Source organism: Nycticebus coucang, chromosome 2, assembly GCF_027406575.1.
Source record: "Nycticebus coucang isolate mNycCou1 chromosome 2, mNycCou1.pri, whole genome shotgun sequence".
Taxonomy (NCBI): Eukaryota; Metazoa; Chordata; class Mammalia; order Primates; family Lorisidae; genus Nycticebus; species Nycticebus coucang.
The window spans coordinates 33,473,304-33,545,392 of NC_069781.1; the positions used below are offsets into that span (position 1 = coordinate 33,473,304).

Sequence of the window (72,089 nt, forward strand, 5' to 3'; positions counted from 1 at the left end):
TACATCCCTCAAGTGAAATACACTTGTTCATGGTGAATAATTATTATTTTTTGATGTGATGTTGGATTCAGTTTGCTGGTTTTTTGCTAAGGATTTTTGCAGCTATGTCTATGAGGGATATTGCTCTCTAGCTTACTTTTATAGTTATGCCTTTTCTTGGTTCTGGCCTCAGAGTGATACTGGCTTTGTAAAATGAGTTAGGAAGGATTTCCTACTTTTTGACATCATGGAATAGTTTCAGTAGGATATGCATCAATTCTTCTTTTCAGATCTGGTAGAATTTCACAATAAATGCACCGAGTCCTGGTCTTTTCTTTGTCGGGAGATATTTTATTACTGATTCGGTCTTGCTACTCATCTTTGGTGTGTTCAGGACTTTGATTTCTTCCTGATTCAAGCTTGGAAGGTTGTATGTTTCCAAAAACATACACGTTTCCTCTAGATCAGTGGTTCTCAACCTTCCTAATGCCGCAGCCCTTTAATACAGTTCCTGGGGGTTGCGACCCACAGGTTGAGAACTGCTGCTCTAGATTTTCTAGTTTGTAAAGGTGTTCAAGGTATTCATGATTGTCTCACCTAATCTCTTGTATTTCAGTAGATTGGTTATAATGTTGTTGTTTTTTTCATTTTTAATTGGGCTTATTTGAATCCTCTCTCTTGTCTTAATCTAGTCGTGGCCTATCAGTTTTGTTTTTTTAATCTTTTAAAAGAACCATTTTTTGTTTTTGTGTGTTTTTATTTTTGGTCTTTTGTAATTTTTTTATTTCATTTGGTTTAATTCTGCTCTGATCTTTGTTATTTTTTGTCTTCTACTAGCTTTGAGTTATGTCTATCCTTGTTTTTCTAGTTCCCTGAGGGAACATTAGGTTGTTAAATTATGATTTTCTGTCTTTTTGATTTGCTGCTGTGAATTTACATCTCAGAATTTCTTTTGTTATTTATCATAAATTTCATAAGCTTATGTCATCATTGTCATTTTATTAAAAACAATGTTTTTATTTCTTTATTTATTTCATTGTTGACCCAAAGAACATTCAATGGCAGTTTGTTTAGTTTCCGTGTACTTGTGTAATTTTTAGCATTTCTCTTGAAATTGATTTTTAGTTTTATTACACTGTGATCTAAGAAGATAAATGGTATCAATTTTTCTAAATTTGCTGAGACTTGTTTTATGGCCGGATATATGGTCTATCTTGGAAAATGTTCCATATGCTGAGGAGAAGAATGTATATTCTGTGATTTTGGAGTAGAACATTTTGTAAATGTCTATAAGGTCCATTTGTTCTAGAGTCTTGTATAAGTCTAGTATTTCTTTGTTGATTTTCTTCTGCCTTGATGATCTGTCACTATCAGTGGAGTGTTGAAGTCCACTTTATGAATTCCGTATCTGACATTTCAAAAATTTTATTTTGGTTTGAATCTATCATTGGAAAGCTAGTGTAATTGTTAAATTGTTATAACTTCTTATTGAAGTGGACACTTTATCTTTATATAATAATCATTTTTTTTAACTGTTGTTGATTTTAAGGCTGCTTTATCTGATATAAGAATAGCTATTCCTTCTCACTTTTCACTTACATTTTTGTGGAATTTTTTTTGACCCCTTTACCTTGAGTCTATGAGACTCTTTATAATTTAAATGAGTTTCTTTGAGATAGCAAATATTGGATTATCTTTCTTTTTTTCCATTCTGTCAATCTGTATCTTTTAAGGGGACAATTAAAATGTTTATATTCAATGTAAACATTGACATTGATGAGTGAGATTCTGTTCCCATCCTCATGTTCATGACTAGTTGCTTTATATTCTCCTTTGAGTTGCTGTTTTATAAGAACTGTGAATTTTTATTTTTGACCATTTTTACACTTGTAAGTATTGACCGTTCTCTTCAGTATTTAGAGCACTTTTGAGCATTTCTTGTAGGGCAAGTCTAGTGGTGACAAATTCCTTTAGGTTTGCTTGTCTGGAAAAATTTTTATTTCTCCTTCATTTATGAAACAGTTTTCTTGGATACGAAATTCTTGTCTGACAATTATTCTGTTTAAGAATACTAAAGATGCAACCCTAATCCCTTGTGACTTGTAAGATTTCTGTTGAGAAATAGGCTGTGATCTAATAGGTTTTCCTTTATAACTTATATGATGCATTAGTCTTTTGGCTTGTGGGATTCTTCTCTTCGCTTTGGCTTTGCCCAGACTAATGACCATGTGAATTGTTGATGTCCTAATTGTAATGAATCTTTCAGGAGTTTGATGACCCTCCTGTATCTAGCTGTATAACTCTGTAGCAAGACCAGGGAAGGTTTCTTACATTATTTTCTTTAAAAGTTTTCCATGTTTGTTTTTTTGTTTGTTTGTTGGTTTTCCTCAGGGATACGTATTGTTCTTGTGTGTGTCATTTTATATATTCCCATGTTTCTCAGACACTTTGTCCATTTCTCTTGATTACTTTTTCTTTATTTTTGACTGGGTTAATTTAAAAGCCTTATTCTCAAGCTTTGAAATTCTTTCTTTGGCTTTGTCTAGTTTGATGTTAAAACTTTCTACTCTATTTCAAGATTCTTAATGACTATTTAATTACTAGAAGTTCTGTTATTTTTTTAAAAATCTACCTCTTCAGTGAATTTTTTATTCATGTCTTGATTTTTTTGTTTCTCTGTGTTGGTTTTTGATTTTCTCATCGATTTCATTGAGCTTACTTGTGATCCATATTTTGAATTCCATATCTGACATTTCAAAAATTTTATTTTGGTTTGACTCTATCACTGGAAAGCTAATGTAATTCTTTGGTGGTGTCTAAACAGACTATTTTCTTTATATTGCTAGAGGTCTTATGCTCATCCTTTCTCACCAGAAGATCTTCCCTCAACTCAAAACAGATAGTTTTGCTATTCTATTTTACTTGTTCTACTGCCAGGAACTGTAGTTTTTGTTTGTTTGTTTGGAGACAGAGTCTGACTTTGTAGCCCTTGATAGAGCGCTGTGGCATCATAGCTCACAGTAAACTCTGACATATCTTCAAATTTACTGATTCATTCTTGTCTATGTAGAGTCAGATAATGATCATAAGTGAAGTACTCTCCATTTCTGTTATGGTGTTTTTGCTTCTTAGCATGAATCATTAGATTACTTTATAGATTTCCAGCTGTTAAAAATCAGATATTACATATAGCACTTCAAAATAACCATTTACAAATATATACAAGTTCATCTTTATTTGTTTAGCAGGGCTGATCAAGAGATCTCACAAATAAAAATGATTAATAGGTCAAAGGATGTGCTCTTGCCTTTGGGATAGATCTACAACAATACTACTGCTATACTTTCCTAAATCCCTCTGAAACCTTAAAACCCCCAGCAACTAAAGATCTTGGCCCAAGGCAGACCTATTTTATGCTGAATTCCACTTGATTGAAAATGGTATGATTGTGTATTTCCACTGCCAATAGAGTAAGAAGAGTACTGTCAGCCACAGTAATCTACTGAGAATGTGTAAAATAAGTTTAGATCAGGCTGAGATGGAAACACTTTTAACTCTTATGCTAGGATACCCTTATGCATATGCCGTACACCTTACACCTATCTACAGTAATGTCAGTGGTGGTTACCATTCAGCAATTACCCTGGACTCTCTTTGCCTCCGTCACTGATGTCCTACCTCACTCTCGGGTTGTTATTCTGTCTCTCTTTCTCCTCCTGGCTTTTGAACTTGGAGTGGTTTTATAGAAACTTGGTAGCCCTTGTGATTAATTTTCTGCTCCCAGAGAATGTCTCTCTCTCGTTTGAACTCTAAGAAGTCACCTCCTGACGTCAGGTTTTAGTGAGCACCTCATCAGGCCTGCTTTCCTTCAGGAGTGGAAGAGGCTCAGGTAAATGTGCTGCAATTGCAATTGTGTTGACGATATTTCCAACACAATGGATGTTGAAATGTGAAGAGATATTGAGTAGTAAAATGTCAAAACCAATATTCTCTTCACTACTATCTAGAAATACATGCTGACAATGTGGTCAAAGAAAAGCAGAGCAGCAAACAGAAAACTATTCTATCCCATTTGTAAATTTTAATATATAACTCAACCTGATAGATTTTTGTTATTGTCAAATAAGGAGTTATTACTGAGGATGAAGAAAACGGAAAGAGAAGAACTCTCCCAAAAAAGTTTAAAACTGAACATACAATCCTCCCCCCCCCCCTTTTAATTCTCTTGTTTCTTTACTAGTTCCAGATTCAGGCATTTCATGAAACTCTGGAAAATGTAAAGGATCAGACTTAATATGTTGCTCCTATCCAAAAAAACTAAATGCTAAAATGTTAGGAAAAGAACACTTTTTAGGTCTATTTCTTCAAACTCTGATGCAAAAGCATAGTTAAAATGAAGTCTACACTATTATTATCATATCTTTTATCATTTAAACATGAATATTTGTCTTTTATTATTAAAAAGAAAAAAATCTACCCTTGCATAAGTGATTATGTGAATAAATGTATATTAAATGATAAATGTAGGAATAATTGTCACTTTTATTTCTTACTGATTGAAATTTAAGATTCTTATAAAGCCACTAAGATTATATCCCATAGCTCAAAAACTTCAGGTGGGTCCCTAACACCTTCAGATATATTTCATCTTTTGATAGTGTTCCATGGTTCTTGAATTGTTTTATTTCCCACCATTTTTTCTATGTGGTCCAGTCTTGTATCGGACTGCCGGTCGATGGGCCTCAGTCCGAGGGTGCTCAGGGTGAACGGTACAGGTTGGTTGAAAAGGTCGACGCAGGATGAAATGACAAACTGCCACACACCACGAATGATGAAGAAAGCAGCTGTACTTTACTGATTTTTAAGTCTGGTATATATACATTTTCTTCCCAGGGTTAAAACAATGTAATCATTATTTTGCTTATGCTTGTAAATTATCTTTATGTTTCCATATGTGGTTTATCATGCGCTATATATTTTCAAGGTTTTGCTCTCTGGAGGGAGGTGGTTTTATCAGTAACACCTGGTTGCTTCCCCTTATCTAGGAATGTCAAGGTTTGTGACTTCTCTTAGTTCTGTAATTGGTCTCAGTTTCTTATGATCTCTTTTAAAAACAGCTGAACATATTCTTTTATGTATAATGTTTGACTACTTCTATATATATTCTATGTATTTTTACTCTAATTAGTAACTATATTTTGATTCATTGTTTGTTAAACATTAAACTACTCTATTGATTTGTGTTACATATGAAAATTAGTGAAGTAAGATGTTTTTCTAAGTAAAGTTTTACTGCAGGAGGTGATAGTGTATGTCATGTTGGAACATCTTGTTTGTCGTGCCTGCATTGTCTCAAGTCACTGACATTTATGGTAGGGACGTGCTGTTGTGCAGGCTCTCTTGGAGCTACTGAGTTCAGCACAGCCATTCTTGCTGTGTTTAATTGTGGATCAGTAAGTCATTATGTTTATTCTTAGTTTCTCAAACAATCAGGCATTCAACTGAACAGACAGGTTTCAGAGCAAAGGTTTTTTAGGCTTTTATGCCGCACCTCGTGAGTCATTACGTTCAAACAAAGGCATGCTAGGCAACTTATGCGCTGCTGTCGCAAACCAGGGGTGCTGGGGGTTTCGCTCCGGGGAGCGCATACCACCTACTCACGCATTTTATAATGCGGACAGCGCCACTTCACCCCGGCTAGATGCCGGGGGTGCGGCACAGTCTGAAAAGTTTTTGTTGACATATCTTCAAATTTACTGATTCATTCTTGTTTATGTAGAGTCAGATAATGATCATAAGTGAAGTACTCTCCATTTCTGTTATGGTGTTTTTGCTTCATTTTTTTCCTTTTTTCAATGTGATGTCTGCTGACATTCCATTGCTTAAAGTAGAGAAATACTCTACTCCCATGGAGGTGGCATGAAAAAGGCAATGAAAAATCTCTGATTCATAATCTAATCATATGTGATACATTACTAATGTTTTTAAAAGATTAAAAATATTATTTTGTAAGGACAATTAAAATTTTACCCAGTTCTGTATGCCAAGAGACATTTCTCAAATGCTATTTTATGTAAGAGTGCTTTAGTAATATAGTAGATATCACTGACTGTATTTTCTAAGCCCACGTGTTTTTAAATTTGTTTTGCTATTTATTGAGGTTCACCTAATACACATAGATGTTTATATTGTGTTTATTGTTTCACATACATTATTTAGTTATACTTCCATGGCCATATTATAAATGGAAAATAATATTAAGCATTTCACAGTAACAAAGATTTAATAAATGAGGAGATATTTATATAACTGAGATATCACGAACTATATCATGATGTAGTTGTTTCTAGTATCTCATGTCATCTTGCTACAGCCTGGAACCACTTTAATTCTGAATTTGAAAATGATAGTATTGGGGCGGCGCCTGTGGCTCAGTCGGTAGGGCGCCGGCCCCATATGCTGAGGGTGGCGGGTTTGAAACCGCCCCGGCCAAACTGCAACCAAAAAAAAAAAAATAGCCGGGCGTTGTGGTGGGCGCCTGTAGTCCCAGCTGCTCGGGAGGCTGAGGCAAGAGAATCGCTTAAGCCCAGGAGTTGGAGGTTGCTGTGAGCTGTGTGAAGCCACGGCACTCTACCGAGGGCCATAAAGTGAGACTCTGTCTCTACAAAAAAAAAAAAAAAAAAAAAAAGAAAATGATAGTATTAATAGGAGCTACAGTCATACACAAGGCTAGTAGATGGGCAGAATATTAAAATGGTTTGGCATTAGCTACTTTTGTTTTAGCTTAATTAAAATTCCCAGTGGTGTCTAGATTTATTTATTTATTTTTGCACATGGATATATAATTGTTCCAGCACCATTTCTTGATGAGATTGTTCTTTCTCCATTGAATTGCCTTTGCCTACCTTCTCGACAGGCGTGGACCACTTCATTACACATGTTGCCAAACCTTCCTCCCTAAATTTTCTATCATATTTGTCTTCCTCTTATGCTACATTTCTTCCCTTTCCCCCTTTCCTCACTTTCAGAAGCATAGCATATTCCCCATACAAAGACAGACACTTAATCATCTATTCTGTTGCCTTGGCACTTCAAAATTATGGCTTCAGGTTCTCATCTGCTTCTACAGGAAGTTATTGAGTTATTTTTCTAAGAGGAATTTTAGTGAGAATCAACAAAATACATTTTTCATCAGTGATATCAAATATAGCCCCAAATAATGTTTATGACTTTTCTTTCACAAATCTTCAACTCTCTTTCTGTAACATTTTGGTCTGAAAGATTCATTTTATTTGAAGTCTTAAAAATATCAGCAAAATAAGGGCTTTGTTATAGTTAACATCTGTGGTGAGATTTTGGACTAAAAATGTTTAAATTTAATGAAAATGACAATACAAGAACATTTTCTGAGGCCGACTTTTTGTTGTGGATTCTCAATCTCAATCTCTTTTCATACTGTCAAGAAAGATCTATAAATCTCAATATCTCCCAGCCTTTCTGAGAGCTGAGATGTCCTGGAATCATAATTCTGACCAATAAGAAACTACATTAGATTTCTTGGGCTGTTATAACAATACCACAGAAAGATTGCTTAAACAACAGAAACTGATTTTCTCACAGTTCTGGTGACTGAAAGTCCAAAATCAAGGTGTTGGGTTTTCTGAGACCTCTCTCCTTAATTTGAAGAAGGCTTCCTTTTATGTATATCCTCACATCATCCTTTCTCTGTACACACACCTCCCTGGTGTCTCTTATGTATGCCCAAATTTCCCCTTTTTAATGTCAGGTTAAATTAAGGCCCGCCCAGATGACCTTATTTAACCTTCACTCTTTTTTGGCTTTATCTCCAAATGCAGTTACATTCTGAGGTACTACAGGTTAGAGCTTCAACATGCTAATTTTAGGAAAACACAGTTCAACTAGTAACAAATGCTAAGCATAAGTCCACTGAGATCAGTCTCCAGGAAACTAAATTTTAAGAGGCCAGGCACAGTTGCCAAGACCTCTTCTCTTCTGTCTTTTATCCTTATTGAATAAAAAAGTGATAAAAATATATGACCCTGAAGTAAAGGCTAGGTAAACCAAAGATATGTCAGAACCTACATTGTTGAGTACCAGTTAGTATCAGCACACACAAACCACCAGACTTGTTATATAGATTTGAAAACTCTGATTAATTAAAGCCTTTTGGGCAAAGTGCTTTATTATTTGCTGCTAAATAGAATCTTACCTACTATTCTTCCTGTGTTAAAGATTTTGTGAATCTAAATTATTAAATTTTGATTGTTAGAACAAATGATGAAACTACATCTGTTTCTTTCCGTTTTTTTTTTTTGATTGCCATTTTCTTTTCTTTTTTTTATTTTATTCTTAAATCATAGCTGTGTACATTAATGTGATCATGGGGCACCATACACTGGTTTTGTGGACCGTTTGACACATTTTCGTCACACTGGTTAACATAGCCTTCCTGACATTTTCTTAGTTATTGTCTTAAGACATTTATATTCTAAATTTACTAAGATTCACATGTACCCTTGTAAGATGCACAGCAGGTGTAATCCCACCAATCACCCTCCCTCCGCCCATCCTCCCCCCTCCCTGCCCTCCGTTTCCCCCTTCCCCCTATTCTTAGGTTATAATTGGGTTATAGCTTTCACGTGAAAGCCACAAATTAGTTTCATAGTAGGGCTGAGTACATTGGATACTTTTTCTTCCATTCTTGAGATACTTTACTAAGAAGAGTATGTTCCAGCTCCATCCATGTAAACATGAAAGTGGTAAAGTCTCCATCTTTCTTTAAGGCTGCATAATATTCCATGTGTACATATACCACAATTTATTAATCCATTTGTGGATCAATGGGCACTTGGGCTTTTTCCATGACTTATCAATTATGAATTGGGCTGCAATGAACATTCTGGTAAAATATCTTTGTTATGATGTGATTTTTGGTCTTCTGGGTATGTGCCTAGTAGAGGAATTATAGGATTGAATGGCAGATCTATTTTTAGATCGCTAAGTGTTCTCCAAACATCTTTCCAAAAGGAATGTATTAATTTGCATTCCCACTAGCAGGGTAGAAGTGTTCCCTTTTCTCCACATCCACGCCAACGTCTTTGGTCTTGAGATTTTGTGATATGGGCTAATTTTACTGGAGTTAGATGATATCTCTAAGTAATTTTGATTTGCATTTCTCTGATGATTAAAGATGATGAGCATTTTTTCATATGTCTGAAGGTCGCATGCCTATCTTCTTCAGAGAAGTTTCTCTTTAAGTCCCTTGCCCAGCCTGCGATGGGATCACTTGTTCTTTTCTTACTTATAGGTTTAAGTTCTCTGTGGATTCTGGTTATTAAACCTTTGTCAGAGACATAACCTGCAAATATCTTCTCCCATTCTGAGGGCTGTATGCTTGCTTTACTTACTGTGTTCTTGGCTGTGCAGAAGCTTTTTAGTTTGATCAGGTCCCAGTAGTGTATTTTTGAAGCTGCTTCAATTGCCTGGGGGGTCCTCCTCATAAAATACTCTCCCAGACCCATTTCTTCAAGGATTTTCCCTGCACTCTCTTCTAGTATTTTTATAGTTTCATGTCTTAAGTTTGAATCTTTAATCCAGTGAGAGTCTATCTTAGTTAATGGTGAAAGGTGTGGGTCCAGTTTCAGTCTTCTACTGAACTGGTTGCCAGCCAGTTCACCCAGCACCATTTCTTAAATAGGAAATCTTTTCCCCACTGAATGTTTTTAATTGGCTTGTCAAAGATCAAATAATGGTAATTAGCTGGATTCATCTCATGGTTCTCTATTCTGTTCCAGACATCTACTTCTCTGTTTTTGTGCCAGTACCATGCTGTTTTGATCACTATCGATTTATAGTATAGTCTGAGGTCTGGTAGCATGATTCCTCCTGTTTTGTTTTTATTTCTGAGTAATGTCTTGGCTAGTCAAGGTTTTTTCCGATTCCATATAAAATGAAGTATTATTTTTCCAAGATCTTTAAAGTATGACAGTGGATCTTTAATAGGGATTGCATTGAAATTATATATTGCTTTGGGTAGTATGGACATTTTAACAATGTTGATTCTTCCCAGCCATGAGCATGGTATGTTGTTCCATTTGTTAACATTTTCAGCTATTTGTTTTCTTAGAGTTTCATAGTTCTTTTTATAGAGATCTTCCATGTCCTTTGTTAGATAAACTCCCAAATATGTCATCTTGTTTGTCACTACTGTGAATGGAATAGAGTCCTTAACTGTTTTTTCAGCTTGACTATTGTTGGTATATATAAAGGCTACCATTTATGAATGTTGATTTTGTAACCTGAGATGCTGCTATATTCCTTGATCACTTCTAAGAGTTTTGTAGTAGAATCCCTGGTGTTTTCCAGATATACAATCATATCATCTGCAAAGGGCAAAAGTTTGATCTCTTTTGACCCTATATGGATACATTTGATCACCTTTTCTTGACTAATTGCAATGGCTAAAACTTCCATTACAATGTTAAAGAGCAGTGGAGACAATGGGCAGCCTTGTCTGGTTCCTGATCTGAGTGGAAATGATTCCAATTTAACTCCATTCAATACGATATTGAGTGTGGTTTTGCTGTAGATGGCCTCTATCAGTTTAAGAAATGTCCCTTCTATATCAATTTTCTTAAGTGTTCTGATCATGAAGGGATGCTGGATATTATCAAAAGCTTTTTCTTCATCAATTGAGAGAATCATATGGTCTTTGTTTTTTAATTTGTTTATGTGCTGAATTATACTTATAGATTTACGGATATTGAACCAGCCTTGAGAGCCTGGGATAAAACCAACTTGGTCATGATGTATGATTTGTTTGATGTGTTGCTGGATTCTGTTTGTTAGGATCTTGTTGAATATTTTTGCATCTATATTCATTAGTGATATGGACCTATAATTTTCTTTTCTTGTTGGGTCTTTTCCTGGTTTGGGGATCAGGGTGATGTTCGCTTCATAGAACGTGTTGGGTAATCTTCCTTCTTTTTCTACATTTTGGAACAGGTTGAGTAATATAGGTACTAGTTCCTCTTTAACGGTTTGGTTGAATTCTGACATGAAGCCATCTGGTCCCGGGCTTTTCTTTTCAAGGAGGTTTTGTATGGTTCATGCTATTTTAGAACCTGATATTGGCCTGTTCAACATTTCCACTTGATTCTGGCTAAGTCTTGGAAGGTGACATTCTTCTAAGTATTGGTCAATTTCCTTCAGATTTTCATATTTCTGAGGGTAAAGTTTCTTGTAATATTCATTAAGGATTTTTTGGATTTCTGAGTAGTCTGTTGTTATTTTGCCTTTGTCATTTCTGATTGATGAGATTAGAGAGTTTACTCTTTTTTTCCTGATTAGATTAGCCAATGGTTTATCTATTTTATTGACCTTTTCGAAAAACCAACTTTTTGATTTATTGATCTGTTATATAATTCTTTTTTTTAAATTTCATTTAATTCTGTTCTAATTTTGGTTTTTTCCTTCTACTGGGTTTGGGGTTGGAATGTTCTTCCTTTTACAGTTGCTTGAGATGTCCTATTAAGTTGTTAACTTCCTCTCTTTCCTTTCTCTTGAGGAGGGCTTGCAGTGCATAAATTTCCCTCTTAGGACTGCCTTTGATGTATCCCAGAGGTTCTGATAATTCGTGTCTACATTGTCATTTTGTTCCAAAAATTTGGCAGTTTCCTTCTTAATATCATCTCTGACCCAGCTATCATTCAGCATAAGGTTATTTAACTTCCATGTTTTTGTACGAGTATGCAGATTCCTGATGTTACTGAGTTCAACTTTTATTCCATGATATTCCGAGAAGATGCAAGGAATACTTTCTATTCCTTTAAATTTACTGAGGATAGACTTGTGACCTAAGATGTGCTTGATGTTTGGAGTTATTTTCCGTGGGCTGATGAGAATTATGTGTATTCATTTTTGTTGGGATGAAATGTTCTGTAGATGTCTGCTAAATCCAAATGTTGGATGGTTACGTTTAAATCTAAAATTTCTTTGCTCAGCTTTTTCTTGGAGGATCTGTCCAACACTGCCAAAGGATTGTTGAAATCTCCAACTATTATGGACCTGGAGGAAATAAAGTTGCTCATGTCTGTTAGAGTTTCTCTTATAAACTGAGGTGCATTCTGGTTGGGTGCATAAATATTAATAATTGAAATCTCATCATATTGAGTATTACCCTTAACAAATATGAAGTGACCATTCTTATCCTTCCTTACTTTTGTTGGTTTAAAGCCTATTGTGTCTGCAAATCGAATTGCAACACCTGCTTTTTTCGATTAACATTTGCCTGAAATATGAATGACTATCCTTTCACCCTGAGTCTATATTTATCTTTTAAGGTAAGATGTGACTCTTGTATGCAACAAATATCTGGCCTGAGTGTTTGTATCCAGTCAGCTAACTTGTGCCTCTTTAGAGGGCAGTTGAAGCCATTCCCATTAATGGAGAATATTGATAAGTCTGGTAAAGTTTTGAGTATCGAATTTTTCGAACGTCCAGTGGAATTTTTAATCATTTTGCCCCTGTGGAAGTTGGAGTTTGATCCGAAGTTTCCGAGTAAGTTTACTTTTGTGGTATAGGATTGGGTTGGTCATTATGGAGGATAGGTCTGAGAATATCCTGAAGAGCTGGTTTGGTTATGGGAAATTTCTTCAACATATGAATGTCATTAAAGTATTTACTTTCTCCATCATAAATGAAACTCAGTTTAGCCGGATACAGGACCCTGAGTTTAAAGTTATTTTGCTTTAGTAGATTAGAAGTCAATGACCACCTTCTTCTGGCTTGAAAAGTTTCAGCAGAGAGATCTGCAGTCATTCTAATATTCTTCCCTTCATAGGTAATGGATTTCTTACGTCCTGCTGCTTTGAGAATTTTCTCCTTCATATTAACTTTAGTGAAGTTAATTATGATATGCCTGGGGGATGTCTTATTGGGATTGAGTCACGCTGGGGTTCTGAAACTGTCTGCTATCTGAATTTCAGAATCTCTTGGCATGTCTGGAAAATTCTCTTTCATAATTTTGTGGAGAAGGGCCTCTGTGCCTTGTGAGGCCACTTCATCAGTTTCTGGGATTCCAATGAAGCGGATACTAGCCTTCTTCGAATTATCCCAGAGCTCTGGGATCCATTTTTGCTCTCTATTTCTCTTCCTCTTTGAGAATTTGGGAACATTTAAAGGCTTTGTCTTCAATGTCAGAAATCCTTTGTTCTGTTTGCTCCACTCTGTTACTGAGGGATTCTACTGTATTTTTTAGATCTTTGAAGGCTGCAAATTCTCGCTTCAGTGTGGCAAAATCTTTGGTGGTTTTGTCTTTAAGTTTGTTAAATTCTTGAGACAAATTTTGAATTTCTCCTTGAATTTCTAATTCTGACTTTTGAATTGCTCCTCGAATTTCTAATTCCAAATTTTCCTCCATTCTATTAATCTCGTTTGCATTTCGAATTCTGAATTCGATTTCTGACATCTCGGCCAGCTGTTTATGAATGGGATCTTCAGTTACATCTGCCATATCTTTCCATGGGTGAGGTTGATCTATTCTGGTTATTCATGTTATCAGAGTTTTTCCTCTGATTCTGCCCCATTATTGTTTTTCACCATTTGATTTTCCCCCTGGAGCTTTGTCAAGGAACCATACAGTGCTATGGCCTGAGAAACTCGGGATCTGTTTGGTGTGGTGGGGCTAAGTCATTCTGTTTTGTTTTCAGCTGGTCTCTGTTCGACCCTAGTGAAACAGTTAATCTGGGTTGAAGTCTCAGGTGTGGAGAAATACCAGCAATTAAGTCACCCCACCCCCGACAGGCATCAATTGGAAAAGGAAAGTCAAACCTTCCTACAACCACACACCCAGGGCACCACTTGAATCATCCTTGGGCAATTGGCTCAGTTCAAAAGGTCCAAATCAATTGTCTCATTCAGACCTGTCTCAGGTGGGAGAGGTTAAAAGGTCTCTGGCAACTGGATCACAGGGGTCTGGTGACAACTCAGATATGGCTTGCTCCAGTCTCCATTGAGTCAGGAGAACCCACCCAGCAAATATATCAGTCTGGGAAGGTTGATGCCTCCTTCCCCACCTTGCGCCTCTTTCACACCTAGTCACTAATAGCCCCTCAGGGCTGTGACCCAGTTGCCTGTAGTGAACAGAGACTCCAGGGATTTGCACCAGCCTGAATCACAAGGAAATCTATTTCTGCTCAGCCAGGCTGCTGTGCTCTGCCTCTATCCAGCAGGGGGAGGTGAGGCCTGACAACCTCGGGTGCTTGATGGAGGCTGGGGGGTGTTCACTCTGTTCCCGCCTCACCCCTGAATGATGTTACTGACAGAACAGAACAGAACAACTTTGCAGGAATTTGTTTCTGTCACTGCTAAATTCTCCTGCAGAAGAGAAGCTATTTTGAGTTCCCAGAGCCTGCGCCTCAGGTCCTGTCTTTCCTTTTGCAGGTTTGTGTTCTGTTAGCTGTCAGTTCTGGCCTCCTGCCTTCCTTTGTCTATAGGCTGACGATCCCCTGAGGGCCAGGTGCGTCTTAGGCTCAGTAAAGTGGTCCTCTGGGTCAGCCCCGCCCTCGGAACTTCCTGGCTCTGTGGGTGTGTTTCTAGTCCCTGTGCTCTACCCAGGCGAATACCATCTCAGGCAAACCCTTTACTCACGGGGCCTGGGTTTCTGTCCCAGATCTGTTCTGCGGTGTTTGCCACCTGAGTAGATGCCCAGCCTCTTCTGGTTGCCCAAGGAGACAGGGGTTGGGGCTTTGGAGTATCCAGGAATAAGCCCTATTGTTGCCCAAAAACGGCTGCTGCTCTGTGCCTCGGGGCACTGCCACTCCAGTGTGGTTCCCTCTCAGTCGACTGTCCTCTCCTCACTCCCATGCCACAGAATCAGCACTGACCAGCTGTAGTCTAGGTCCTGTCCACACCCCTCGATAAATCACCCAAGAATCTGGACTCCTGGGGGACAGGCCTCCAGTCCTCAGAGTGAGAGTGGAGGGGAGTGCTGGGAGCTCAGAATTGCAGGTAGAGAATATATACAGTTTTATACAGTTTTATGCCTGGCAGGAGAACGCCATCGCACCATAGTAGGGGAGGTAGGTCCAGTTTTTAGAGGGTTTCTCCTGTGGAGTGTAGTGGGAGGACCTTTGAACTTTGGTCGTTTCTTTGTGGGGCACTCTGAGCCGTTGTCATCAGGGAGGGGACTCCCGTCCGGTTGATGATGGATTTTGTACTTTTGTTTGTATCCTTGGGGTCATAGCTTGTGTCAGTGGCATTGATGTGCGTTCTTCAACCTTCTCTCTAGTGCAGCTCTTATCTACCAGGTTACTTGCTAAATTTCTGTCCTTTAACTGTCCTTCTAGATGGGAGCCTCTGTGGAATGCTGGCTTCAGTCAGCCATCTTGTCTCTGCCCCCACTACATCTGTTTCAATGAGGATAGTAATAGGAAGCAGATTCACCCCAAATGTTTCAAATAAAGCAAATTTAATAAAATAGTTAGATATAATGAGTAGGGCTGAAGGAAGAAACAGGGATGTCAAGGCTCCCAGAGATGAGAGGCAGAAGAAAAGTTTTCTCAAAGAACAAAATATAGCCCTAGCATTTGATCCAGCATTTTCACTACTGGTATAAACCCAAAGGAAAAATATGTCATTTTATCAAGAAAATACCTACCTCGAAGGTTTCTTGCTTCACAATTGCAAAGATGTGGAATCAACCCAAGTACCCAGAAATTTATGAATGGATTAAGAAAATGTATACTATGTATGTCATGGAGTACTACTCAGTCATTAAAATGGATGAATAAATTCCTTTTGTAGCAATTTGAATGGAACTGTACACCACTTAGGAGAAAGCCAAGTATCTCAAGAATGGAAAAATAAACACCACATAGACTTGCTAATAAATTGGAACTAATCAAAAAGCACATATCTGCAAAGAGAGAAGTAAAAGTCATTGGAAATCAAGGAGGGTGTAGTGGGAAGAAACGAGAAGCAAAAACCTATTCAATGGGTACAATGAACATAGTTTGGGTGATGGACCATTCATAGCCCTGATTTAAGTATTACAAAAGCTATCCTTCTAACATAAACATTTGAACCCCCTCAATATTTTGAAATTAAAAAGAGAAAATAATTATTACTCTAAAATCAAGTGGACTTGGAAAGAGAAATGTCTAAACCCAGTAAGAGCTGAAACTGTGGAGGAGCAGTGGCAGGTACAGCCGATAGACATGGAAGGTCACAGGGACAGCCAGAAGCATGGCAGGGAAATAGTGAAGGAGCAGAGAAGAACTATTTCCATTTCTTCCTGCCTTTGGATTGGCTGCCTGTGTCATGATCCTGACTGGAAGCTTTTGGGCAGGGAATCCTGGCAGATAGCATTTATTAATGCCATCTTACCAGGAAATATGCAAGGCAGTGAAAGGCAGAGGATAGGAATGGGGGAAATGCAAAATAATAAGCACAGTGTGCTAGAAAACTCATTGTGACCATTTTTCATTTCTGTTACTATTTGACATAATACAATCCAGTAGCTCTTCTCTAATATCAGATATCCATCCTTTTAAAACTTGAAATGACAATCCTATGAATTCAATTTAACTATGCTTGGGAAATGAGATTTGACTAAAAAGCCTACAAGTGAAGTCTCTGTGTGTGATAATTTAAATTGAGACACTGCAGGTGTCATCCATCAGAATATTAAAAAAATGAATTCATAGCTGCATCCTGGGTACCTTGGTTTTAATTCAATAATGATGAAAAATGCTGCTTAAAAGCAATTAGAAGGGCTAGGAGGAAGTGTCAGGTTTTTTGTTTTGTTTTTTTTGTTTGTTTGTTTTTTACCAGTAAAAGAAATGGAACCAATTCCATCAATTATGTTACAGAATTCTAAGAAATATCAGTCAAAAAACTATATTATTTAGACTAGAAAATAATAAACACTTTTTTTTTTTTAAATATGGAACGCTTCACGAATTTGCGTGTCATCCTTGCGCAGGGGCCATGCTAATCTTCTCTGTATCGTTCCAATTTTAGTATATGTGCTGCCGAAGCGAGCACAATAAACACTTTTTATAGTGAATATAGAAATTAAGTTAGAAGAAAGATTATATGTTGATAATAGTCAAAATTTATTAAACACCTCTAATGTGTGAGACAAGTTTCCCTCTTCCCTTTCCCTTCTTTCCTTCCTCCCTCCCTCCCTCCCTTCCTTCTTTTCTTCTTTCCTTCCTTCCACCTTCCTTTCTATATTCTGTCTGACTTCCTACCTCTCTCTCTTCCTGTGTTCTAGCCTTCAAACAAACATTTCCTAGTTTTGTGATAGCTATTGGGATAATAAAGAGTATGATTTTATAAGGAGAGGCACATAACCTGAGCTGGGGAGAGAAAAGTGTTCTAGAAGGATGCGGAACCTGTTCTGGAAGTTGAAGATCATATAGAAGCTACCTGTGGGAAGAAATAGGCAAGGCATATGGACCATGTACAAAGACAAAGAGGGCACAGAGTGTCATTCTTTAAAAATATTGCAAAGAACTAAGTATGCCAAAAAAATATAAGGTGGTGGGTGGGGACAATCAAAGATAAAGGAATGTGAGTCATGGAGGGATTCCTATGACTTGTGGAAGAGTGTGGGTTTAAAACTAAAAGCATTAGAATCACTGTTAGTTTGTTATTCAAACCAGGAAAATTTTGATGCTATTACTGATAAAGCTGGGACAGGAGGCATAAACTCAGAGGGTCCTGGGAAAACTGGAATTTATGTTGACTTTAAAAGATAGACACATAACAGAATTTTAAGGAGAGAGATGGTGTGGTAAGAATTGCTCTTTAGCAAAAACCAAAATAATCAATTGGACAGATCCTGAGACTCTAGGCTAAAGAAGAAGCAGAGGAGTTGGGTACAAAATGGGCATTTGTTCAAGACAGCAGTACAAATCTTTTTTTTTTTTTTTTAATTTCAAAATATTAAGAGGGTGCAAATGTTTTTGTTATATGGATACATTTTGTGATACTTCAGTCAGGGCCTTTAGTGTGCCCATCACCCAGAGTGTTCATTGTGCCAGTAGCTATGTTTTTAACCCTCCCCTGCTCCCCTGTCCACCTCATGATTTCCTATGATCTTTACATTTCTCTATGCTCATTAATGCCCATGGAATAGTTCCCAATTATATAGAGTACACGTGGTGTTTGTTTTTCCATTCTTTAGATACTTAGAATAATAGTCTCTGATTCTGTCCAAGTTGCTGCAAAGGATAGTACTTCATTCCTTTTTACAACTGAAAAGTACTCCATGGCATATATTTTCATCCATATCTACCACAATTGGAAAGATTTTAAAATTACAAATCACATCATTTTCTTGCTTCACATTGCTTTTATATTAAAACCCAAATCCTATGGGGATCTAAGGCTCCATTCAGTCTGATAACTTCCTGTCTCTCAGCTAAGCTCAGCATCATCCTTCTGTAGTTTGCTTACCTCTAGGTACTTTAGCCTCACTTCTGAGTTATAATCACTCCATGTTCTTTACAACCTTGCAATTTTTTCACCTAGTCTTCCCTGTGCCTGTATTTCCTTCAGCAGCCACCTCACAGGGCTCATTCATTTATTTTTTCATCTCCACTGTGCACCCTGTCTATGGAGATGTCATTAATAAACACCCATCAACAGTAGACACATCCTGTATTTCCACCTGACACTAGGTTTATTTCAATGAAGAACTTATGTGAGTAAAAACAGAGGTCAGCAAATTTAAAACTGTTGATAAATGGATGGCGCACCATCTATTCCCTGCACAGCCCCAAATAGAGTCTCAAAATATAAGCATACTGGGGTCCTCCTCTTGCAATTAAAATAAAAGAATAAGTCTTTACTTTGGTCTTTAGGGCTCTACACAGCCTGGCTCTGGATCCCTCATCCAGGTCTCTACTCAAATGCCACCTCCTGCAAGAGGCTTCCCTAGCCTAGACCAAGTTTTTCATACTTATCTCTAGCCATACTTTATCATTTTGAGCACTTATCACCACCTGATGCTATATAGATATGTGCCTATTATTAGCTTCTAAGTTGTAAGCTCCATTAATGTAGGAATGTTGTGTGTTTCCTTTATTGTTTATTATGCAATTATAGCAGTAAAAGGAACAAGGTAGGAGACTGATGAGTATTTGTTGATTGACTGAATGGACAAATAGACTGACCCATGGATCCTCCATACAGTGTCTCTGTTCTTAGGCTAGGCTTTAGTTGGAAGAAGCTTAAAATTTATGTAAAGGATTTTGTAGCTAGATGAGACCAAAAGAAATCATTGATTCATCAGCTTTTCTTCAAATAGTATTAGTTCTGTTTAAGGAACAGTAAGTGAGGCTCAAATAGTGAACTTATCTAATGTCACATCTCTTTCTATTGCCACAGCTGATAAGAAACCTTAGGTTCCTAGATTTTAGAGAAAAAAAGACCATTCACACTATTGTGTATTTTTCTGTGTGGCACATCTGTGTTAAGTGCTCTATTCAGTGAAAGTATCCTATGGATAGCTATGTAGCTATGAGAGGTAAAGTAAATAAACCAAGGTCATAAGCCAGTCTGTAGCAGAGCAGGAATTTGATAGCAGGTCTACTTTACCCCTCAGCCTTGTGATGAGCATGTATTAGAACAGGTCCTTACCCTTGGCCCTAAAATGCTTGGTCCTATCACCCATCTTAGTGGCAACCTCAGAGTCATATATATTTTTTAAGTCTAGTAAAATCTTTTTTTAAATAAGTCTGGTAAAAACTTAACATATAATTTAACAAATGTAATGTGATGAGATGATGAGCATGTAAGGGACGAGTTAAGTGCTAAGCTCCCCAAGAAAGGAAAATCAGAATAGCTTTTTGGCATAATTATACATTTTCTTGTTCAAATACTATAAATATAAATATTCTAATGGAATCAGAATATTGTACTAATAAACTTTAATTAATTAATCAATTAGTTCACTTATTCAACAAATATTTACTGAGCATTCCATGTGCATAATATATTACTAAGCAGTGTGCGAAGCAGAGGAATATAGACACAGTCTTCTCTCTAGGAATTTCTGATCTAATTGGGAAGACAAAAAAGTGCATATGCCAAATTCAAATGTACAGTTTTCTTAACAAAGAGGAGTTTCAATGATATATACAGAAACCTCATTTAAATCAGGTATTTACATTTTTTTCACACTACACCTTCTTATAGAACATGAAACAGGTTCCACCTGGACTAACTTAAAGTTTATATTGACTCCATTAGTCTTTCAGGTGGCCACCTCCCTCTTGGGAAAATTGGTGAACAAAAAGAAAGCAAGGAAAAGAAAAAGTTGAGCAATTCATGAGCTGTGTTATTCATTAATTCAAGTATCTACTGTTTGTCAGGACCAAACAGTATACAGGGAGGATAAAAACAGACATTGTCTCTGACTTGAAAGATCCATGGTCTAGTAGAGGATAGAGTCATAATTCACAGGGTTCTAAGACTCTCACATGTGCTGAGATAAAAATCAAAAGTGGTAGTAAAGTGGCAGTAAAACATGTGGCCATGATGAGTTCAGATGGCCAGATTCTGTAATTTAGCACCACTTAAAAGCTATACAGTGTTGAGCACCTTTCTTAATCTCTATGAATTTTAGTTTTCTCATCTGCAAAATGGAGATAACAATGGGATACTGCTTCCTAGGGTTGTTGTAACTATTAAATGAATTGAAATGTGTGAAGTTCTTGGCAGTAATAGGAGAGTTTCTCATGAAAAATTCTTCCTGCAGATGTCTGGGAGGTTTTCCTAGAGGAATTTGCTGTTGTGTGAGATGATTCATGGAAGAGGAATAACTATCATGAAAGTGATGCTCGGGGAAATGTAATTATTTTGATAGGCCTTAACCTCTGGTCCTCTGGTTTTAGGTGGAGATATCATTTGGGAGTGAGATGTGGTTGGAAGACAGAGGCCAAAAATGCACAACTCTGTATGATATGTAAAGAGGTTTGGAGTTGATCCAGAATACAGGAAAATTTTAATCAAAGTCACATAATTAAATTAGACTTGGACAGTGGTGTAGAAATACACTGGACCAGAGACAGACTGGCAGAGAGAAAATCAGTTAAGAGATGCTTGGTTGATGGACATTTGGGCTGCTTCCATGACTTGACAGTTATAAATTGGGCTGCAATAAGCATTCTGGTGCAAATATCTTTGTTGTAAAATGATTTTTGTTTATCTGGATAGATATCTAGTAATGGAATCGTGATATATGTATACCATAGAATACTATTCAGCCATAAAAAAGATAGAGACTTTATATCTTTTCTGTTTACCTGAATGGATTTGGAACATAGTCTACTTAGTAAAGTTTCTCAAGAATGGGGGGGAAAGTATACAATGTACTCAATACTATTATGAAACCAATATACAACTACATACTCATACAAATGATAAAACACAAATATAATCTAGCAAGAGGGAGGGGAGAGGAGGATGAGGTAAGGGGAAAAGAGAGAGTGATGGAGGAGGGAGGGCATTTGGTGGGATCTCACCTATGTGCACAATGCAAGAGGACATTTTAAAGCAACTAAGAGAAAATTATAAAGGTCTTACCACAAAAAAATGAGGTGATAGTTATGTTAATCATTTTGATTTAAGCATTCTATGTTGCATACCAAATCATCATATTGTACCCCATAAATGTGTACAGTTATGATTTAATAAAAAATTAAATTAAAAAAAGGTGCTTGGGATAGTTCAGGTAATGGATGGTAATACCCCAAAGGCTTTAGTTATGAATGTGGGGAGAAAATCATGATACTAAGAGATTTTAGAAAGTAAAATATATAGGAATTAGTGATTTATTGTATTTGTTAGGTGATTAAGGAGAAAATGTTCAGACTAACTCACAAAACTGTCTACAAAATAAAAATAAATTATTTTTTCCCATAAGTACTGACTATTTCAGTTATTGCTGTAATTTGCTTCTACCATACTTATCCCTTAGGTGAATAGCAGTTTTCCTCTGTGATCAAGCAATTACCCGATTAAAGGCAGGCAAGAACACTATTGATTATTAAATGATAATAATTAATTCTGTGCCTAACCATTCATGAAAGCTGGTGCTTTTGCTACAAAAATGAACAAAATTCCAATTATCATTATTACAATACAGAAAGTAAGAATTAGTTGAAGAAATATATGCAAGACTGAACTTCAGGTTCATTTCTAATTCCAGAGCTTGAAAGCTTTGAAGGCTATTCAGTAATGGATTTTATTCCCAATGCAAGTGGTATTCTGAAATTTAATCAGATAATTTTACCAATTCTATAGGGAAAAGTTCTTCCTTTTTGGTTTATAGATAACATGTATTTTGATATTGACTACCAAGAAAAGTTACTTTTAGCTTTTTATTGCTTTGAAAACCTTAATTGCATGCTGAGAAAACCTAAAATGGTCAAAGGGAAGGAAGGATTTGTGATTACAGCTTGGAGAAGTTATTTTAGTTTATTTATTTATTTATTTATTTATTACTGTTTAAGATTCATTGAGGATACAAAGAATTAGGTTACATGGATTGCATTTGTTAGGTAAAGTCCCTCTTGTAATTATGTCCCATCCTTAAGAGGTGTGCCATACCCCATGACCCGCCATCCCCCTCCTTCTCCCTGATTCCTCGTTCCCCTACCCCCACCTTGCATTAGCTCATCTACTGCCTTCATTTTAGAATTGAGTACATTGGCTTCTTACTTCTCCATTCTTTTGATGCTTTACTAAGAAGAATGTGTTGCATCTCCATCCGGGTTAATACAAAAGATGTAAAGTCTGGCTTGAAGAAATTTAAATCTACCTGAGCTAGTCTTCTTCTACTCCTACTTGATCTACTGGTTAGAAGACTTCTCATATACTGCATTTACTCAGCCAAGGAAATAATCATCTAGAGCCAGTGAGCATTTCTTTGTTGTTTAAGAATGAAAGGCAAGTTGTAGCCTCCCTTTAGATTAGGCATGCAAAGTAGGTTGAGATGTTATTCTCTTTCAAAGTACATTTGTATTTTTGTCCTATTTGCTAAACCTGATTCACATGACTTAAGGTTTTTTTTTTAATCCAATAATCATATTTAATCATATTTATGGATTATGTAAATATGATTATTGGATTTAAAGTGAAAGCATACATTATTTAAACATAATAGTACATGCCAAGATACCAGTATTGACCAGATCCATTTGGAATTTGCCCATACTAGTTAATGGTTACGAAAAGTCAAAATTACTGTAAGAAAAATAATGCTGAAGATTTGATATAACATAGAAATGCCAAAAGCATTTAGTTGTAGTCTTTCTTCAGAACAATGCAACTACTTATGGGATAAGTTACAGTGAGGCTAAATCAAGAGATGATTAAAGAAGAAATTATGAAATATTCAAGGGTTTATAACACATAACTTTTGGGTAAAATGCTTACTTCTTTGAACTAAGCTTAAGATCTCACAATTTCTACTCCAGTTCTTACTCCAGAGAAACAATTTAGAGAAATACTCCAAAATACTAATCCTGAAGTTTTACATATTTAAGAAGCTTAAAAATGATAGAGTTTGATTTGAATCAGTGTTTTCAGTCTAAATTTCAATCTTCTACTATAAAAATAACCATAAACAATTTAATAACTAAAAACAGTATTTGTGATTACAAGCTTTACTTCTCATAGCTATTTAAATTGTTCCATTTGACTAAAGTGGCAAATATTCCATCAAAGCAGAGTAATCATTATTTTTTTGTGTGTACGTTATACACTTTCTTCAGTGAATCACTGAATTATTTGACTCATAGGCAAATGTTGGCCAGATATTGACTTGTTTTGTATATCCTTGCTTTGAGTTTCTATGCTTTACAAAATGCCAATACAGCTCACTTATAAAGGTAACTTAATTAAGACTTTTGGTCTGCAAAATGATCTGAGATCATAACATAAAAAGAAAATAATTACAGATAATAGTTCAGAAGTAAAACAACAAACTAAAAGGAGCAAAGAATAAAAGCTTGTCATATGTGTGAGATAAAAGTCCTGCTAAATAGAAAGACTGCACTGTAAATTATATAATAACCTCCAGTGTCATGCTCTAGGTACAAATCAAATGTTAATACAACTAATTTTTAGACTCTCCATTATATAATGAACAACAATCATTTTGATCCATATTTTGGTTATCTGAGGTAGGGAAGGGGTGAACAGGGATGGTTTCAGCTTATAATAGTTACTAACTGTTTAATGTAATGTAAATGTTCATTGGAGAGAATTTTGATGTGGTTTAAGATAAAGTTGTTTAAAATAGCAATCTCAAGGTGTAAAAACCCAGTTACTTTACAGTGGTTCTCAACCTTCCTAATGCTGCAGCCCTTTAATACAGTTCCTGTGGGTCGTGACCCACAAGTTGAGAACCGCTGCATTAAAGAATGTGCACATAACAGACATTACATCGTGTCTGAATCGTACCCAATTCCTTGTTCTTTCCTTCTATTTTGATCCTCCCAAACCCTGAAGGTGAAGGGAAGAATATGGTGGGATTCATGCATGGATAAGTTGTGTTTTACATTCCGTAAAAATTATTAAGTGATAGAAACTTTACTATTTGTAATTTTTTATAATAATATAATTTTTATCTAATATAGTACATAAATGGATGAGAAGGTTTTTCTAAGCTTGTGATATCAAGGACAAAAAAGCAAAGTTGATAGATCAATTTTACTCCATAAAAACAAAAAAATGCAAATAAATTAGAAATGAACCAAAAACTTCAATAGTAAAAACCTATCTAAAGAACGACTTCTCCAGGTATAATAGTCACAAATTAAATGACAATCTAAAGGTTAATTTCTAAAATAAATCAGGGCTATCATGTATCAATAAAAGATAGAATACAGAATAAATAACACTTATATGTCATTTTTTTTTTATTGTTGGGGATTCATCGAGGGTACAATAAGCCAGGTTACACTGATTGCATTTGTTAGGTAAAGTCCCTCTTGCAATCATGTCTTGCCCCCAGAAAGTGTGGCACACACCAAGGCCCCACCCCTTTCCCTCCTTGCCCTTGCTAGACTGGCAAACATTGGGATGCAGGCTCATTGCAAGTGTTGGTGCAGAAGAAAAGGTATAGGAGGCCTCAAATGCTGCTAACGAAAACAGTTGATGCAGCCAGTCTGTGGAGAAATCTTGTAGTATTGGGTGAAATTCAATATAGGTATAACTTATGATCCAACAATTGCACTCTTAGGTACATATCACAAATAAATACACAGATCCATATGAGGACATATTCAAGATGTTCATGGCAACATTGTTAAGATGGAAAAAAGTGGAAGCAATCTGAGGAAGTGCATAATGTGGTGTGTACAGATCACAGAGTTCCAGCCAGCAGTGAGAAGTAATAGACTTGCTGTGCACAAAAGAACATGGGTAGGTATTAAAAAATGGAGAACAATGTTTAATGAAGGTGTACACATATATATGTATGCATATATACATACATGTATATGTAATAAAGTAACTGGAAGGGCACCTCTAACACTGTATTATGCATATAAACTATGCATACATATATGTATCAGAAAACTGTAATAAAAATTTTACAAAATGTATATATTAAAGGATGTATTAAATATATTAAAATAGTTTCTGATGTGGGGATTGATAGAAGTGGGAAAGGAGCTAAAGGGAATAAATAAATTACAGTTTTGGGGCCTTGTAACCGCTGATGACCTTGTGTCTCTAGTCGAGACATGATTATCCCAACCATCTGCACCTGAGGTCTGGGGAAAATCTACAAATAAAATGTTCATTGCGAAATAGCAACTAATGAGACAAATAAAAAATACAAATGCTTAAATGGGTAATAAATTTATAAAGAGCGGTCAAAGCTCACCAGAGTTTATTGAACAGAGACAAAAATATACTAGTTCACCACACAGTCAGCCTATGAGTTTTTCACCTGTGAGATTGTTACTTTTACACTCACAACAAAGGGGCATGTGGAAAATACTGTTGGTTTTCCAACCCAATCACAACTGTTAATTCTCTTTTTTTCTTGATTACTATCCATAATGGAGGTTAGAAAAATACCATAAACCTACATTTCCAGACTTCCTTGCAGTTAGAGCATCCAGCTTGAACTATTTCTGACCAATAATATGCAAAGAAAATGCTAGAAAATCCCTTGTTTTCTTCACAGAATGCAAGTGAAGCTCTAGCTTTACCTTTCTCTCTTTGGTGGTAGGTATGCTTGCTAGAACTATGACGATACTTTATCACTATGAGGCAAAACATATAGAAAGGAAAAACTAAAACCTAATAAAAATAAAACCTAATAACAGGGAAGCATAACCTGCAAGAGAGCCTGAGTCTGTGATGACGTCATTGAGTTACCAATGCCAGCAACAGTCCACTGCCAGACGTCTTATTACTTTAAGAAACCAAATCCCTATTAACTTAAGTCATTTTTAGTATGTTATTCTGTTATTTCTCCATAGAATCTAAGGAATCAACTTAGAAATGTCTGACATAAAATACTAAGGGACAGGTGACCTCAGTCAAAAGAAACATCAGGAATGGACAGAAGCCATTCTGGGAAGTAAGCGTGTCTGCTGTGTAAGGCATTCCTATTTTGTTTTTTCAGTAGGTATTTTTGTAGAATTATGAACAGATATTGAAAAAAAAAGAAAGGGAACATAAAGAACAAATAAAAAATATACATCTAAAATGACTTCAGAAAACTGAAATTTTTAGACAAGAACTCTCCTTGCTTGGAAATAAACAGATTTGTGACCAAAAAAATCAAAAGAAGAGATACACAGAAAAACAAAAAGAACAGTTAAAGGATTCATACACAAATAAGGAATAGAAATAAGCTGGCAGAATTAAAAAAAAAAAGGAAGATAAGAATAAACTGATTACCAACATGAAAGAATCATTAGAAGCACTATTAGAGGTCCAATACCAAGAATGTCGGGGAGAGGCATTTGGAAAAATATAAAGAATAAAGACACTCTCTGTCTCTCCTAGGGGCTGCAGCGTTTTCTTTTTATCTTCTACTGTCTCCTCTGCCTCTTCTCACCCTTTCTCACGCGGCTGCTGCGCGGTGTGACGAGGCCGAACCCTCTCCCCACCCCGCAGGTGCCTGCCTTCTTTTGCCCGCGCTGTTCTATTTCTCTCCTCCGGCTGCCGCTGCCACTGCTGCACAGCCGGTGTCGGTGCCGCGCTTCCCCACCCCACGTCGTTCCCGCAGCCTATGGCCCAGGCCGCCTTGGGTATTGCTGCTCAAGGTAACCACATCACTCTTTAAAAATTCCGCCGAAAAAGAGAAGACGCTTTACCCGACTCTTTGGGCCGTTATCTCATGGAGAACTTTCTGACCAAGTATACAACTACCCAGAGTGCCTAGGAAAAGTGCGGTATAGAGAGCACTTTGACTTCAACGCTGAGCCTCCTTGGCAACCTAGCTGATAATAGGGGGATTCCATCTCCCAACTTGTCCATTTTGTTGCATAGTCTGAGGACCCAGACATAGGCTTGGAGGCCTGTTTCTTCTTTTTCCTGGTTTATGACTTTCGGCTTTGTGGAATACGGCTGAGATGAAAGGATTTATTGACGATGCAAACTACTCTGTTGGCCTGTTGGACGAAGGAACAAACCTTGGAAATGTTATTGATAACTATGTTTATGAACATACTCTGACGGGGAAAAACGCATTTTTTGTGGGAGATCTTGGAAAGATTGTGAAGAAACACAGTCAATGGCAGAATGTAGTGGCTCAGATAAAGCCATTCTACCCAGTGAAATGAAACTCTACTCCAGCTGTGCTTGAGATTTTGGCAGCGCTTGGAACTGGATTTGCTTGTTCCAGTAAAAACGAAATGGCTTTAGTGCAAGACTTAGGTGTATCTCCAGAAAATATTATTTACATAAGTCCTTGCAAGCGTCTCAGATAAAGTATGCAGCAAAAATTGGAGTGAATATCATGACATGTGACAATGAAATTGAATTGAAGAAGATTGCACGTAATCACCCAAATGCCAAGGTCTTACTACATATTGCAACAGAAGAACATATTGGAGGTGAAGAGGGTAACATGAAGTTTGGTACTACACTGAAGAACTGTAGGCATCTCTTGGAATGTGCTAAGGAACTTGATGTACAAATAATTGGGGTTAAATTTCATGTTTCAAGTGCTTGCAAAGAATCTCAAGCATACGTACATGCGCTGTCTGATGCTCAATGTGTGTTTGACATGGCTGAGAATTTGGCATTACAATGAACATGTTAGACATTGGTGGAGGCTTCACAGGAACCGAATTGCAATTGGAAGAGTTTATTCATGTTATCAGCCCTCTGTTGGATATCTACTTTCCTAAAGGATCTGGCATTAAGATTACTTCAGAACCTGGAAACTACTATGTGTCTTCTGCATTTACACTTGCAGTTAATATCATAGTGAAGAAAATTGTTGAAAATGATAAGTTTTCCTCTGGAGTAGAAAAAACCGGAAGTGATGAACCAGCCTTCATGTATTATATGAATGATGGTGTTTATGGTTCTTTTGCAAGTAAACTGTCTGAGGACTTAAATACCATTTCAGAGGTTCACAAGAAATACAAGGAAGATGAGCCTCTGTTTACAAGCAGCCTTTGGGGTCCATCCTGTGATGAGCTTGATCAAAGTGTGGAAAGCTGTCTTCTTCCTGAGCTGACTGTGGGAGATTGGCTTATCTTTGAAAACATGGGAGCAGATTCTTTCCATGAACCATCTGCTTTTAATGATTTTTTTTTTTTTTTTGTAGAGACAGAGTCTCACTTTATGGCCCTCGGTAGAGTGCCGTGGCCTCACACAGCTCACAGTAACCTCCAACTCCTGGGCTTAAGCGATTCTCTTGCCTCAGCCTCCCAAGTAGCTGGGACTACAGGCGCCCGCCACAATGCCCGGCTATTTTCTGGTTGTTTTGCATTTTGGCTGGGGCCGGGTTTGAACCCGCCACCCTCGGTATATGGGGCCGGCGCCTTACCGTGCTTTTAATGATTTTCAGAGGCCAGCTATTTATTATATGATGTCATTCAGTGATTAGTATGAGATGCAAGATGCTGGAATTAATTCAGACACAATGATGAAGAACTTCTTTGTGCCTTCTTGCATTCAGCTGAGCCAAGAAGACAACTTTTCCACTGAAGCTCAAACAGGCATTAATGCTTCTTTAGATCTGAAGTTGCAAGTTAAGCTTGTCTGGTCGACATTCCAGTGTGGAAAAAAATTCAAACAATTTTATCCTGTTAATTCTCTTGGAAACAAAAATTATTAGTAATAGCTATTTGGGACCAAAGTCAGCTTTCATCTAGAATTCATGGGGGGTAATGGGAGATTTAGATAATGTATCCAGATTTAAACTTTACAGTTATCCCTTAAGCGTTTAAAATAAAATATGCAACAAAATGGATGACTTAGTGGAGATGGAAGCCCATTAGTTGGGTTCCTCATTTAACCGTTTACATACAAGTAAACAGTTTTTATACTAAGGATTCATGTTAAAAAGTCCTGTAAAGTTAATGTCTTTCACCCAGATATATCCAATGTCAGTGGAAGACCAGTATGACTTCATTAGATATGTTTAGTGTATTTAGAATGTGTAAATTTGTGCTTTGAACTGTAGTTTAATAAATGTAAAGTTGCATCATAGTATTTGTTGTATTTGACCTAATGTAACCCTTGTATGATTGCAAGAAATTTTGTGTAGATTTTACTCTTTTTTCAGGCTAAAACTTTGGGAAAGGGGGCTAGCTAGCAAAGGATAGGTTTGAAATAGATGTGTATATGGACTGTTTTGAAGGTTATTTTTCTTTATAGCCCATTTAAGTTTAGTTTGGCTCAGTGGATTTTTCAGTTATTTAATTAGTAATTTAAGTAAAGTGGTAAATCATTGTGAAGTTCAGATTCATTATGGAGAGTTGATGTGCAATAAGTATGATGTTTAACAATGTTAACACCAAAAATGTTAATCATCATAAACCAATTATAATAATTAAGAGGTGTTTCTGTATAGATAGAATGAATGCACTCTATGTCTCATAGAGTATTGTAGTAAATCTTTGAATCCCAAATCTTTCGGCTGAAATGGAAGATTCTATTAAATACTTTAGAATAAGCTTGGGGGGAGGGAAATAAAATTGCAGAAAACTGCAGAGCACTAAAAACTTAAAAGAAGGGCTACATGTTTATCCAGACACCTGATGCTCTTTTGCACAGAATATTTAAATTCAGAGTTGGGGGGTATGGGATAAAGCACACTTACTTTCTTCAGTTTCTCAATTGCAATGATTTTAAATTTTGGACTTTGTTTTTGGTTTGAACTATTCCCCTTAGTTTCTTTTTCCCATTTGTTCATTTAATAATTTTAATTCTTTTCATACAAAATATTATGGTTGGGGGAAAGGAGTTAGCATCACTAACCTGATGATTGTTGCCAGGAATTTGCTTTGTTCACAGCTAGTATATAAGTAATCCTAGATCTCAGAATCACAATAATGATAAAAAACAGGGGTCATTTTTTCCTACTTATTCTCTATGTTCAGATGTGGAATTTTTGTCTCTCAAGAGGAAATGTGACTTCATTTTGGTGCCAGTGGACAGAAAATTCTAATTGTGCTACACAGGAGAAGTTCAGAATGCACTTAATAACTGGTTTTTACACCTTGAATCTCTAATTTCAATCTCTTAAACCAGTAGGTGCTTAATATTTTTTTGATTTTGATTAATGCCCATTTGAATTTTTGGAGTTTTATTAATTAAAAAAAATTAGGACTCCAAACCTTGTCATCTAATTGCCCTTGGACTTTTCCAAGGTATGATATGGGATTTTATGCAAAATTCTAAGCTACCATGCAACTTTTTTTAAACCATAAGGAGGAATTATTTCCTACCTTCTTTACATGTTGTGCATTGTGGTGGTCCAGAAATGCCAAACCTATGAGTCCTTGGCTTAACTATATAGCCTTGAACTTCATGGCATATCAATTTTGCCATATTCATAGGAGAGCTGTTCTCTGTGAAACAGCTCAGAGTTGCAAGTAACACATGTGAATATTATGGTAACTTTAAGAAATGTCTGTATTGTATTTGAAGACTTTGCCATAAATCTGAAGTTCGAACCTATGTATTTCAATTTGGTATGCTAAAAAGTACTGAACTAATGTAAAAATTTTTTGTTACAATATTGTAATCTCAGTTCAAAATTGAACTGAAAATATAAAACCCAAGTGATTTCTATATAGTAAATTGAACTGTAAAGGTAACTGTGTGTGTGTGATTCTGAATACATAAAGTGTTTTTATTCCTCCTCAAAAAAAAAAGAATAAAAAATATTAAAGTAATTAGATTCTGGAGATAGAAAACAGAAAATGGTTGGGAAGAAGAGATTTGGCTAGATAAGAGCATGAGTGAAATCTCTGGATGGAAGTAGCCTTTATCTTGTCTGTGTAATGGTTAATGTGGTGTGATAAATTTGTCAAAAATCAACAAACTGATGCCCTAAGATTTGTGCCTTAAATGTCAATTAAAAATACATAAAAGTGATTTGAGAAAATAGTAGAATGACAATGTTCACAGAATTAGAACCAAGATTAAAGTGGGGTATAAGTGGAATTGACAAAATATTCAAGAATCTGTGAGGACAAAAGTTTTCCATAATAAGATAACTTTAGAATATGCACAGGAATAAACTGCTCTAGAAACAATGAGCCCAAAATTATTAAGATGAGCATATTGCCTGGTGAACATATTTAATAATAATAATGGAAAAATCCTATGAATGTCTGTAAACACTCCATATCCTAAAAAATACAAATACTTTCTCAAAAAATAAGTCTATATTCAAATAAACAGTTGAAAACTGAAGAATATATAGGAAAATTATTTTAAAAATATAATCTATATTAATATATATGAAGTATGGCTGAAAATGAATTGAGAAAAAATTTCATCATCTTTAACATCTTTCTAAATCTTTCTAAGAGCAAATAAGTAAAACATACTCAATTTAAAGAATAAAATGGCCTAAATAAATAAATTAATACATACACAAAGCCACACAAAATAAACAAAGAAAGTCAAAGGAGGCTGGTCATGGTGGCTCACGCATGTAATCCCAGCACTCTGGGAGGCCAAGGCAGGTAGATTGCCTGAGCTCAGGAGTTCGAGAACAGTGTCAACTAGAGCGAGACTTCATCTCTACAAATAGCCGGGCATGTGGCCAGCGCCTCTAGTCCCAGCTACTTAGGAGGCTGAGACAAGAGAATTGCTCCAGCCCAAGAGTTGGAGGTTGCTATAAGCTATGATGGAAAGGCACTCTACTGAGGGTGACAAAATGAAACTCTGTCTCAAAAACAAACAACAACAACAACAGCAGCAGCAGCAGTTAAAGGGACCGATAATGTTAAAATCAGGAGTTATTCAGTACACTCTCCACACTAGACCTTTCTCTGCTCGCTCCGTACACCTGCCAGCCTCGATCATGGCCACCATTCAGCAGGTGTTAGGAAGATGGCACCTTCTGGACAGGAAAGGCGTTGATAAATACGGGAAGGAATAGGAGTGGGAATGGCTCTGTGATAGATGGGGTAATGGCAAGACTAGATTGTATCATCTCTTATGATGACAAAACCTCATGATAAAATCTGACAGCACTATGAAAACACAGTTTTCTTGTGCCTTGGGAGAAAATGTTGAAGAAATTACAACTGATGGCAGAAAAACTCTAACTGCAACTTTACAAATGGTGCCTTGGTTCAGCATGGAGAATGGGATGGGAAGGAAAGCATGATAACAAGGAAATTAAAAGATAGGAAATTAGTGGTGGAGTGTGTCATGAACAATGCCACCTGTACTCAGGTCTATGAAAAAATAGAATAAAAATTCCCTCATCACTCTAGGCAGGAATTAGTTATGAGAATGAACAAGCTCAATTCAATGAGCAAATCTCCATACTGTTTTTTTCTTCATTACTGTATTCAATTATCTCTAACATAAGTATTTCACATGCAAGTATTTCAAAGTGTTGGTTTTATTAGAGTCATTCTTTTGGTTAATAAATAAATATGTTTGTGCTTAAAAAAATCAAGAGTTATTGAACTGGGAAGCCAATTAACCAACCAACAAGCAAAAATCTTTAGCAGAACTAACACATAAATTCATAAATGAATTATTAAAAATTGTACAAAAAATCTGCCAAGGTTTTTAACTACTCTAACCAAAAAATAATATACCAATCAAAGATAGAGTTGAAAACAGGAAAATAATTACAGATATGGAGGAATTTTTTTAAACAGTTTTTGAGAAAACTTTGCTAACTCTATTAAAGTGGATTTCAACATTGAATAAACTAGTTGATATGCTAAGAATTGGTATTGAAAAAAAATCAACCCCAGAAGAGAAATAAACTTTTGAAGGACTTTCAAAATGTCGAAGATGTCAAAGTAGCTATTTCAATACTGGTATGAAAAAACAATGTTGCTCTTGAAATAGATAGCATTCTTGACTCTATTTTTCTTAGTATACTTTTTCCTGTGAAATTTTGTCTAAAATGAACATTTTTTACTTTTATTTTTACTCTTATTTCTTAACCTGTTATTTGTAAATTTATTATACATGGATGTTTTACACGGAGTAAATTTTTCCTGGCCCTGGTTCCAACCATTTCAACCACTCTTGGAATTTTTTTTATAAGGGAAGTCAAACTATTTTTATCATTATCAACAATAACTGATAACAAGTGTTGAACATCAGCTACTTTACAAATGGTGCTAAGATCATCACATATATTCTACCACTTTATTTCCAAAACTTCGCTATGAGGCTGTTATCAGCATATTTCATTAATTCTCAGACACATAACTTTCCCACATATTAATATCATTAAGGGTGTGATAGGTCTCACAGTAAATGGCATCATATAATTTTAATGGAAAATATTTTTCTTTTTCTATGGTACATAAAAAATGATGCCACCCATAATCAATGACGTCTTGGTTTGAATGAAATATATAATAACCATTCCACAAGTGAAGAAACAAAGTTAACAAAGTTTAATAAACACCTCCAAGGTCACTGAAGGTAAGTGGCACAGGAACAGAGTTCCAGCACAAGTCAGCCTCACGCTGCATCCCCAGATCGTTACCTCCACAAAGAAACATTGTCTTCTACCATCTCACTGTAGATTGCCTATGTATACTTTCTTGCCATATCATTAATATTCTGTATTTTGTCTATTGTTTATTATTCTTTTGCTTGTATTCTAGCCATCAGTTTGGGAGTTACTTGTCTTATTTATCATGTCAATAAGAATCAATAATAAGTAATAAGTACTTATTATATACCAGGTTTCATGTATAAGATCACATGCAAAATAAATCCTTAGTTCTCTTTGTTTAAAATAAGGAGAAAGACTTCCCCTCCCTTGCATAGAACATTTATTTACTAAGTTCTTCCTCTGTCTCTTTGAGATACATGCAAATTATTTAAAGGCTAAATAATCCTCTTGTCAGTTGTATGAGCCAGGACATCTTTCACCAAAACCTAGGTACATCTCTTTGAAATGTGATAATCAAGGAATATAGGACACTGTCTCCCAGTTGCTGTGCAAGAGTAGGAGCCTAACTTTAGGGGATGCCTTGCTCTAAGTTGCAAAACTATATCTTGTCATGAAGATATTACGAATTTATTTTTCCTTTAAAGAAAGCCAATTAGCTAACACAGAGAGTCACATCCAATTATGAAATGAATTTGGGAGGAACTCTGTGTAACAAATTGTGCTGTCAAGTTCTCTATATAAGGGAGGGGAGACTAGTAATAGTTTGTCTTGAGACCATGTATGTAAGAGGTTGTGTTTACTTGGCTATTTAAAAGGTAATATTTCTTTCTGTTTTTGCAATCTCTTAGAAAATTGCCTATGATGTGCATCATATTCTGGCTTAATGCTTATGCAATTATATAATAGTTTCCTTTATCTTTTACCTTGGTGGAAAAGTTTTCTGGACTGGGAAGAGATTTTGTTTTCAATTATATTATTATATATTACATATATTTATTATTATTATTGTCTAAATATGTATAAAGACTGAAAGTAAACTGGTAAAAAGTTAAATAATTGTTTGGGATGATTTAATGATGTAATTTCATTTCATCGCAATGTTCACATCAGTCTGTGTAAAGATTTTATGCGTTCAATAGTAAGTCTAATATTACCCCCTTCCCCAGAAACTGAACATGTAAACCAAACAGCTGCTGCTGCTATGTTGAAAGGAAAGTGGTGAGTTGATCCATGGAGCACACAGTTGGCATCCATGTGTGCTAAGTTAATATTCTATGAGCTCTAGCTGCCATGTCATTGGCCCAACTGTAAATTTGAAACAATCTAAGAATTGTGCATTCAGGCTCCTAAAAAGCCCAGTAGCATGAGGGATGCCTAAGGATTGAGGTCCACCTGCCCCTAACTATCACATGCCACGTATTTTCCTTGTAATTCCAATAGTTTAAAGTTTTGTAGTAGCTTATTCTTACCAATTTTAGTAAATGGTTCGATCTGCAGCTGAAATATTTTTTTGTAGGAGGTAGTTACTGGAGAATGTACTTGAAACAGAAACCAGACACAGAAATGAGTTCTGGGTTGTGTGACCCTTTGTTCAATCAGGGTGCAAAAGTCTTGTTGCACTGCACAAAACTTCCTCCCGTCTCACTCTCAGTGAGAGACCTCATTTAGCTGTTAGGTTTTGTTAGTAATTTCAAAGTCCAATTTTAACTTTATTTGAAACTATCTTAGTCCTGCTTCTTTCTCCGTATTTGACTGCATACCTGTATTTTGTTTTCTGTTTTGCCTTTGGTAACTTAGATTATTAATGAGCAAAATATCTCAGCCAAGTGTATAAGTAACCATATACCTTTTCCCCCTCTCTAGCTAAAATGTAATGAAGGTAACTATTGGTTGAGGTCTCCTTAAAAAGTATCAACATTAAAAAAATGTGATGTAAATATTAGTGTTTTACATATGGTTTGCAAAAATGTGGGCAGCCAGAAATAGGGGATGCCATTTTCTATTTGTATAAATGAACCATGTGAGCTGGCCAGAGCCCAGATAGCAAGATGGGCAGAGGTCTCAGTAGCTCATCTAGTCTCTGAGTTTAAATGAAATTGATCCAGCTAGGGAACTGGGTTCTTATAAGGAATGCTGAGTTATCTAAGTCTGTTTTTACATAGAGCCTCTGTGAGTCTGAGGGGAATTTTTGGAAGGAGAAATTAAATTATAGGCCGGGTACGCTGGTGTGCACCTAGAGCAGTGGTTCTCAACTTCTGGGTCGCGACCCCTTTGTAACAATTAAAATACATTGTAGCATTAGGAAGCTTGAGAACCACTGACTAGGTGGTATAGCTACTAGGGAAGCTAAAGTAGGAGGATCACTTGGTCCTAGGAGTTTGAGGTTGCAGTGAGCTATGATGACAGATGACACCACCACACCCTAGCCCAGGTGACAGAGCAAGATTCTGTCAAAAAAAAAAAAAAAAGAAAACATTAAAAAAATGTGATGTAAATATTAGTGTTTTACATATGGTTTGCAAAAATGTGGGCAGCCAGAAAAAATAAAGAAATATTTTATTGATTTGGGTAAGTTACTTAAACATTATTAATCTTAGTTTATTATCTATATAATGAAGACAAAAATAATAAGGCCTCATAGATTTAATTCAGAAGTGAGTACTCATGTATATAAAATGTCTAGTATGGTTTTGGCATCCATTAATTACTCCAGGGATTGCAGCTGTTATCATTTGAGGTATGATCATTGTCCTGAAGAAGTTCCCACTCTGGAGAAGATCAAGCAAATGAGTAGGATTATGACAGAGTATCAGAAGAGCTTTGATAGAAAAGACCACTTGGTATAGGTAAAGGCAATATTCAAATATTTGATACTGGCAGGGCCAGGCACCCACCAGTCAGAAAGGATATTTGCTTTCAACAGTCAGTGACCATTCTTGTGCATAGTGTTTAATTATAAATAATAGGAATGGAATATGGAAGAGAGATTGATTCTATGTCCTTCTGGGGAGAAATCCAAATGCCCCATCAGTTTAGATTGTCCTCCCTATAACACAGGAAGTATTGGTCTGATATTGAGGAATCATGATGCCTGATTCCTCCTTACTTTTAAGTAATTTAGAGTAAAATATTTCAGAATGAGCTAAGGGGTGTTTATCCTGTTCCCTGAATTAATACTACTAATGCCTCTTGGCCTGATTTTCAATGTCCAAGTGACCAACTACAAAAGCTGTTGCTCTGACTCATGGCGTCAGATTTCAGCATCACTTCCCACCTTGAGACTGTATCCTCCACCTTTTGACCTTTTTGTTATGCACCTCATCCTGTCTTCCTCCCTGGAGACGGGAGCTTTGGCTCAGAACTGGAGTATAGTCCCTGGGACCTTGAAATATGTAAATAAACTTGCCTGAGTTTGCTGGTCTATTTGCCCAGACTTTAGAATATTACAAATCACTTATTTTCTCTTTTCCTTTAGCTGCCACTGGTTCATCCCATTCTGAACCAGTCTTGAGAGGAGGGGAAAGAGCGAATGCATGGTTGACAACAGTCAGTCTCAGATGATAGCCAATCTGGTGAAAGCAATTTGGAAAGGAGTAGGGAAAGGAATGCCCTATGGGATGAGGGGCCAAAAAGGTAAAAAGAAAATCATGTAACTATGCTGTGAACACAATATTATCTAATGCAGTTAATTCTGAAGTGTAGATGTCTGAGTATATGTGTGTGTGCACATGCATTTCCATTCAGTTACCCCTAACTAAAACAATTCCATCCAAGGCAACAAAGTGTAGTAATTATTTATAGCTGTACTTTGTGTATGGAGGCAAGGGATAATACTTACAATCCTTTTAGTTTCAAACAAAGCCCGTGCTTTTTATATGTCTAAACTGTCCACATGCTAGGACTCAAAGTAGAGCGCACCGGCCAGTACAACTTCCTTTATAATTAAAATTTTCCTTTGCCCCATGTTTGAACTTCTTGCCTGGCTCCTCTGTTCACCAAGGTCCTGAACTCTTGCCTTGCATTCAGTTAGGCTTCTGGGATATACTCTTCAGAAGAGCAGAGGACAGATACACATTGGCTTAGCTTTTGAACCCTGGCTATCCATCTCGACATGGCTTCTGGTCCCTTGGAGTATCTCTCTCTCCTTTCCTAGACTCCCCTGAAAAGGCAGTTTGTAATTAGGACTCTGTGAATTGAATTATTGTAATTTGCTGTAAGGTTTGTTCTTAAGTATTTTAATCATTATTCTACTACACACTTTGTTTATAATTTGTTTATAATTTATACAGGTTGCATCTGGTAATGTTCATTATGAAAAGCAAAAGAGAGTATATTCTGGGCCACAAAAAATTAATGAGTTTCATAATGTACATTGTAGTCTTTTAATCTGTACTATATATGTGTTTATCATTTATAGAAAGGTGCATACAACCAATGTGTAAGCTTAGGAAAGTCTAGAATCAAAAACAGCTTTAAAATAGAAATGAGAGGTCAGGAGAAGCAAAGGTCAAAATGTAAGAGAAATGTGTTATTAATGAACCATGTTCCAATTTTCCCTGCAAAAGTAAAAGTAGTAAAAGGTAAAATCCAAAGGAATGATTCAGCATATTGGATCACTTGCCCAAAGAAATAATGGCAAGAAAAAGGGAATTAGGACAGTTCAAGGGGTCTGTGAAGGGGACAGAGAATGAACAAGAAATATTTCCATTTCTTTTCAAGGCAAAGGCACTATTAACTTGACAAATGGCTAGTTCATAGTTCTGCTGTTGATCACATGCATTTACAGTGTCAGAAAAATGTGGTGTGACAATGAGAAATAGGGTAGTTTGAAACTCTGGTTAGCAAAACAAAAGCAAAAAGTTTATGAAAAATTGTCTTAAAAGTTCCCAAGATAATGAGGAATAAAGAACCTATGGCCATTTTTGATGCCTTAAAACTATCTAGTCTTTGAATATGAAAATCAGAGCAGTTCAATTGATCTGAGAATACCATCAGCACCCAAAGTTGATCATTTCTAAAGGAAAGTTCTAAGAGCTTAAATCCATTAAAATGATTATGCCAAGAGCTTTTGATAAATACTTTCCCAGGCTTAAATTATATTTCCCTAAGCTAGAGTTGGGAGGCATAAGATAAGAGAGAAAGTGGCTTGGGGGATCCTAATAATAGCAAAAATTGACAAAATGTTAAGAATGTGGCAAGATCTGAGACGGAAATGACTGCAAACACACAAGCAGATGGACCATACATAGTGTGCAGAAAAACATTCCACGACCTTCTTCTGAAACTGAAGTAGCCAAAGGCAGTGTAAAAAGCTTCTATGCGGAGCTTTCTTTGGGTGCTCAGTAGCTGCATGGAAGCTGGGTCAGTCACACCACAGAACTTATCCTTTGCCATACCTGTTCTTAGGGTCTACAATGCTGACTGTGTGGTCTATTTTTTGATACAGACTTGTTATCTACTGACCTAGCTAACTCCCTACAAGAATTGTATTCTTGATTTTGCTGAGACATTGTCCTGTGCCCATTCGACATAAGCTGTGTGGACATTCAACAACCATATATATGACACAGTGTCCAATGATGCCCACGAGCTTAGGAAGAGATGCAGCTTCCCTCCTGGGTAAAGATGAAAGAAGTACATGCTTTGGGGAAGAAGGCTGAATAAGCATCCATTACATTTTGACTGAATTAAACACAATGTGCACCATACATGGTGTGTTGATTGTCATCATCATTATTATTATTTAATTTGATGTATGATACTTGTCATTTGAAGAAAAAATAATTTTTAAAATAACTCCGTAAAGAACAGTTGTAGAGAATACATAAGCCAGCTGACCTCGTAGTCAAGTGCTCAATGGCCATTCTTCCTCACAATGTCATACCAGACAGAACTTACTTATTTCTGTCTGATAATGCAAAAATGTATTTTTCTGGGCTTGATTAATATTTGCATTATATTTTAGGGAGACATTTCATACCTTACCTGGCCATAACTTGTTTCTTATTATATGTGTTTTATTCTTTTTATTTTTTAATATTTATTTATTTATCGCAGGTTTTGGCTGGGGCTGGGTTTGAACCTGCCACCTCCAGCCTATGGGGCCAGCACCCTACTCCTTTCAGCCACAGGCACCGCCCTATACTTTTAAAATATTTATGAATATAATAATGATTTGCCATTTCTGTCACCCCATGTTCACCTCAGTATTGGGTCAGATGATTGTCCAGCTAGCAGTTGCCCACTTTATCCATCACTGGTGCAAATGTCTCTTCCTAACGTGAAGAGATAAACTATTCACTTAATTAACATTTATTGCACTGTGGCCTCATGAAATTTAGAGTTTATTGAAAGGTAGAGAGAAATGAATTAGTCATACTGATGATTATATAATTAAACACCAACATAAACTAATGTTAAAGTTTTAAAAAATGTGATAAGTTTTATGAAGGAAGATTATCAGGGCTATAAAAGTATAGAAAGAATGTAGGGAATTCCACCCAGATGGTGGGGGTGTAGTGGACTTCAGTAAAGATGGAGAAGTAGGGAGAGGCTAAGTCACACAGTGCCTTGAAAGTAGGGTGTGTTAGTCCAATCCTCCAAAAAGCAGAAGCCAATCAGATTTTTATTGGGGGAATAACTGTGTGAAAGGAAACAGGAAGAAGTCAGGGAAAGCTGGAGGCTCTTTCCTTCTATGAGATAAGTTGAGTGGAAGCATCTTAGACTGATTTTCAGTCTAAGGAACTGTCATTAAAGCTTCAATAATAGGATAGTTGGTACCAAAGTCCACAGACAAAGGAGCACACTATCTCTCAGGACAAGGTCTGCCAAAGAAACTGGTGGAGAGCAGCCCTCGCATGGAAGGGCTCATGGGGGAAAGCAGAGATAAATTTCAAAAGCTAGTAGCTTTGTATTTTTCAGATTGTATCTATGGAGTCACCTAGCATGTTGTTCTGAGTTTATAATACCTGAAAACTGGTGTATCTAGAAATCAGATCATATTAAAAAGCTACTGAGTAAGTCTAGTTTTTCTCTTAACTTTTATAAGGGTACCTTTTGATATATAGATGTTTCATATTTGCTATATTCGAATCTGTGAATATTTTCCATTTTAATTCCTTTTTGTTTATAATGTTTAATCTGTGTCTGTGCAGTTCGTTTTAGTACTTAAGGGCATATGGGCTCTAGCCTTCTGGGTTAAAGTTCTTCCCATCACTAACTATGTAAACTGGAATACTTTTCTTCATAAAAATAGTTATTTATTGAGCTATGACAACATACCTAGCTGATTTCTTTGATTTTGTTTCTATTTTCTCTTGGCTTTTTATAAGTCTTACTTTGTTGTGGCTCAGCACCTGGAGCACAGTGGTTATGGTGCTGGTTACAGTGCTGGCCACATGTATTGAAGTTGGTGGGTTTGAGCCTGTCCTGGGCCTGCTAAACAACAATGACAACTGCAACAAGAAAATAGCTGGGCATTGCTATTTTCTTGCATTAAGGAGGCTGAGGCAAGAGAATTGCTTAAGCCCAAGAGGTGGAAGTTGCTGTGACCTATAACGCCATGGCATTCTACTGAGGGCAACATAGTAAGACTGTCTCAAAAAAAAAAAAAAAAAGTCTTACTTTGTTTTTGGCTTTGGTATTTTTTTTCATTCTTATACTTTCAACTTTTTTGTATTTTTCCATTTTAGATGTGCCCCTTGTTCCTACGTTTATTTTTCTTAATTATGATAATCTTTTTTTCTTTACTTCTAAGTGTTTAACCTATTTCTGCTCAAAATCATTTATATATTTGAACTATTGCAGAAAATAAGGTCAGAAAATGCCAAGTAAACAAAGGGCAGTGGGTTATTTTCTGTATGAATTAGAGGAATAAAGACATTTTTAAGTAAAGCTAATGGACATCTCATTTTTTAAGAAGTATAACTCTGGTATTAGTATAGACAGAGGATGTTAGAAACAGGGCAATAAATAAGGACACTATTACAATAATGTGGATAACAAAGAATGCTTCATCTGGGACAATAATAATAGAAATGGAAAGGATGGGTATTATATTGGAAGAGTTAGACTCAAAAGATGCTCTTTTGAAGTAATACAAATACCATATATATTGACTAAACAAGGCAGAGCTTTTTCAGCTTTCTCATAGATTCCTCGACTTCATAACTTAAAAAAATGTGTGATAATTCATTTATAGAAGAAATAAAGATAGACAAGCAGACTTCTTGCAAGGGATGGAATATATATATATGGCTGAAGTTGAAGGGCCTGGAAATAATCTAGGAAAAAAATGTCCTGAGGGTAGGGGTGGCGCCTGTGGCTCAAAGGAGTAGGGCGCTGGCCCCATATGCCAAAGGTGGCAGGTTCAAGCCCAGCCCTGGCCAAAAACTGCCAAAAAAAAAAAAAAAAAAAAATCCTGAGGGAATTTCAACATTTAAATCTGGAGTTTAAGAATTAAATGCTACTTAAGAAAACACCAATTGTAAGTGATAGAGAAGATTGTGAATTTATATGAACCAATGGTTTTTAAAATAAGATTATGTATACGGGAAAGAGAGAAGAGGCAATAATATACCTATAGGGAAGAGCAACATGTTGAAAGATGAACAGAATAGACTGAGAAGAAGCACAGGGAGAGAGCAGAAGCATTATGATGGTACAGCATGAAGGAAGCTCAGAAAGAAAAATATTTCCAACAGCAGGAAGCGATGATTACTGTCCAGGACTTCTGACTTCAGACTTCACTTTACTCTCATAAAGTACAAAATAAAAGGAGATTACCCATTGGCTTTGGAGAATTGTGAGTAATTTGAAAATCTTCGCAAGAATGTTTTAAGAGGCTCACTGATGGGGACAAAAGGAAATTTTCTTAAAAACCCTGCCTCAGGTCACAGAGGCCAGGGCTAATTCTTGCCGAGGGGCCAAGGCATGATCAAGCCATTATTAGTCTTCTGTGTATTCTGTATGTGGAGCCTGGAATCATCTCAGCAGCCGTGATGGCCACTGGGAGTGCCGTTGTGTCTGGTAATGAATGAATCACCCATCACTGAGCATTATCTCATTCATCTTGAATCCTATGATCACAGTCCCTGAGGCATAGAAGACATTCATTTGTTCAATAAAATTTTACTGAACATTGTCTTTATACATGTATGGGGAACACAAAGATGAATGAGACTTGGTTCCTCCATGTGAGCTCCCCTTTGACTAATCAAAGAAACAGATGGAAGAACTTTAGCGAGCTGATTTTTCATTCTCTAATAACATACTTCTCTACCATGTAGGAAGTAAAGATTTACTGTTAAACAGCCATCTATGTATTAGTTCAATGAGCTTAAATTTTTTAGAACTAGAATGATATCCTTTTTTTATTTTTCTGTAGTTGAATACAAATAGTTGAAAGTACGCTCTCCCATGAAAAAAAAAAACCTATATAATCAAAGTGATATATTAAGACAGGCCTCTTCATGGTAAATTTAATACCTGACTCACAATTCCCTATAATAGTTGGTAGATGCTAAATTTTTATTAGTTTATGTCTATACAGAGCTAATAAAATAATTTTCATTCTATTTTACACAGAGCCGAAAAATAATTTAGGTATAAATATTTGATTATTTACATTTGGTCTATAGCAACTGTATCAAATATCTGAGATGCACACTTCCAGATCTGTTTTTCTGCACCTATGGTAGATAATACTAATTGTGCATATCTCTTTTTCTCCCTAGTAATAGGTGGGAACATGTAATCCTTTTTGGAACAGTGTTCCAGGCAGCCATTACCAATCAATTGACATTGGCACATGCAATGAAATACATGTCATGTTTATGTTCCTTGATCTAAATAGTATAAAACATCTGTAAAACATACAACCCATATGCATCTAACTGCTAGGTACTAACTTTAAAATATAGCTAGTATTTACTGACAGTTTATTGTATATTTAATGCTTTTAACTACTTTCTTTACATAACTCTTTTAAATGTCATAATACTTTTTTGAAATGTCACAATACCCTTAAGTAGATACTATTGTAATACCCATTTTACAGAGAGGAAACTGAAGCACAGAAAGTTTAAGGAACCTGCGTACCTATCACACATCTAGTAAATAGGAAACCTGAGATTCAGTCTGGTCATGAGCTGATCACTTAACTTTTACTATAAACTGAATCCATGTAAAAGTGTTTCTGAAAATTGATTTATCCAGAAAATTAAGAGAAAACCAATTCTAAAATTCTAATTTGTGCTAAGATTTTGCATATCTTTAGGAAGCATTATTGGAATTTGAAACTCATTGGTAAAAGTTGCAGGTGGACCTACTAGATTACTATATTTTCTGCTTGTCTGCTGTGCTAAAAACATTGTATTTAAATCTGCTTAACTCTCCATGTCTCAGAAAAACAGTGTTCACAGCACCTCAGGGAAATATATACATGTATCCATTGTTGGTGTCGTAGTCAATTAAAAAATACTGTTTTGGCAATAAACATCTCATTTAAAGATGAGATTTTGAAAACTTCCAAATAAATATCTTTGTAAAAAGAAAAGAACAACATGTTTATATAGAAAAATTAATATAGTAACAAAGTTGTAAACAGCAATATGTCCCAAACTAAGGTGATATGGAATGAACTATTATAAATTTATTATTACCATTAGCATTAGGTATTAGTAATAGCATACGATGATAATTATAATAACGCTAGGTGCAAGGAGTAAAGAATAATTGTGATAATACATTTAATGGCTTTAAATAAAAGATCAATTATAGATGCAATGAAAATTATAATAGTGAACCAAAATAATTGTATATCAACAAATCAATGAGGAAGGAGAATCTTCCATGTATGCAGAAGTGCATAAGTGGCAAATTGGCCTAGAATCCAGCTGGTTTGAGTAGAATTTCATTAGAATTACATAACCGAGAAATATTTTCCAGAGAGTATTGCAAATGATTTTCTTGATGTTAAAAATCTTAATGACATTAAGATACTGATGGCAGCCAAAGAATATACTTAAATTAAGATGTCAGGACATTCCCTCATAACCTACTTATACTAGTTATTTATCACATCAGAATGGACAATGGACCTTAAATAGTAAAAAAAAAGAGGGAAAAATCAAGTCATTTCAAGTAGACAGGATAATGTTTGTGTCACACATTATTGTGCATGAAAAAATAATTATTTAAGTTATTCCATCAAAACTAGTGATTAGAGCCTTTTAACTTTTGAAAATCCCAAATTAGGGCAATTTGTTACTTTAATATATCCATTAACATCCATTATGTGTTAAACGTCTATTAGGCTCTTCCCAAGTGTTATCTCACTTAATCTTCATATTAGCTTTACTCATTTATTCAATAAATAGCCATTAGATAAATTATTATTTTTATAGTATACATAGATCTGAAAAATGATACTAAGAGACATTAAGCAAAATACCCAATGTAAGAACAAGTATATGTTAGAAGTATTTGTACTCAGATTTGCCTAATTCCAAAATTCTCTTTGCTTTTTTATTTTGCCCTTTGTGTGACTGGAGGGCTTCCTTCCTTTTGACTTAGAAATTTGACAAATATGGAGGACTGTTTAGGACCTCTTTAAAGAAAGAATTTATTGTCTGCTGAAGAGTGTGAAACTCCAAGTGCAGTATACCACCTGCATGATCTATGTAATACTTGAGCCTTGTCAGCTGAAGGAGAATCAAGCATCAAAGTGAATAAATTATATTTCCCATATTTTATCAAGTATCCAAACCTGGACCACATTTTAATTTTTATTCTGTATAGCTTTTGGTATTCCCCCAAATTTCTACTTTCCTTTCTTTTTGCCCTTATTGGTAAATGACATATAGGTTATGTACAGAGAGGGCCACAAAAATATACACATGGTTAAGAAAGGGAAACCTGTATTGAAGTTGTAACACTCAATATTTACCAATAACACATACAAGTTACACTGAACACCTCTTGTAATTGCAGAAGTCAAATGTGACTTGAGTATTACAAATTTAATTTAATAACTTTTTTCCATTTTTATACATTTTTTGGCACCCTGTGTACATTGTATCATTAAGATTTTCCAAGTTCTTACTTACATGTGTTTATACATTTTCTTTTCTCATTAAAGTTTCTGACTTCCTGTTATAATTCAAGTCATTTGTTCCCTATACATTCTGTATTCCTGGCTGTTTAGGGTTTTGCATATGATTGTTGGAATATTTTGGTAATAATAACTGGGGTTGTTTTACTGGAAAAACATCCTACAGTATTCTGTAAAAAAGAATGATTTTTTACCAAATCAATTCTCTATTTTATTTTTAGGATGAGTATTTGCCTGGAAAGGTTAACATTGTCAGTGATATCCTTTTGGCTCTTTTCAGACTAATAATTGAGGACATCTATAAAGCTAAGCATTTTGAAGTTTATGCTCTAAGATTTTAATTAATAATTTTAATATTATTTTCCTCTGACAACTTCTGAATATCTAGTTAGATTTGATCAAAGTATTTTTAATAATTTTGTTATTAATTTTTTTTAATCTAAATGTTCATTTACGCAGCAAATAGGAACTATTTTAAATTTGGAAATATAAAACTAAATAAAGTATGGTTTCTGCTTTGGAAGAATTCATAGTATTGATAATTAGGCCAGACAAATTAAAACAATCATAATGAAATGTAATAAATGGCACAGTTTTGGTTACAGGAAGCATGCATATTTGAAAAGTTATAGATTCATTAATCAAGGATTTCATACTTTTAACGTTTAAAAAGTGATATCAATGAGGCAAATATCCTGTTGTAACTACAATTTGCCTGGTTATTTTAACTAACACAAACATGGGGCTTTGCTAGATTCTTTGGAGAAAAAAAAAGTCAGACATGAAAGTTTTTCTCTAATATGGAAATAAGATATCAAAAGCATAGGACAGAAGGTTACAAAATTTTTTTTTCTTTTTTTTTTTTTTTTTTATTGTTGGGGATTCATTGAGGGTACAATAAGCCAGGTTACACTGATTGCAATTGTTAGGTAAAGTCCCTCTTGCAATCATGTCTTGCCCCCATAAAGTGTGACACACACCAAGGCCCCACCAAGGTTACAAAATTTTATAAAAGTGGTGCAGACACAGCTTTGGGAAATTTGGAGGTGGCAAAGGTCTTTTCTAAATAGGAAGCATAGATAGAAAACCTGTTTGTTTAGCTTGGTGCGTATGATTAAGATGTGAGAAACTTATCAAGGGGTAAAGTGTTAAGGAAATTGCTAAACATGAAGGACATCAACATGCTTCGTGTTCATTTTGCACTTATGGAGGGATCAGCTATTTCTGTTTGTTTGGTGTGTAGAGTATATTAAGAAAAAGTGGTACAAAATAAGCCTTAGAAGGAAACTTAGAGCTGACCTGATACATTATTAAAAGGCAAGAAACTAATTTAGCAATTTTTTCAATAACTAATTTGGAGCTGTTAAAGTATGTGAACTGGAAAGGTATAGGAGCAGAACTGTAGTTCAGAAAACCTAATCCACTAGCCTCAAAAAGCCTGGTTTGGAAGTGAGAAACACTAGGGATTACAGAGAGCAATTAGAATCCATAGTAGGATTTCAACTATCTAGTTTTATGTTCTTAAGACTTAGATTAAGGCAGCAGCAAGCGAGTGACAGAAAGATCACATAAAATACAAAAGCGTTTATCGTTTCCACATGAAATGTTTATACTTCATACATATATATACACACATATATACATGTTTATTTTCACACTTTAGCAGACATGTTTATATATATAAATACATATATATGAAAAATAAAACAATTTTCTTAATGAAAATTGCCCAACTTGTCACGTGCTTTAGAAAAACAGAAAATAGAGCAAATTGGCATGGATCAATGTGATGGATTTAATTTTGCCTCAGAGTGTCACAGGAATGAGATATGAGAAGTCAAGGAAGAAAGGAAGAATGGAAGGAAAGAGGGAGCAAAGGAGGAGAAAGAAAGAAAGAAAAAGAAAAGAGCCAATTTAAAGTGTGAAGAGATGATACCTATGATAGAGGGTCAAAATTAAGGAGGAATGTTAGGGAGCTTAGTATATGGGATAAATGGAAGACTTCCGGGGAGAGGGAACACTTTCCTCCCCTTTCTAGCTATATGGCTCCATGGTTTTAAGCTTTCTGAATCTCAATTACCCCGTTTTTAAAATGAGTATCATTATGATTTACGTGAGAAATGATCACGTAATGATCACGTGAGAAGATAAATGTCTTGGACATAATGTTTGGTATTTAGTATGTGCTCTACAAATATTACTTGAATATTATATGGTTGGAAAGTAGAAGATGGAGGAAAATACCATCTAAATGGCAGAAAACAACAGTTGCAGTCATTGCTATAAATTAAAATTATAAAAGGGAAAGTAATGTATTCTATCAACAGAACACAGCCAGATTCCTAGTACACAGAAAAAGCTTATAAAATGTTTTTTAATAGAATTAAAAATATGAGCTCCATAGCCATTATACATATCTTTTTTGGAAATACAATCTTGATCTAACCCCGGTTAAAGTCGACAGAAGAAATAATAGCACTGTGAATTTTCAAACTGGCAATTGAATCAATCCGCATTTATATCTGTATTAGGGAGTCATAATTTAGTCCTCTTGGATGCCCCAGTTAATGAGATGTTATCTAAGCAAGTTTTCCCATAGAGCATGTTTTTAAATTTAAATTAAATGAGAAAGGAAATTTCCCATAGCTCCCTGGGATTTTGCCCAGAGGCAAATTCCTCCAAAATCCCAACTACCTTTGCTGCATTGTTTTAATGATATTCTTTTATTAACATGTCCATGAAAGTTAAAATTAAGACAATGAATATATATATGTATAAAAAACAGGTAAAAAAGATAAAAAATATTTAACTTCAGGGTACAGTATAGTTGACTGTATACTATATGATTTCCTTCTCCCACCACTATTTACTGAATAATTTGAAGAAAATTTCTGTCTATGCAATGCACCCTGCAGAGACTTAGCAACTTCGTCCTGCTATTCCTACAAGAGTAAAGGATAAACTCCTTAGGTTTCTTTTCTTTCTTTTTTTTTTTTTCCCATTAGGAGCCTCTTTTTTGTTTTTCATTATTAAATCATAGCTGTGTACATTAATGCAATCACGGGGCACCATACACTGGTTTTAAAGACTGTTTGACACATTTTCATCACACTGGTTAACATAGCCTTCCTGGCATTTTCTTAGTTATTGTGTTAAGACATTTATATTCTACATTTACTAAGTTTCACATATACCCTTGTAAGATGCATGGCAGATGTAATCCCACCAATCACCCTCCCTCCGCCCACCTACCCCCACCCTCCCCTCTCTCTCCCACTTCCCCCTATTCTTAGGTTATAACTGGGTTATAGCTTTCATGTGAAAGCCATAAATTAGTTTCGTAGTAGGGTACTTTTTCTTCCATTCTTGAGATACTTTACTAAGAAGAATATGTTCCAGCTCCATCCATGCAAACATGAAAGTGGTAAAGTCTCCATCTTTCTTTAAGGCTGCATAATATTCCATGGTATACATATACCACAGTTTATTAATCCATTCATGGATCGATGGGCACTTGGGCTTCTTTCCATGACTTAGCAATTATGAATTGGGCTGCAATAAACATTCTGGCACAAATATCTTTGTTATGATGTCATTTTTGGTCTTCTGGGTATATACCTAGTGGAGGAATTATAGGATTGAATGGCAGATCTATTTTTAGATCTCTAAGTGTTCTCCAAATATCTTTCCAAAAGGAATGTATTAATTTGCATTCCCACCAGCAGTGCAAAAGTGTTCCCTTTTCTCCACATCCACACCAACATCTTTGGTCTTGGGGTTTTATGATATGGGTTAATCTTACTGGAGTTAGATGATAACTCAAAGTAGTTTTGATTTGCATTTCTCTGGTGATTAAAGATGATGAGCATTTTTTCATGTCTGTGGGCTGTGTGCCTGTTTTTTTCAGAGAAGTTTCTCTTCAAGTCCCTTGCCCAGCCTGTGATGGGATCACTTGTTCTTTTCTTCCTTATATGTTTGAGTTCTCTGGGGATTCTGGTTATAAAACTTTTGTCGGAGACATAATCTGCAAATATCTTCTCCCATTCCGAGGGCTGTTTGCTTGCTTTACTTACTGTGTTCTTGGCTGTACAGAAGCTTTTTAGTTTGATCAGGTCCCAGTAATGTATTTTTGAAGCTGCTTCAATTGCCCGGGGGTCCTCCTCATAAAATACTCGCCCAGACCAATTTCTTCAAGGGTTTTCCCTGCACTCTCTTCTAGTATTTTTATAGTTTCATGTCTTGTTTAAATCTTTAATCCAGTGAGAGTCTATCTTAGTTAATGGTGAAAGGTGTGGGTCCAGTTTCAGTCTTCTACAGGTTGCCAACCAGTTCACCCAGCACCATTTGTTAAATAGGGAATATTTTCCCCACTGAATGTTTTTAATTGGCTTGTCAAAGATCAAATAATGGTAAGTAGCTGGATTCATCTCTTGGTTCTCTATTCTGTTCCAGACATCTACTTCTCTGTTTTTGTGCCAATACCATGCTGTTTTGATCACTATCGATTTATAGTATAGTCTGAGGTCTGGTAGCATGATTCCTCCTGCTTTGTTTTTATTTCTGAATATTGTCTTGGCTATTCAAGGTTTTTTCATTCCATATGAAATGAAGTATTATTTTTTCGAGATCTTTAAAGTATGACAGTGGAGCTTTAATAGGGATTGCATTAAAATTATATATTGCTTTGGGTAGTATGGACATTTTAACAATGTTGATTCTTCCCAGCCATGAGCATGGTATGTTTTTCCATTTGTTAACATTTTCAGCTATTTCTTTTCTTAGAGTTTCATAGTTCTCTTTATAGAGATCTTTCACGTCCTTTGTTAGATAAACTCCCAAATATTTCACCTTCTTTGGCACTCAGGACTCCTTAACTGTTTTTTCAGCTTGACTATTGTTGGTATATTTAAAGGCTACCGATTTATGAATGTTGATTTTGTAACCTGAGATGCTTCTGTATTCCTGATCACTTCTAAGAGTTTTGTAGTAGAATCCCTGGCATTTTCCAGATATACAATCATATCATCTGCCTTTTCTTCCCTAATTGCGATGGCTAAAACTTCTATTACAATGTTAAAGAGCAGTGGAGACAGTGGGCAGCCTTGTCTGGTTCCTGATCTGAGAGGAAATGGTTTCAATTTAACTCTATTTAATACAATATTGGCTGTGTGTTTAGTGATCTGTTTTCACTTCTATAAAATGAAGTCATAATTACTTATCCAAAATGATATCGTGAGACTTGAACAAGGTATGTATATAAAAGTGTTTATTGAAATTCTTAGGATAAAGTGAGTACTCAAAATGTGTTTAACGAATCAGGTCTGTCTATCACTGAAAAGTTTTAGTATATCTGGGAGGCCAAGGTAGGTGGTTCGCCTGAGCTCACAAGTTAGAGATCAGCTTGATAAGAGTGAGACCTCATCTCTAAAAATAGCCGGGCATTGTGGCAGGGGGCCTGTAGTCCCAGTTGTTCAGGTGGCTGAGTCAACAGGATTGCTTGAGCCTAAGAGTCTGAGGTTGCTGTGAGCTATGACACCACAGAATTCTACAGAGTTACTCAGTAAGGCTGTCTCAAAAATAAAAAAGTAAAAAGTTTTTGTATCAATGGAAATTAGGCTTAAGATAGGAGAATTTTCTTTTTTTTAACGAAGTTAAGTCAAAGAAAAGGGAAATACTGATTTACAATAACTCTGTAATCTAATAGTATCATTAATTTAATAAATATTTTTAAATTAATGCTGTTGTATAGAAAATTTGGCTACTACCACCTCTTATGATGTCTGGAACAAGATTGAACTAAGCAGTCTAGTTTAATTGGGATCTTATCAGAATAATTGATTTTAGGGCCCTATTTATATAACAGTGAGACTTTATCCTAATGACTTTAGTTCTCTCCCAGGTAGAGAAAGAAAAATTTCTAACCTATTCTACGCAACTACATGTGCAGTTACAGCAAAAGAAGCATGAAGTATTTATCAAGGGTCAAATTTGATAGATTTATTGTCTTCATCAATAGTGATTTTGAATAGATTGGAAATAGGAATAGAATGATTTGATCCAAAAGGGCAATGGTTAAGAAAATACATGTGTGAGTCACTATCATAGAGGCACCTCGACCTCATAGACCAAGAGACTTGGAGTTTCATAGTTCCTGTTTCAAACCCAGTCTCTCACTATTCTATGCATGTTGAGTATAAAAGAGCATCACCAATGATCCCATTAAAGTCCTAGGAGGCTTCCCCAAAGAGAGGGAGTCTGACTTGGAGATATGCGTGATGAAGTGGGGTAAATCCAGAGACAGTGACCCCTCCTTCTGAATGTCATAGGAGGGATCACTGAGAGATGAATGGAAGGTTTTAAACTTGGAGAGATTAGGGAGAGACTGGAACCACAGGGAAAGAGAGCCAGATTAGAAGATTACATTGTCAATTAGATTTTACTAGAAAGTAATGTGCTGGCAGTTATCAGTTTCTTTGTCCCATTTGGCTCACTTCTTGGTGGAGGCAATTTATCAGCAAGAATCCTGAAAGAGAAATCAGTTAACAGCTTGATTTGGAAACCAAACACCACCCTCAACCTCTGGCATCATTAAGTCAAGACTACACTATTATAAAAAACATAACAATAATTTAGACTTAAGAAAGCAACTTTAGATTTCTTAGTTTTCATTTTGTATTGCCTGCTAAATGTGAAGCACTGAGTTAGGTACCGAAAATGTGACAATAATGCGCCCTTTTTCTCTCAAGATATTTCCAGCCTGGTGCAGGAGAAAGGAAAGTAAAATGAAAATGTTACAGCAATGTTCAACATGCTATACGGAAACAAAACAAGGAAGATACTAGATATATCTGGGGCTAAGAAAGTCTTTGGAGACTAAGTCAGATCCTGTGCTGTGTCTTGAATGAGCAAGCAGTAATGTAGAGAAGAGCTCCAGCTAGAGGAAATAAGCATGATGTCACAAGAAAGCAAAGTATTTTTGTAGAAATTTCAATTTGGTGTAGCTGGGAAGTAAAGGCAATGTGAAGCTAGTTAAAAGAGTAAGCTAGTGGAAAGAGTAAGTGAGTACTGGAGGTACTCACTCAAACTGTATACTGTGGGATAAGAAATACAGGTCCATTGAAGAATAAGTAGGTGATCTGATTTGTTTTTAGGAAGATTATTATTTCTGAAATAAAACCAATGTGGCCAGAATACATCAACTTAAAAAATATATTTTATGGGGAGGGGAGCAAGATGGCAGCCGAGTAACAGCTTCCTTGCATCTGGGCACCGTGAGTCTGGAGAGATAGGACTCCAGGCATCTCTGGCTGGTGGGAACTGCCTAGCGTCACTCCTATGAGGATACAGGGAGTCAGCGAGAGACTTCTGGACCCCAAGAGGAGGACTAAAACAGGGAAAACCGGCAAGTGGTCACGTGTGTTCAATCCGTCTAAACCCGCCCACAATTTCCACAGGCACAAGAACTTAAAGAGCAAGAGGAAGTGAAAGGAAAATTAGGGCAAGGAAACAGATAAAAGAAATCACTCATGAGGAAGAATCAGCAGAAAACTCCAGGCAACATGAAGAACCAGTCCAGAACAACCCCGCCAAGGGACCGTGAGGTAGCTACTGCAGAGGATTCCACCTATACAGAAATGTTAGGAATGACAGAAAGGGAATTTAGAATACACATGTTGAAAACAATGAAAAAAATGATGGAAACAATGAAGGAAACTGCTAATAAAGTGGAAAATAACCAAAAGGAAATCCAAAAACAGAATCAAATCAGAGATGAACGATATGAAGAATATAAAAAGGATATAGCAGAGCTGAAGGAAATGAACCAGTCAATCAGGGAACTTAAAGATGAAATGGAAAGTATCAGCAACAGGTTAGACCATGCAGAAGAAAGAATTTCAGAGGTAGAAGACAAAGTTTTTGAGATAACTCAGATAGTAAAAGAGGCAGAAAAGAAGAGACAGAAAGCAGAACGTTCACTGTCAGAATTATGGGACTTTATGAAGCGTTCCAACATACGAGTTATAGGAATTTCAGAAGGGGAAGAAGAATGCCCCAGAGGAATGGAAGCCATACTAGAGAATATTATAAAAGAAAATTTCCCAAACATCACCAAAGATTCTGACACACTGCTTTCAGAGGGATATCGGACCCCAGGTCGCCTCAACTCTAACCGAGCTTCTCCAAGACACATTGTGATGAACCTGTCCAAAGTCAAGACAAAAGAAAAGATTCTGCAAGCTGCCAGGAGTAAGCGCCAGTTGATCTACAGGGGCAAATCCATCAGAGTGACCGCAGACTTCTCTAATGAAACTTTCCAAGCAAGAAGACAATGGTCATCTACCTTTAATCTACTTAAACAGAACAATTTCCAGCCCAGAATTCTGTACCCTGCTAAGCTAAGCTTCAAAATTGACGGAGAAATCAAATCATTTACGGATATACAAACATTGAGGAAATTCGCCACAACAAGACCGGCTCTACAGGAAATACTTCAACCTGTTCTACACACTGACCACCACAATGGATCAGCAGCAAAGTAAGAACTCAGAAATTAAAGGACAGAACCTAACCTCCACACTGATGCAAAAGATAAAACTAAGCAATGGACTCTCACCAAATAAGATGAATAGAATACTACCACACTTATCAATTATCTCCATAAATGTTAATGGCTTGAATTCCCCACTGAAGAGACATAGATTGGCTGACTGGATTAAAAAACACAAGCCATCCATTTGCTGTCTGCAAGAAACACACCTGGCTTCAAAAGACAAATTAAAGCTCCGAGTCAAGGATTGGAAGACAATTGTTCAGGCAAATGGAATTCAGAAGAAAAGAGGAGTTGCAATCTTATTTTCAGATACATGTGGATTTAAAGCAACTAAAGTCAAAAAAGACAAAGATGGTCACTTTATATTGGTCAAGGGAAAACTACAACAAGAAGACATTTCAATTCTAAATATTTATGCACCCAATTTAAATGCTCCCAGATTCTTGAAGCAGACCTTACTCAGTCTGAGCATATAATATCTGATAATACCATCATAACAGGGGACTTTAACACTCCTGTTACAGAGTTGGACAGATCCTCTAAACAGAAATTAAAGATATAAGAGATTTAAATGAGACCCTAGAACAACTATGCTTGATAGACACATATAGAACACTCCACCCCAAAGACAAAGAATATACATTCTTCTCATCACCCCATGGAACATTCTCCAAAACTGATCATATCCTGGGACACAAAACAAATATCAACAGAATCAAAAGAATTGAAATTTTACCTTGTATCTTTTCAGACCATAAGGCACTACAGGTGGAACTCAATTCTAACAGAAATGCTTGACCCCACCCAAAGGCATGGAAATTAAACAATCTTCTGTTGAATAACAGATGGGTGCAGGAAGAAATAAAACAGGAAATCATTAACTTCCTTGAGCATAACAACAATGAAGACACAAGCTACCAAAACCTGTGGGATACTGCAAAAGCAGTTTTGAGAGGAAAATTCATCGCTTTAGATGCCTACATTCGAAAAACAGAAAGAGAGCACATCAACAATCTCACAAGAGATCTTATGGAATTGGAAAAAGAACAATCTAAGCCTAAACTCAGTAGAAGAAAAGAAATATCCAAAATCAAATCAGAGATCAATGAAATTGAAAACAAAAGAATCATTCAGAAAATTAATGAAACAAGGAGTTGGTTTTCTGAAAAAATAAATAAAATAGATAAACCATTGGCCAGACTAACGAGGAATAGAAAAGTAAAATCTCTAGTAACCTCAATCAGAAACGATAAAGGGGAAATAACAACTGATCCCACAGAGATACAAGAGATCATCTCTGAATACTACCAGAAACTCTATGCCCAGAAATTTGACAATGTGAAAGAAATGGATCAATATTTGGAATCACACCCTCTCCCTAGACTTAGCCAGGAAGAAATAGAGCCCCTGAACAGACCAATTTCAAGCACTGAGATCAAAGAAACAATAAAAAAGCTTCCAAGTAAAAAATGCCCTGGTCCAGATGGCTTCACTCCAGAATTCTATCAAACCTTCAAGGAAGAGCTTATTCCTGTACTGCAGAAATTATTCCAAAAAACTGAGAAAGAAGGAATCTTCCCCAACACATTCTATGAAGCAAACATCACCCTGATACCAAAACCAGGAAAAGACCCAAACAAAAAGGAGAATTTCAGACCAATCTCACTCATGAATATAGATGGAAAAATTCTCAACAAAATCCTACCAATAGATTACAGCTTATCATCAAAAAAGTCATTCATCATGATCAAGTAGGCTTCATCCCAGGGATGCAAGGCTGGTTTAACATACGCAAGTCCATAAACGTTACCCACCATATTAACAGAGGCAAAAATAAAGATCACATGATCCTCTCAATAGATGCAGAAAAAGCATTTGATAAAATCCAGCATCCTTTTCTAATTAGAACACTGAAGAGTATAGGCATAGGTGGCACATTTCTAAAACTGATTGAAGCTATTTATAACAAATCCACAGCCAATATTTTACTGAATGGAGTAAAACTGAAAGCTTTTCCTCTTAGAACTGAAACCAGACAAGGTTGTCCTCTGTCACCTTTACTATTCAACATAGTGCTGGAAGTTCTAGCCAATACAATTAGGCAAGACAAGGAAATAAAGGGAATCCAAATGAGAGCAGAGGAGGTCAAACTCTCCCTCTTTGCTGACGACATGATCTTGTACTTAGAGAACCCCAAAGACTCAACCACAAGACTCCTAGAAGTCATCAAAAAATACAGTAATGTTTCAGGATATAAAATCAATGTCCACAAGTCAGTAGTCTTTGTATACACCAATAACAGTCAAGATGAGAAGCTAATTAAGGACACAACTCCCTTCACCATAGTTTCAAAGAAAATGAAATACCTAGGAATATACCTAACGAAGGAGGTGAAGGACCTCTATAAAGAAAACTATGAACTCCTCAGAAAGGAAATAGCAGAGGATATTAACAAATGGAAGAACATACCATGCTCATGGATGGGAAGAATCAACATTGTTAAAATGTCTATACTTCCCAAAGCAATCTACCTATTCAATGCCATTCCTATCAAAGTACCTACATGGTACTTTCAAGATTTGGAAAAAATGATTCTGCGTTTTGTATGGAACCGGAAAAAACCCCGTATAGCTAAGGCAGTTCTTAGTAACAAAAATAAAGCTGGGGGCATCAGCATACCAGATTTTAGTCTGTACTACAAAGCCATAGTGGTCAAGACAGCATGGTACTGGCACAAAAACAGAGACATAGACACTTGGAATCGAATTGAACACCAAGAAATGAAACTAACATCTTACAACCACCTAATCTTCGATAAACCAAACAAGAACTTACCTTGGGGGAAAGACTCCCTATTCAATAAATGGTGTTGGGAGAACTGGATTTCTACATGTAAAAGACTAAAACTGGACCCACACCTTTCCCCACTCACAAAAATTGACTCAAGATGGATAAAGGACTTAAATTTAAGGCATGAAACAATAAAAATCCTCAAAGAAAGCATAGGAAAAACACTGGAAAATATTGGCCTGGGGGAAGACTTCATGAAGAAGACTGCCATGGCAATTGCAACAACAACAAAAATAAACAAATGGGACTTCATTAAACTGAAAAGCTTCTGTACAGCTAAGGAGACAATAACCAAAACAAAGAGACAACCCACATAATGGGAAAGGATATTTGCATATTTTCAATCAGACAAAAGCTTGATAACCAGGATCTATAGAGAACTCAAATTAATCCACATGAAAAAAGCCAACAATCCCTTATATCAATGGGCAAGAGACATGAATAGAACTTTCTCTAAAGACGACAGACGAATGGCTAACAAACACATGAAAAAATGTTCATCATCTCTATATATTAGAGAAATGCAAATCAAATCATCTCTGAGATATCATCTAACCCCAATGAGAATGGCCCACATCACAAAATCTCAAAACTGCAGATGCTGGCGTGGATGTGGAGAGAAGGGAACACTTTTACACTGCTGGTGGGACTGCAAACTAGTACAACCCTTCTGGAAGGAAGTATGGAGAAACCTCAAAGCACTCAAGCTAGACCTCCCATTTGATCCTGCAATCCCATTACTGGGCATCTACCCAGAAGGAAAAAAATCCTTTTATCATAAGGACACTTGTACTAGACTGTTTATTGCAGCTGAATTTACAATTGCCAAAATGTGGAAACAGCCTAAATGACCACCAACCCAGGAATGGATTAACAAGCTGTGGTATATGTATACCATGGAATACTATTCAGCCATTAAAAAAAATGGAGACTTTACATCCTTCGTATTAACCTGGATGGACGTGGAAGACATTATTCTTAGTAAAGCATCACAAGAATGGAGAAGCATGAATCCTATGTACTCAATCTTGATATGAGGACAATTAATGACAATTGAGGTTATGGGGGGGGGAGCAGAAAGAGGGATGGAGGGAGGGGGTGGGGCCTTAGTGTGTGTCACACTTTATGGGGGCAAGACATGATTGCAAGAGGGACTTTACCTAACAATTGTAATCAGTGTAACTGGCTTATTGTACCCTCAATGAATCCCCAACAATAAAAAAAAAAAAAAGAAAAAAAATATATATATTTTATTGCTGCATCCAATTTGCTAATAATTATTTCATTTGAGGTTTTTATATACATGTTCATGGAAAACATGAGTTACAATCTTTCTTTCTTGTGATGACCTTATCAGATTTTAGTATTAACTATTACTAACTTCATAAAACAAAATGATAAAAGTGTTTATCTAAAGTTGGAGTCATTTGTTCTGTGTTTAGAAAATTTTACTGCTGAAGTCAATTGAACCTGGGGGTTTCTTTGTGGGAATATTTTGAGTTTAGATTTCGTTTTTTTTTTTTTTTTTTTATTTCTCTGGAATGACATTTGAAGAGCCAAACTCATATGGTATCTTTTTTATTTTTATTTCTTTTCTTTTCTTTTTTTTTATTGTTAAATCATAGCTATGTACATTAGTGCAATCGCCTGTACCCATTCTAAGATGCACCATAGATGTGGCCCCACCCATTACCCTCCCTCCACCAAAACCTCCCCCCTCCCTTCCTCTTCCTTGGCCCTTTCCCCATAGTCTTGTGCTATAGTTGGGTTATAGTCTTCATGTGAAAGCTATAATTTAGCTTCATAGTAGGGCTGAGTACATTGGATACTTTTTCTTCCATTCCTGAGATACTTTGCTAAGAAGAATATGTTCCAGCTCCATCCATGTAAACATGAAAGAGGTAATAGGTTTTTAATAGATAGGCATAGACTTGTATATCCTGGTACTGGGTCTGGATTCATTTGAAGCCATTGAAAAGTTTTAACTGGAAAGGAATGGTAACAAAATTTGACTTGCATTTCTAAAAGATCACCTTGCCAGATCTGTGGTGAACTCATTAGAGAAGACAAGGTGACAGGCAACCAGTTATAAGATTTGTTCTGTGGTCAGATGAAAAATTATAGTGACTTGGGCCAACTGGTGTTGGGATATGACATATGGTGAGGTAGAAACAAAGGGGCTTGGTTAAGGATCGGTGAGCATTTGTGGAAAGATACTGAGGTAAAAGGAGCAATTTAAAATGAAACCTAGATTTTGCTATACACAACTGGTGGTAGATATGGCATTGTAAAATAGGAAGAAAAAATAGATTATATAAGAAATATGCTGTATTTTTCAAAATTTTTGAAAACACAGTTTTAATCACTGTCTTATGCCATCAAAAATGTTTCTGACAGATTGCAGTATTGAACAACAACAAAAAACTTGAGAACCAAATGTAATAGAATAAAACATAAATAAAATTTACCTTTATCTGGGAAATGTTTTTCTAATCTCAAAAAAAAAAAAAAAAAAAAGCAAAGGAGCAAATCAGTTGGGGAAAAATAGAAATATATGACTATAAATATTTAAAAACTTCTTAATATCAAAAAATATAATGATAAGAGGGAACAATTGGCAATATTGCTGAAAGGGGATTAGTAATCAATATTTATTAAGGGCATATTGAAAAGGTAAATTAGAAAAGTTCAATAAAGCTCATAGCAAGTATATGGGAGAAAGGATCTAGCAGAAAACCTTCTGTATAGCAAGCCCCAAATGCATATTGGAGGGTTAAGGTGGATTGACCTGACTGTGAGGGGACATATTAAAATATGTGCACAGTACTTCATCCAAGGGACAGTGTACTGATGATCAACAATGGTTATGTGGCTAAGAAAGACGACTCTGGCTGCAGAGAAAGGTGGTTTAATATAGTCAGGACTAGAAGCAAACATACCATTAGCATCATACGGGAACCAGATAGTTCCTGCTTCCTGGTTTATATGTCTCATATGAAAATACAGGACGTAATTTTCTGGAGACTTTTAGACTTCATTTACATCTAGAAAGCAGTTCTATTCTCCCTCCACACAAAACTTCTGCAAAAGCTTTCTCTTCTATAACAGTTTTTCAAGTTGTATGTGCCACATGTTATTTCCCTACTCCGATCCTCTTTTCTTCTTGCCAAATAAATATCTTTCAGACTAATGTGCTTTAAATTTTATACTTGATTGTATGAATTTGAAGTGAAAACTTCTGACTTTTATAGATATTTTGTCTACATTTGGTGCTAGTTAAAAATATTGGGGCCACCTGCGATTTGGTAGACCGCTAGTGAAGATGTCCAGTTGTACCGCCATTCAAGCCCAGGGATGCAGCCATCACCCTCCTTGAGAATCACTAAAATGCCCAAAGATGTCCTTTGGGAAGCTCCTGGGGCAACACTTATTGTACAAAGGTCCACTCTCCCTGCCCCAGTCCCTTGAGGACAGAGCACATCTTCTGAAAACTGCAGTCATAGCCTTTAGGTGGAAAAAATTTTGAAGCACAAAGGCCAACCAGCACCCAAGGGCCAACCAGGGTACTGGCCGGGCTGTGGCAGGTGGAAGCAGGGAGTACACCTCTGTGGCTCTGGAGCCCAGGTCAGTTAATGTCTGTCTAATCACTAGATGATTCTAAATCTTAATCTCTTTTTTTTTATTTTATGTATTTTTTACTTATTTTTATTTATTAAATCATAGCTGTGTACATTAATGCAATTATGGGTTACAATGCCATTATATATAATTTGAAATACTTTCATGAAACTGGTTAAATAGCCTTCACCACATTGTCTTAGTTATTGTGTTAAGACATTTATATTCTACACTTAGTAGATTTAACATGTACCCTTGTAAAATGCACCATAGGTGTGGTCCCACCAATTACCCTCCCTCCACCCATCCTCCCCTCTCCGCGCCGCTCCCCCTCCCCTTTCCCCTTCATTTGGGGCTGTAGTTAGGTTATAGCATTCATATGCAAGTTGTGGGTGCTTATAAATTGGTTTTATAGTAGGGCTAAGTACATTGGATACTTTTTCTTCCATTCTTCATGTACTTTGCTAAGAAGAATATGTTCCAGCTCCATCCATGTAAACATAAAAGAGGTAAAGTCTCCATCTTTTTTAAGGCTGCGTAATATTCCATGGTGTACGTATACCACAATTTATTAATGCATTCGTGGGTCAATAGGAACTTGGCTTCTTCCATGACTTAGCAATTATGAATTGGGCTGCAATAAACATTCTGGTGCAAATATTCCTTTATAAAGTGATTTTTGATCTTCTGGAAATATACCTAGTAGAGGAATTGTACGATTGAATGGCAGGTCTATTTTTAAATCACTAAATAATCTCCAAACATCTTTCTAAAGGGGAATGTATTAGTTTGCATTCCCACCAGCAGTGCAGAAGTGTTCCCTTTTCTCCACATCCATGCCAACATCTCTGGTTTGGGGATTTTGTGATGGGGGCTAATCTTACTGGAATTAGATGATATCTCAACCTGGTTTTGATTTGCATTTCTCTGATGATTAAAAATGATGAGCATTTTTTCATGTGTCTGTAGGCCATGAGCCTGTCTTCTTTAGAGAAGTTTCTGTTTAAGTCTCTTGCCCTCCCTGAGATGGGATCGCTTGTTCTTTTCAGGCTAATATGTTTGACTTTTCTATGGATTCTGATTATTAAACCTTTGTCAGAGATATAACTAGCAAATATCTTCTCCCATTCTGAGGGCTGTCTTCTTGCTTTACTTATTGGCTGAGCAGAAGCTTTTTAGTTTGATAAGATCCCAGTAATGTATGTTTGGTGTTGCTTCAATTGCCAGGGGTAGGGTGGGGGGTTGGGGGGGAGGGTGGGTCCTCCTCATAAAATATTCTCCCAGGCCAATTTCTTCAAGTGTTTTCCCTGAACTTTCTTCTAGTATTTTTTATAGTTTCATGTCTTAAGTTTAAATCTTTTATCCAGTGAGAGTCTATCTTTGTTAATGGTGAAAGGTGTGGGTCCAGTTTCAGTCTTCTACAGGTTGCCAGCCAGTTCACCCAGTACCATTTGTTAAATAGGGAATCATTTCCCCACTGAATGTTTTTTTTTCTTTTTTTTATTAAATCATAGCTGTGTACATTGATATGATCATGGGGCATCATTCACTAGCTTCACAGACTGTTTACCAAGTTTCACATATAACCTGGTAACCCACTGAATGTTTTTAATTGGCTTGTCAAAGATCAAATAACGATAAATAGTGGGGTTCATCTCTTGGTTCTCTATTCTGTTCCATACATCTATCTCTCTGTTTTTGTGCCATTTCCATGCTGTTTTGATTTATAGTATAGTCTGAGGTCTGGTAGCGTAATTCCTCCTGATTTGTTTTCATTTCTGAGTAATGTCAAGACTATTCCAGGTTTTTTCTGATTCCATATAAATTAAGTATTATTTTTTGAGGTCTTTAAAGTATGACAGTGGTGCTTTAATAGGGATTGCATTAAAATTGTATATTGCTTTGCGTAGTATGGACATTTTAACAATGTTGATTCTTCCCAGTCATGAGCATGGTATGTTTTTCCATTTCTTAACATCTTCAGCCATTTCCTTTCTTAGAATTTCATAGTTTTCTTTATAGAGATTTTTCACGTCCTATGTTAGGTAAACTCCCAAATATTTCATCTTCTTTGGCACTACTGTAAGTGAAGAGAGTCCTTGAGTGTTTTTTCAGCCTGACTATTGTTGGTATATACAAAGGCTACAGATTTGTGATTATTGACTGTGTAACCTGAGACACTGCTGTATTCCTTGATCACTTCTAATAGTTTTGTAGTAGAATCCCTGATATTTTCCAGATACAATTATTTCATCTGTGAAGAGTGAAAGTTTGATCTCTTTTGACCCTATATAGATACCCTTGATCACCTTTTCTTCCCTAATTGTGATGGCTAAGACTTCCATTACAATGTTAAGAAGGAGTGGAGACAATGGGCAACCTTGCCTGGTTCCTGATCTGAGTGAAACTGATTTCAGTTTAACTCCATTCAAGATGATATTGGCTGTGGGTTTGCTGTAGATGGCCTCTATCAGTTTAAGAAATACCAATTTTCTTATGTGTTCTGATCATGAAAGGCTTCTGGATATTATCAAAAGCTTTTTCTGCATCAATTGAGAGAATCATGTGGTCTTTGTTTTTTAATTTGTTTATGTGGTGAATTATATTTTTAGATTTATGTATTGAGCCAACCTTGAGACTCTGGGATAAAACCCACTTGATCATGGTGTACAAATTGTTTGATGTGTTGCTGGATTCTGTTTGCTAGGATCTTATTGAATGTTTTTGCATCAATATTCATTAGTGATATTGGTCTATAATTTTCTTTTCTTGTTGGGTCTTTTCCTGGTTTGGGGATCAAGGTGATGTTTGCTTCATATAATGTGTTGGGTAGTATCCCTTCTTTTTTTTCTATATTTTGGAAAAGATTGAGCAATATAGGTACTAGTTCCTCTTTAAAGGTTTGGTAGAATTTTGATGTGAAGCCATCTGGTCCCTGATATTTCTTTTTGGGGAGAACTTGTATAGTTGCTGCTATTTCAGGACTTGATATAGGCCTGTTCAACATTTCCAGTTCATTCTGGCTAAATCTAGAAAGGTGGCATGCTTCCAAGTATTGGTCTATTTCCTTCAGACTTTCATATTTCTGAAAATAGAGTTTCTTGTAATATTCATTAAGGATTTTTTTAATTTCTGAGGCATCTTTTGTTATTTCATCTTTACCATTTCTGATTGATGAAATTAGAGATTTTACTCTTTTTTTCTGGTTAGGTTAGCCAAAGGTTTATCTATTTTATTGACCTTTTTAAGAAACGAACTTTTTGATTTATTGATCTGTTGTATAATCCTTTTGTTTTCAATTTCATTTAATTGTGCTCTAATTTTGGTTATTTCTTTTCTTCTATTGGTTGAGGTTGGGATGTTCTTCCTTTTCCACTTGCTTGAGATGTCCCATTAAGTTGCAAACTTCCTCTCTTTCCGTTCTCTTGAGGAAGGCTTTCAGTGCTATAAATTTCCCTCTTAGGCCTGCCTTTGCGGTATCCCAGAGGTTCTGATAATTTGTGTCTTCATTGTTTTGTTCGAAAAATTTGGTAATTTACTTCTTAATATCGTTTATTACCCAGCTATTATTCAAAATAAGGTTATTTAACTTCCATGGTTTTTTATGAGTATGCAGATTCCTTTTGTTACTGAGTTCAACTTTTATTCCATGATGGTTTGAGGAGATGCAAGGAATGATTTCTATTCTTTTAAATTTGCTGAGGTTAAACTTGTGACCTAAGAGGTGACAATTTTGGAGTATGTTCCGTGGGCTGATGAGAAGAATGTGTATTCAGTTTTGTTAGGATGAAATGTTCTGTAGATGTCTGTTAAATCCAATTGTTGAGTGCTTAAGTCTAAACTTTTTTTGCTTAGTTTCTTATTGGAAGATCTATCCAACACTGGCAAACGGGTGTTAAAGTCTATGACTATTATGATGCTGGAGGAAATTAAGTTGCTCATGTCAGTTAGAGTCTCTCTTATAAAATGAGGCACATTCTAGTTGGGTGCCTAAATGTTAATAATTTAAATCTCATCTTGTTGAGTGTTACTCTTAACAAATATGAAGTGACCATCTTTATCTTTACTTACTTTTGTTGGTTTAAAGCCTTTTGTATATGTGAATAAAATTGTAACACCTGCTTTTTTCTTATTTCCATTTGTCTGAATTATTGATGATCGTTTGTTCACCCTGAGTCTATATTTATCTTTTAAGTTAAGATGAGATTCTTGTATGCAGCAGATATCTGGCCTGAGTTTTTGTATCCAGTCAGCCAACCTGTGCCTCTTAAGAGGATAATTTAAGCCATTCAGATTAATTGAAAGTATTGATAAGTCTGGTAGTATTTTTGGTATTGAGTTTTTCAAAAGTCGTGGACATTTTTAATCCTTTCCCCATTCTGAAATTTGGAATTTGATCAAAAGTTTCTGAGTGATTTCACTTAGGTGGTAGACCAGTGTATTTATCATTGTGGAGGATGGGTCTGAGAATATCCTGTAGAGCTGGTTTAGTTATGGGAAATTTCTTCAACATGTGAATATCATTAAAGAATTTAATTTCACCATCATAAATGAAACCCAGTTTAGCTGGATACAGGATCCTGTGTTGAAAGGTACTTTGTTTTAGGAGTTTCAAGAGAGAGCTCTGCCGTCATTATAAAATTCTTCCCCTTGTAGGTTATGGTTTTCTTACATCTGGCTGCTTGCAGAATTTTCTCCTTCATATTAACTTTGGCAAAGTTAATTATAATGTGTCTGGGTGATGCTTTATTTGGATTGAGTCATGCTGGGGTTCTGAAACTGTCTGCTATCTGAATTTCAGAATCTCTTGCCATGTTTGGGAAGTTCTCCACAATTATCTCTTTGAGTAGAGCATCTGGACCTTTTCGAATTTTTCATATGTCTTCATCTTCAGGAATTCCTATGAAGCAAATATTAGGTTTTTTTTTTTTTTTAATTATCCCACTGCTCTCTGAGAGAATGATCCATTTTTGCTGTCCATTTCTCTTCCTCTTTGAGCATTTTGGAGCATTCAAAAGCTTTGTCTTCAATGTCAGAGATCTTTTCTTCTGCCTGCTCCATTCTGTTACTGAGGGATTCTACTGTATTTCTCATATCTTGGAGACTGCGAATTCTTTTCTTAATGCGTCAAAATCTTTGGTGATTTTGTCTTTGAATTCATTGAATTCTGGAGACAACTTTTGAATTGTTCCTAGAATTTCTAATTCCAACTTTACTTTCATTCTGTTAATCTTATTTACCATCCAAATTCTAAACTTGATTTCTGACATCTCAGCCATTTGTTTATAAATGGGATCTTCTGTTGTGTACACCTTGTCGTTCCTTTGGGGAGTTGATCTACTCTGATTATTCATGTTGCCAAAGCTTTTCTGCTGTCTGCCCCATGGTTATTTTTCACTGTTTGGCTAGATGAGCAGGTAAGGTGAAATTGGATTGGGAGCTCCTGGAGTAGTGATTAACCAGCCCTTTGCCCAAGAGCTGGGACTAGTGACTGCAGCTTTTCCCCTACAGCCTTGCAAAGGACCCATACAGTACTATAGCCTGAGACACTGGGGACCTTCTTGGTGTGGTGGGGCTAGGTGGCTCTGTCTTGTATTCAGCTGGTCTCTGTCCAATCGTAGTGAATTAGCAACTCTGGATTGAAGTCACATCTGTGGAGAAATACAAACAACTAAGACATCCTGCCCCCCCACAGGCAACAACTGGAAAAGGACACAACACAACCAGGGTACCACCTTGGATGGTCCTCAGGTGATTGGCTCAGGTAAAAAATTCCAAATCAATTGTCCCAATCAGCACCAAGTCTCAAGTGGGAGAGTTCAAAAGGTCTCCAGCAACTAGATAGCAGGGTTCTGCTGGCAGGTCAAGTGCGGCTTGCTCAGGTACTCTGTGGAATCAGAAGGGCCCACCCAGCAAATGAGTTAGTCTGGGGAGGTTGATGCCTCCTTCTCCATCTTTCACCTCTGTCACACTTAGTCACTGGTACCCCCACAGGGCTGTGGCCCAGTTCCCTTCAATGAGCAGATGCACCCGGGTTTTTACCTGCCAGAGTCACAGGGAGATCTATGTCCCCTTGGCCAGGCTGCCACACTTTGCCACCAGCTGCCAGGAGGAGCTGAAGCCTGACCACCTCGGGTGCTTAATGGAAGCTGGGGAGTGTCAGTCATTTCTAGCCCTGCCCCTGATTGATGTTGTTGGCACTTATATTCTTGTGGAATTTGCGTTTCTGTCCTGGATGTATTCCACTGTGGGTCAGGCACTGTTTGAGTTCAGAGAAACTGCAACTCAGCCCTTCCCTGTGCTGATTTTGCCACTGCACCAATTCTCATGGAGCTGGTGTCTCTGTCTCCACTGCACCCTGAGTTGGGGTGGGCATGGTTAGAGTTCACAAAGGGCTCTCAGTTCCTGCCCCTCCTTGAGCTGATGCCACAGCCAGGCCTGCTTTTTTCCCAGCTTTGCTCCACTAGGGCCTGGTGTATCTTGGGATCACAAAGCAGCAATTCCACCTCAGCCCCACCCTGGGTGTATGCCACCTCTGTGTGCACATATTCTACTCTCCATCCTGCTGTGCCCCAACCAAGCAGGTACCACCTCAGGCATACCCTTTGCTCACGGGGCCTGCATTTCTGTGGCTGCCACCTGAGTAGAGGCCTGGCTCTCCCTGGTTGCTAAGAGGGACAGGCAGTGTTTCTCCAAAATATCACGAGGGGTGTGAGCCCTATTGTTGCTGCCGCAGCTGCCACCACCACTGCTGCTGCACTGTGCCGTGGGGCACCGTTTCTCCCTCTACCGTATGGCTCCCTTGCACCATAGTCCCCGTGTTACACCCATGCTGCTAATTTAATTCAGACTTGTAACAGCCCACACCTTGTCCATACCTCTAGAGAAAATGCCCAAGAGTCTGGAGTCTGTGGGGGACAGCCTTCCAACCTCGAGGTAGGAGTGGAGGGGAGTACTGGGAGTTCAGATTTGCAGGTAAAGTATATGTTCAGTTTTATGCCTGGCAGCAGAGTGCCATGGCACACTAGTGGGTCCCCTCTGTGGAAGGAGATCTAGTTTTTAGCAGCTCTGTCCCGTGGAATAGAAAAAGAAGGGATCTGAACTCTTCTTGCTTGTTTGTAGAAAGTACACTGTGAGCTGTTCTCATGGGAGAGGGGACTCCTATCCACTTTGTGATGGGTTTTGTACCTATTGTTTGTTTCCTTGGGGTTGCAGCTCGCCTCAGCAGGGGTGATGTGCACTCTTTAATCCTCTCTCTCGGCTCAGCTCCAAACCATCAGCTTACTTGATAAACTTCTGTCCTTTAAGTCTCCTTCTGGATGGGATCCTCTGTGGAAAGCTGGCTTCAGTCAGCCATCTTCCCCCCTCCCAGTTCATAAACCTCTTTTTATATGGGAAAGAAAAATTGGGCCAAATCTTCAACCCCATAAGCCCAATTTCCTACTACTTTATCATACTTAAATAATCCAAAAACAGACAAAGAAGACTACCTGGGGGAAAAGAATTGTAAATTATTAATTGAGTAACATAATATGTTCCATATTATAATAAAATAATACATAGCCATTAAAAATGACTATAAAAAAGACTGTAACCACAAGAACATTCTTATGGATCACTTAAGCAGAGTATAAATGTGTGTATATATGCTATGGTTAAAACACTGTTTTTTATATATATATGGGGGGGGCAAGGTCTAGAAAGGAGCAGTGAATTAAAACAGTTTGATTCACAGAGGTGATCATAGTGGTTCTCAAACTATAATGAGCAAGTGAATCATCCGAAGTGCTTTATAAAAATTCACAGTTTTAGGCCCACCCCAAGAGATCTATATCTGGTTACTCCAAAGGTCTTTGAATTTACACATTAAAAATGCATTCCCAGATGAGTGTGGGGCGGGTCACTGTTGGAGTTACTGTTACTGGTTCATGGTGATTCTAAGGTTATAACCACTGTTTACTAATGTGGTATGGCTTTTGCCCATTTGATTGTCCAGCACCTAATCACAATGTGATAGACTGACTTTTACACAGCTGATATAAAATATTATGATATTTGCATATTTCTGACCCAAAGTAATCATTTTTCATTTGTGTCTGTGGGCCTCTATTTTTCCTATCTACTCCCTGGGGAGTGAATGCATGCATTCACTAACTTACTCCTATATAGTGATCAGTACTGATCAGTACAAAGAAAAGAAATTTATGGCAACTGTTTATTAATTGGTGAAGTCTGTACAATAATCATTTCTAACTGGGGAGGATTGGTGGTAAGACTGCTGTCATGTTGAGTAACCACCTTTCTGAGTGAACCCACATTTGCTATATCTAGGCTATCATCCTTCCTTTCAAACCTGGTTTTCATGTTCCCTATTGAAACTGGATCCCATCTATGCTCCCAACACATGTTGTACCCTGTTGTATTCTTTCTAGCACTCTCCCTAGCATACTGAATTGCATCTGTATTAATTAACTTCTTGCTTTAATGGAATTTATCAGCAGAAAGCATGTAGCTATGTCCTGCTGTGATTTAATTAATGTTTGCTACTTAAAAGACTATGGTACTTAGAATTGTGACTGGCACACAGAAAGTGGACAGTGAAGGTTACTGATATCTATCAATAAGGTAGATATCCACATTGTCCTTCATACTAGCCATCTCTACATTTGCATTAGATACTTGGATTGAACTTCAAATGAGTTAACCATTGTGGCTTTATGAGTATTCCACACTCCAGCTTTTTTTCTGAGCCTTACTTCATTTTTCTCTTCATCTATCCATGAGGATAAAGTTCCAGCAAGTCTTGTATACAATATCATTATATTTTTAAAAAATTAGATTAGAAATTATATATAATTTTTAGTGCAGACATAGACAGGACAGACAAGTAACAATTGCTTTCTGAAAGTATGCTATACAAATTATGCATTAAGAGGAAGGGTGAGGAAGCAGCTTTGTGTTAGGTACTTGGAACACATAATTAAGTTTATTCTCAAGATTCCATGTTATAAGAAGAAATTGAAGTTTGAAGATAATGGAGGGTTAAGTGAAGTGACTCTTAAGAGGTAAGGGAGAGGAAAGATTACATTTCGTATTTGTCTAATTGTAATACACCTTTTTTCTTTGCCACTATACAACAATGCCAGTCAACCTGTCTGGTTTGTTGAATTTAGTTTAAAAGGTAAAAATGAACCTTTTAAGAGGAAAGGTTTATTGTTAGCATAATGTCAGACAAGCCAACTGATAGAATGAATTTTTTATGTTTGTGTGTTTTTTGTTTTTCTAGAACTGCTTATCTCAACCATTTGGCTATGGTATGGCTTTAGATTTTCACCAAGCCCCAAAATAATGACAGGAGAGAGACGAGGTTTTAAGTAGAAATACTATAGACAAATTCTCAGCATAAAATTAATGTGTAAGGCAAATGGGGAACTGAACAAAAGTGATTAATTCTTCATTAAAATTTACCTTGTTATTAAAGTGTGTCAAGGGCAGATAGTTTTGAAAGGCTATTGAATGAGATGAAGAGTGTGAGGAAAATAAGAAATGGCTGTGAGGTCATTCTTTTGTTCTGTTCTGTGAACTTAATAGCTTGGGAACCATTGCATAATGACTGACATAATGATACAGATCAAAAATGAATAACACAGCAATGCAAATTAAGAGGCTGGTGTTAGTCTGACTTAGGAGAGAAATAATGAATACGCAAGGTCACGTCATCTGAAAATTTTTTTTTTATTTAAGAGCTTCAATAAGAGTTTTAAATAGACATAAATTGCAATTTGTATTTTAACATTATTGATACCTTTTCCAATAAAATACTAATAGACACAGTTAAAGGTATCACCTAAAAATCATTCTTAAAACTCAGGGTATGTGTCATCCATCTCCTCCATCTATCCAGAGGAGTTTCCATGAACCACCAGAAGCAGATAAAACTGGACTGAGAAACACAATTATGACCTATGTATTGAGTCCTTGTGGGAGGAAGAGGAAGATTGAGAAGAATAGGAAATCAGTCTAAAATATGGTTGTATTCCTACCAACTTAGATTGGTGACTTGGAGAAAAGCAACCTGAACAACTACAGCCTTTCCCTGTGGATGTGTCTTCTCTACAGCTAGAGCCAGGGTCACTTGCTGTTCTTCCTATTCCTTATCAATACCTTTCCTCCATCCATTCAGAGAACCAATTGAAAAGGAACAGACAATATGGTAGGGGGAAGGGGAAGAAAACTAATGTTGTACTATATGTCTTAATGTGCTTTTCAGTTATATAGAGAGATGTATGGGCAAAGAGAGACAAGAATAATATTGACATAAATAATGTTGAAGGTTCTGAGATTGTTATGTACTTTAACAAAAAAAATAGTCACAGACAATTTTTACCTCAAATTTATTTCTTGGTTTACTGACATTAGGATAATCTTAATTTATTTCAAAATCAATTCATTTTTGTCAGTTGAATGTACTTTTTAACTCTCACAGGTAATTCTTCACATTTCCAGGTATTATAGATGAAATTATGTAATGCCCCCCCATTTGTATGTTAAAGCCGTAACCCCCAATGCGATTGTGTTTATAGATAGGATATTTAAGGAAGTGATTAAGTTTTAATGATGTTGTAAAGGTTGAGATCTAATCTGATGGAACTGGTGTTTTTCTTTATTTTTTTCTTTTTTTTTTTTATTAAATCATAGCTGTGTACATTGATATGATCATGGGGCATCATTCACTAGCTTCACAGACCGTTTACCAAGTTTCACATATACCCTTGTAAGATGCACCACTGGTGTAATCCCACCAATCTCCTTCCCTCTACCCACCTCCCTCCTCCCTCCCCTCCCTT

At 36.4% G+C, this 72,089-nt stretch overlaps 1 non-coding gene and 2 pseudogenes across 1 annotated transcript; 2 read left to right on the top strand and 1 right to left on the bottom strand.

The window, feature by feature from the left end:
- Nucleotides 1-16,939: 16,939 nt before the first annotated feature.
- Nucleotides 16,940-17,046, bottom strand: LOC128579967 (U6 spliceosomal RNA). The gene has a single exon (XR_008378334.1). It is a non-coding gene; the product is annotated as a U6 spliceosomal RNA (small nuclear RNA).
- Nucleotides 17,047-27,460: 10,414 nt separating this feature from the next.
- On the top strand, nucleotides 27,461-29,332 carry LOC128596263 (antizyme inhibitor 1-like; annotated as a pseudogene).
- Nucleotides 29,333-32,536: 3,204 nt separating this feature from the next.
- Nucleotides 32,537-33,051, top strand: LOC128579793 (fatty acid-binding protein 5-like; annotated as a pseudogene).
- Nucleotides 33,052-72,089: the final 39,038 nt, after the last annotated feature.